General features: G+C 35.4%; 5 protein-coding genes and 2 long non-coding RNA genes across 14 annotated transcripts; 3 read left to right on the top strand and 4 right to left on the bottom strand.

Annotated features, from left to right (window-relative positions):
- Window positions 1-598: 598 nt before the first annotated feature.
- On the top strand, window positions 599-5341 carry LOC142642149 (uncharacterized). Its single transcript, XR_012845598.1, has 2 exons — window positions 599-803; window positions 5034-5341. It is a non-coding gene; the product is annotated as an uncharacterized LOC142642149 (long non-coding RNA).
- A 19797-nt stretch (window positions 5342-25138) lies between these two features.
- On the top strand, window positions 25139-27059 carry LOC142642153 (3-oxo-Delta(4,5)-steroid 5-beta-reductase-like). The gene is made up of 2 exons (XM_075816508.1): window positions 25139-25526; window positions 25646-27059. The coding sequence occupies exons 1-2, from the start codon at window positions 25230-25232 to the stop codon at window positions 26774-26776; spliced, it is 1428 nt and encodes a 475-aa protein (XP_075672623.1). The 5' UTR covers window positions 25139-25229; the 3' UTR covers window positions 26777-27059.
- A 3798-nt stretch (window positions 27060-30857) lies between these two features.
- Window positions 30858-33074, bottom strand: LOC142643713 (uncharacterized). Of its 2 annotated transcripts, none has more exons than XM_075818421.1 (6): window positions 33023-33074; window positions 32419-32495; window positions 32263-32284; window positions 32052-32157; window positions 31495-31602; window positions 30858-31373 (listed from the first exon to the last, which is right to left on the bottom strand). In XM_075818421.1, exons 2-6 carry the CDS (start codon window positions 32477-32479, stop codon window positions 31272-31274), a joined length of 399 nt encoding a protein of 132 aa, XP_075674536.1. In that variant the 5' UTR covers window positions 32480-32495; window positions 33023-33074; the 3' UTR covers window positions 30858-31271. The 2 variants fall into 2 exon arrangements, with proteins under 2 accessions (XP_075674536.1, XP_075674537.1); XM_075818422.1 differs by lacking the exon at window positions 33023-33074 and adding an exon at window positions 32877-33014.
- Window positions 33075-40644: 7570 nt separating this feature from the next.
- LOC142644257 (uncharacterized) lies at window positions 40645-41718 on the bottom strand. Its single transcript, XM_075818906.1, has 3 exons — window positions 41569-41718; window positions 41084-41241; window positions 40645-40987 (listed from the first exon to the last, which is right to left on the bottom strand). The coding sequence occupies exons 1-3, from the start codon at window positions 41716-41718 to the stop codon at window positions 40645-40647; spliced, it is 651 nt and encodes a 216-aa protein (XP_075675021.1).
- A 2065-nt stretch (window positions 41719-43783) lies between these two features.
- Window positions 43784-44360, bottom strand: LOC142644256 (uncharacterized). Its single transcript, XM_075818905.1, has 2 exons — window positions 44271-44360; window positions 43784-44182 (listed from the first exon to the last, which is right to left on the bottom strand). The coding sequence occupies exons 1-2, from the start codon at window positions 44358-44360 to the stop codon at window positions 43784-43786; spliced, it is 489 nt and encodes a 162-aa protein (XP_075675020.1).
- A 59-nt stretch (window positions 44361-44419) lies between these two features.
- LOC142644255 (uncharacterized) lies at window positions 44420-51930 on the top strand. The gene is made up of 8 exons (XM_075818903.1): window positions 44420-44431; window positions 44787-44868; window positions 47545-47637; window positions 49449-49630; window positions 49724-50216; window positions 50554-51092; window positions 51170-51401; window positions 51479-51930. Exons 1-8 carry the CDS (start codon window positions 44420-44422, stop codon window positions 51928-51930), a joined length of 2085 nt encoding a protein of 694 aa, XP_075675018.1.
- A 4610-nt stretch (window positions 51931-56540) lies between these two features.
- Window positions 56541-59762, bottom strand: LOC142642692 (uncharacterized). 7 transcript variants are annotated; one of them, XR_012845714.1, is made up of 4 exons: window positions 59349-59747; window positions 58832-58995; window positions 58427-58517; window positions 56950-57284 (listed from the first exon to the last, which is right to left on the bottom strand). It is a non-coding gene; the product is annotated as an uncharacterized LOC142642692 (long non-coding RNA). The 7 variants fall into 7 exon arrangements; XR_012845715.1 differs by lacking the exons at window positions 56950-57284; window positions 58427-58517 and adding an exon at window positions 56541-56882 and having other exon boundaries at window positions 59349-59740; XR_012845712.1 differs by lacking the exons at window positions 56950-57284; window positions 58427-58517 and adding an exon at window positions 56542-56923 and having other exon boundaries at window positions 59349-59739.
- Between the last annotated feature and the right edge of the window lie 11738 nt (window positions 59763-71500).

The raw sequence follows: 71500 nt of genomic DNA, 5'->3' as shown, positions 1-71500 counted from the left end.
TGAAAAGGTGTACTTGTATTAGTGTTTGCAAGAATTATAAGTGCTTGGTAAAAATTATGGTCTAAACTCACATAATGTACACATCTATTTCAACAAGTTAAACTCACTTAAGGCCACTACATCCCCTGCACCACAGCTAGTGAAAATTATTATTAGATCTAAGACATCAATTGATTTTTTGTATAAATAGATCTCTTATTTAACGACAAGAAACTTAATAAGTTAAGCTCTTCATTAATAATAAAAATAAAAAGTGGTCTTGATGATTGTTATTTATTATTAGGTTTAAGACATCAATTGGTATTTTGTATAAATAAATCTTCTATTTGACGACAAAAAATTTAATAAGTTGGGTTCATTATTAATAATAAAGTTAAAGGTGGTCTCACATATAGTTCTTTTCATTATGTTTAAGGTTGAAACATTCTGTAATTTGCTGTTGAGTTATTGAAACTGGTAGACTCAATTGGTCTCCTTTTTGGAAGATATTGTTAAATTCAACCACTCGATTTTCTTCCAATAGCTCAACTTTGAGCTCAGCAAAATTTTACAAAAATAACCATCATTAGTGAAACAGTAAAGTTAAGAATACAAAATAAGTCAACTGTTGTGTTTGCATAAAAATTGGATGTGACACTTTCCCCCTTCCCTCTCTCCGCCTCCTCTCACATTTCGTCTTCTTCATTTCCAATGGCATCTGAGAATCTGAACCGAAGCACTGAAACCGCCTGAGATGAACACTCATTTTCGTGATCGAAGACAAAATACTGAGGAGAGCCCTTATTTTCGTGATCTTCTCCCAGGTGCAAACCATCTCTCTCTCCCTCTCCATTTCCATTGTCAGATTTGTTCATTTTAATTTCTGTTTTATGAATATTTTTTTAGAATTCTACTTTGGATGTTAAAATGGGTTTTTCCCCGTGTTTACAAAGTTATTATTTGCTCCATGTGAAAATCGAAGGAAAATAAACTCAAGTCTCAAAACTTATATATCTTTCCTTTGTTTGATTCTATAGAAATGAAGAATTAACTCAAAAATTCTGTTTTTCTCTTTTAATTTGACTAAAGTGGACCCTTTTAACTTCTAATGTAAAAAGCTTAATGTCTGTTATCACCACTTTGATCAGTCTGATGATTCTTAATGTGGTTCTTTGGTATCTCTTGGGATATTTGGAATTTAAAAAAAAAAAAAAAAATAGTATCACTTTTAATGGAATTGAATGGCCAACTCAGAGCATCAGACAAACATTGTTACAATCTTTGAGGGATTGGATGTTTGTGTTTTTGATATTATCATATTCAATAAAATTAACTTATTTATCCAAACTTTAATTCTTTAATTGTCTGGCTTCGTGTTGGTACATTTAGATAAGACAATTTACAAGTCAAAGCAATGAAAGCATAGCTAAGCAAAAATTTAGTAGATGTAAAATATGCTTAACCATCTTTATTGGGAGTTCTCCTGTTTTAAGCTTCTCACGAGATGCATTTGCATTTTTCTTTATTTTAAATTTTAATTTAATAAATATTTGAACAAGCTAGAACAGTAACACCAGCAGCCCAAAGGCATAGTGTCACACATTTGGAAACAAAAACAAAAATTAAAAGTTAAGCAAAGTGCTAGCAACATGTGATTCCTACATTATTGTCCACCAAATAATCATGAGCCTGAAAGAAAATCATGAAGGTGGGTTTCGATTAATATGAGTTCATACTGTCAAAAGTAATAAAGATACAAAAAACCCACCTTGCTTTAATTCTATATTAGGTATGCAGAGAAGGACTTTTCAGCGTTTTTACTGAGGAAAACCATTCACCCCACTCCAAGGTTAAAGCAATATTGACCTTGATGTCTAATTTAGCAGGTGTTTTAGAAAAAGGCTTAACGGTTTCCTTGAACTCATGTATTGTCAAAATCTGAGTATTAATATCTTTAAATTTTTGCATTATCACTTTCACTGGTTTAATCATTGCAATTTGAAGAATATAGCACTGGTCATCATTTCTAGATTTCAAGACTGATTGAAATAAATCTTTCTACTGTCATGCAGAAAGACAATTTACCTTTGAGCTGAAGTGTTTGCTGGTTAATACCTACAGAAATCTGTTTTTCTAGACAAATTGCGTGACCATATTGTCTGTCATTATTGATTCCAATTAGACATGCAAGGCAGGTTCTTGATAATTTGAACAAGCTTCACATATAAACAAATGATTTAATGTCAGGTACTCAGGTCACAAGCTAGGCTGATACTAGATTCTGTAGTAATGCGTATTAGATTTCTTAGAAATCTTGTGCAATAGAAAATGGACCTTTTTATCATATTTTTGTTGGTGGCATCCTCAATACCTAATGCATATTTCATGGAGCTTCTTCTCTTGTTAATTGTGGCCTGCCACTTTTTTTTTTGTTTTTTCAATCTAGAGTGTTATCACTTATCAGTTTTAGCCAAGTGTAAATATAGAAAAACTTTATTCTCTGGGTTCTACTTTCAAAATTTTGTATTGTCTCTGTGAGAGTTCAAGTCAAAGGACTGGAAATGGGAGGTGCATTGATGCTTGGACATGATTTCAATATGCTGAAACTTTTGAGTTTTTTCTATCATTTACCTGGCTTAGCAATGGTTTCATGTGTTAGTAATTGAAAATAGTATTAAAGCTTGTGGGACTGGGAAAATAGTGTTAACAATATCTATAAAAGAATTCATGTTCAAAGGTAAGTCCTTTTTCCTTCTTTACTGATTTTCATCCCTTTGTTATTTCAGTGACTCATCAGTGTTTCAATTATTGCAAAATCATGATGTCCCAAATATCATCTTCTTTTTCTGAATCTGTTACCAACTGCTATGGTTTTTTGTTCTTGAAATTTTGATTAAGACACATGTTTGGAAAAGGGCCTAAGAATTGCTGTGGTTTTTTGTGCATGTTGAAAAGGGCCTGATAATTTACTGAGTGTCTTTTGTGCATATCCTGGTGTTTTAGTTTGAGAGTACTTAATTGAACATGCAATTAGTATGTTTTGTGCCTAGTTAATTAATAGTTCTTAGAAACTTCTTTTAATACTTGAACACTTGCTTTTAAAGACAATTTCTCATGGTACATGGATACATGGTACTAATTGAGAGATGCTATTCTTGTAGGTTCCTATTACTTGGTTGATTTGGGGTACCCCATTGTTAGGTGATTGCTCTGCTTTTGGCTTATGGCCAACTCTGCTTTTTTGGGTTGTCTGATGGGAGAATATGAAAGGGGGTAAGACAAAATGGACGCGGGTAGGATCATAAACCCACTGTGTAGTGTCAGTGGGGTGGGCTCCACCATTTTGTCAAAAAGTGGACTTAAAAGTTGAGATATGTGACTGGGTTTTGTAACCAAACAAAAATTTTGGAGTTTTTGAGTGACAATGGTTTGGGTTATGAGTTATGGGGTTTTTATTTTGAGTTATGAGTACTGATTTATGAAAATTGAGTCATGTCCTAACTAAACGAGCCCTTACTCTCTCTCTTTTCTCATTCTCTCTCGCCGGCCTCTCTCTCTCTCTCTCTCTCTCTCACAGTGTGTAAGGCCTCACCACCGCCGCCGTGCAAGGATTCAACCTCTAATCCGCAAGCCACTGACTTCCATCTCATCCTCCACCCACAAACCCACCAACCCACATCCACAATCGTACTGCCATCGGCCTCCACCTCTCCATCTCTCTCTCTTCATCACTCACTCCACCAAAATTTGAAACCCAAAGTCTTATAGGAACAAAGGAGGTCCAAGAAGCCCCAACACACTTCAACACGCTTCAAATGGAGCTCGTCTTTGAAGGTTTTCCACGATTTCTTATCTCTGTTATTATTGGTATTGATATTGAGTCCCATGTTCTAATTTTGTTATTATTGGTTTTCTTGTTCTGATTTTGTGTTATGTTAATTAGATAATGGGGAAGTGAATATATATATATAACTATTAACTTAAATATAATTTCTCTTAGATTAGTTTCTTGATTTCCCTCTTTTTTACTGTTTGTTTTATCCTTTTCTTGTTGTTCATCATCATGAACAACTTGTACTCTTCCTTATTTTTTCATTAATAATAGTTCTCTGATTACCAATAAAATAAAATAAAAAGATAATGGGGAAGTGAAACCTTGTGGGTTTTTGGAGTGTGCTTGATTAGGACATATGTTTTGCAGTTTTTGAATATACATTTATGTATCAGTTTTATTGGTGTCGTTTGGTCATTCTTTTCTTCTTTTGTTTCTTCGCCATTGGGCATTGTTATGTTGGTTAAATATTTACTCCCTGAAAAGGTTACAGTTGAGAGAATTTTATGAGCTGCAAATGATGCAAAATGAGCCTATTAATGATCTGAAACAAAAGCCTGTGTGCACCGGATATTTTAGTTTAGTTTTTGGTAAGTATCTGAAATTTTATTAGAAAAAAGATGCAACCTCATGCTCGTATATTTTCTGGATTTATGATCTTTTAATTTGGTAGTCTAGTTTCTTGCTCTATCTTTTATTTTTTTAAAAGGTTGATAAATAATTTTATACCTCTTTCTTTCCATGTCTATATATATGTAATTTGATTCTCATTCTTGCTGGTGTTGGGTTTATAATCTGTAATCTTGCTTCTGATTTATTCAATGTTATCTTTGCTTCCTGTAGCAAAGAACCTCATTATTGCTGGTGTTAATACTAAATAAAAATAAAATTGGAAGAGACAAACACATGGAAAATGGATCTCAAATTTTTATCAAAGAGAGAGAGAGAGAGAGAGAGCATAACAATAGCAATAGCAATAGCAATATAAATATAGGATACCTTTCCTTATGTTACGTTGTGTGAATGTGATGGATGAATTTTGTTAGGAAAGCAAATTCGGCAGCAAATATCGTTGACATCTTTCGTCAATTTTTGGAGGTAGTTTGTATGCAGCTTTAGTGATAACTTAGTGATATTACTTCTTTGTGGTCTCCTATCTCATGATGCTGCTGGATGTTTTATTATTTTTATTTCTCGGTAAAAGCTGTCCCATCATCTGTAGAGTTCCAGTATGTTGAAGGAAAAAGTGAAGACAGACGAAGAGCCAGGATGGAACGCCACCAGAGGACCCAGGAGCGTGTGGTATATCTTTCACTAGACTACTTTTTCTCTGTTCCCTTGTATACAGGATGGATTTAACGTACATATTCCACTTGGGCTAAATGGTGGCGATGGTTCATTCAATGTGTTTATTATTAGTGCAATTTCATTGAAGTTGTTATTGTTGTCTGCATTTTAGGCTAAAGCACTAAGCTGAGAAGAATGAGAAGTACCTGTTGTTTTCCCATCAAATATTCTAATTTTCTCATTTGTTTTTGTTTTGTGCCTCACTACAGCAACACCCCCCCTCCCCCCACTTCTTTTTCCAAAAAAAGAAAAAAAGAGAAAGAAAAAAGAAAATAATGTTGATGACTACACTTACTCACCATCCCATCATTTAATGAATGGGTAGGCCAGATTTATGTGAAATTTATAGTTAGATTCAAATGATTTTCATTTTATAAATCTAAAATTGAACCTGATAGGCCAAGAATATATTGACCCATTGTGATGAATTAATTGATTAATTAGTCAAGATTATTAAATAATCAAATTAACATGCAATACAAATGGTAGCACAAATAAATCACCAACTAAATAAAATGCAGCGAAAATTAAAGTTGACAAGGTAATTTGTTTACGAATGGGGAAAACTTTCAAGACAAAAGACCCACCGAGTGATTTTTTAAGGTCACAATTCTCGAAAATTTACTATTATCACAACAAGAGGTTACAAGTAAAGAAATCCCAGTACCTTATACCAATCTACAGTTGAACCCTTATTCCAATACCCAATTGGATTTGTTTTATAGTAACAATCTTTCCTTTTAACAAATCACAAACAATTTGTACGTGACTAACCAATAGATGCGCAGATCCTAGTATGCGACTTAATCACCAACTTGAAAAGGATGTTGGCTAGAAAGTTATTTAGTTCATCACACGATAAAGATTGCGGAGTTCCTTGGTTACAAAACTCTACGGTGTACAAACACAGAAGCTTCTTCAAGAGAAAGATGAACTAAGACATATGTCTCCGGTTCACAATATGCTTATGAAGAACTTTTTGCATTGATGTGCATCAACTGTGACGGCCCTTAAAACAATCATTATATATGTTTAGGGTTGTGAGAAAAGAAAGCCCAAACATCTATTCACAAATTGGAATGAAAATCAGAGTTGAAAATCTGTTTTTCATAAATTTCGATAGATACCATATCTATTGAGCAGGTGTCGAGCATCGGGCTTAAATATCTTTTTTAAACCTTGATAGATACTAGTTGTCGAGCTTTAAAAACCAGCACTCCTTCACTTGTTTCTTGGACAAATTTGCATGGTTTTAACTCTTGAACTTGAAACATTGTTCCTTGAAGAATTAAACACATTCTAGATCTACCCAATTACAAGTAAAGTTTATTTTTTCAAAAGATTAGTCAATATATGATGACATATATTTCTAACATGAAACACATATGTCCTAATAGAACCAAATAGGGTTGACTAGGCTGGTTTGTGCCTTTTTTTTAGTAACATTTTTGCACTAATCAATGTTGCATCTTTATACTAGTTCAATGAAAAATGCCTTTGATCAACGCTGCATCTTTATAATTATTAATTAAGAAATTGTCTTTTTGTAATTTTTATTTTTATTTTTGGTGCCTCTCAAGTACACCATATGGTGTATTTGGTGGTGCTTTTAGTTTTTTAATAATTTTTTACTTATTCAAAAAAAAAAAAATAGTTGTATGGATTGCTGTATTTTATTTTCTTCATTCAATGTATTTCCTATTTGGTACACACGTGCTATCGGCTGAATGCTAGATACAGTTGATGCGGTCACCTAAGGCCCCAAGTAAAAAAAGGCCTCCAAATTTTAACCAATATGGTTATTTGTAACCAATAAATAAAATAATATTTTTTATTAAATGAAAACAAACAAAAAAGAGAGAGAAATGCTACGTTCACAACATTTTTCACAATATTTTTACAACAAATTCTAAATAGCAGGTTGTTATAACTTATTATTGATGACAAAAAAAAAAAAAAAAAAATTATAGTGGTGGGTTCAATTAGTAAACAAGAACCAACTTAACACCTACTATTTGTAGTGAAAAATATTGTGAATGTTGCACTTTTCAAAAAAAAAAAAAAAATAGAGAGCAATCTACAAAAAAATTCATAACATTTTTCACAATAGTTGAGTTAGCAAACTTTTACTAGTTCTCGTCTAGGTCTACCATTAACATCATTCTTTTTCTTACTATTATTAATCTGCCACATCAACAAGTATGAAAAGTTTTGCCAAATTTTTTGACTATAAAATTTCTAAAATAAGAAAACAAATTCTACGTAGTTCATGTTAAACCACTCATCCCCGGTAATGCAAGGGAAGCCATCGATAAGATACTGAAAGTCGTGAATATTTTTGGAACCGAGACCGCCATTTCAGTAATTTTGCATCTAAAACAAGATAATCAGTTTTCGCTTTAAGCCCCCTAAATGCATCAAGCTACCCCTACACACACGTTGTTTCGTTGCTTTTGTGTGTCTTAGATGCTAGGCTGTACTGAAACTCATGTGAAGTTACTGTAGTCCTTATCAATTGTGCAGTCATGATATGCATGGTTTCAGTGGATTGTGAAAACACTGGATGCTGAGATCAAGCGTTGGGCTTCAGGGAAAGAGGGGAATTTGCGTGCTTTGCTCTCAACTATGTAATATGTATGTTTTTGTGATCTATATTCCATTTATCTAACATCAATTAATGCCTAGTGGTATCTTGGGTTGCCTTCTCTTTGTACATTATATGCGTGTGTGCACACTTTGTTCTTGGCTTTGCAATATTTACGATTTTTATATCATATTATATACAAACACACACACGTGTATATGTATATATATTTTATTATTTGATAATCTATGTTTTCATTATCTATATTCCTTCATGTTCTTTTATGCCTCTCATATTACATCAATTGATTACCTAGAAGTATTTTGGCCTGCTTCCTCTTAATACAGTAAGTGTTTGTGTAACACATAGGTGCAGCACTGTTTTGTTCCTTCAAAATTCCTTGGCCAAGTTGCCCGCTTGTTCAATTGCAAATTCTATCACCCTCAGCTTGCTGCTATTTGAATTGATTAACAAAGTGCTTACTAGCTACTTGTCATTCACCTTCTTATTGTTTTAGTGTTTGAAGCAAATGAAAATTAGTGATCTATGTATAAAATGAATTCATCATGTTGAATTTAGGGATTTGATTTGTTGAATGTTCTATATCCCTGTAGTTACCAATTTAAAACAATAAAACAATTCTCTTTCAAAGCTTGTATGCCTTACCTATGGTGATCTGCCCAAAATAGTTAGTTGATAGTCATACGATCAGTGAGAATGATATTAAAATCGATATGGAATTTTGTATGTATGCCTGTAGGGAGATTTAGTCCTAGTGAATGTCCATGCTGTTGGTTTCTTTGGAAGTTATAGAGCCTTTTTATAGTGAATTTTCCCCGTTCTCTCTCTCTCTCTCTCTCTCTCTCTCTCATGTGGTGTAGGCCCTGAATATTATGATAGCAAGGATTAGCTGAAGACCTTTGATACACCTGAGATTATTATTTCTAATATTCTATTTGTGGACAATACCATTAATTTAAGTGGGGTCACATCTAGAGAAACTTAGATAACCTGAGTGTTTCCTTCTTTTCTTTGAGGTTCTTTTGGCCTAAACACCTGTTCTGTAAAGGGTTATGGTATTAATTGTGGTGGTTCAAGTTGTTGGAGAGATTGCTGATACATTTTTTGTTATAAATGCCGATACATTATGTTGTAAGGTAAGCTCTCTTCAAATGACTTTTTTGAGCTTACCATTAGGCTCTATTATGAGATTGGTAGGCTAAAAGGAAATCTACTGTCAAAAGTGTATATTACTTTTACTATGTAAACCGGCTTGCTTACTTGTTTGTCTTTTGTTACTATGCCTTAGTTTGTTGCTGGTGGAGTTGATATACCAAAGAGGACTTTCTTTATGCAGGCCTTGGGGCATGATTTCAAATATCACTTGGTTCGAATGTATATGTTACTTTTACTACATAAACCAACTTGCTTACTTGTTTATGCCTTGGATTGTCATTGGTGGAGTTGATATACCAAAGAGGACTTTCTTTGTGGGGGCCTTGCTTGGTCTCTTCTCAAGTTGGAGGTTTAGGAGTTAGGTGTTAGGATGTGTGCCCTTAAATCCTATTGTATGATACTATATATGACATTATGTATGACTTAATGTTATGATTAATAAAGTTGTTTTATTATTATCTAAAATAATGGTAACATGAATATTTGGACATTATCATATAGTCCATGAGATGCATAGTATGTGATTTATGTGAAAAGTCACAGAAGATATAAATTACAAGTTCTTTGTAAACTCATAATTATAGTTCGTAGTCGGTGATGAAATTGGACATTTCATCTGCGAAGACTATAATGTATCAACTAAGATGATTTATCTTGATTATGGAAGTGGAGACTTCTAGTTGGTATGTTGATATTTTTAAGAATTAAGACATATTGAACTGGACCGCTGTGAGATTTATTATTCTCCTAACGACTGTCAAATGAATAATAATTCTCACGACTTCTATTTGCATAAACTCTTAACTGAGAGAATAATGGACATGATTATAAAGTGTATGTTAATTTGATATATCAGGAGTGAGATCTAAAATCACAATCAAAACCTCAATATGTTGGGTAGCCACATATAGTGTTAATGGAACATATATTCTCAAGATGGAATTCATAATCTCTCAATGGAGATATAAAATATCTCATTGAGATAAGTTTTATGAGTTTGGTTATTCAGAGTGTTAGGCCTAACCACTTTAGTAAGGAGTTACTAAAGTATATATTTATGAAATTAGATTTCAAAAATATATGATGAATAACTAAAAGGATTAGACCTAGTATTCAAAGATTAAGATGTAGGAATCTTCAAAGTGGCAGTCTACATTCATGACTTTGTATTACTATGAATATTTTATAAATGGGTTGTATGCATAATAAAGTCTTGGGATATAATTTATTAATAAGGTCTAGAGTGCAATTATATTTATATAGTGATATTAAATATAATTAATGATAATTTTGGATTTGTCAAGAGTTGATAGAAAAACCTCAGGCCCATTGTCAAGATGTGGCTATTGCATTAGCTGAAAACAATGTTATGATTGATATCCGTGTTTGTGATGGGCTAATCTATTTTCTGCTTCTCTTTTATTCTTGATATGATTGAGTAGATGGATAGGCCATAACTTCCTTCATTGGTTGACTTTAGGACTTCTTAGATCCTATTGGTGTAAATCATAATTTTGAAACCCGGACCGGACCGTACGGTATGACCGGGAAAAACCTCGAACCGCTCATTTTTGCGGTTCTTTTAGTCTCAAGAACCGCTCATTAGAAAAAAGCAGGGACCCGTGCGAACTGCGGTTGGACCTCATGGTTCTGAGAATCGTGAACGGTTCTCGCAGTACTCATAGGTCCCTTTAAAAAAAAAATTAAAGCCTTAAACGGCACCATACCGGAGTATTAACTATTTTTGGTTGGAAAAAAAATATCTAAACAGAAAACGTAAAAAGAAATTAGAAAACATCTAATCTGACCCAAAAAACCTCTAATCTCTGTTTCAACCTTTGCTTCACTCTCAAAAAACGTCTCACATTCACATAATCCAAACACAAAACAAAACAAAATCCAATTCTTACAATAAAGTTGAATCAGAACAAGCAAATATGAAAAAAAGAAAAAGAAAGAAGAAGAAGAAGAAGAACAGTTGATCTGACCCAGTCCAGTGGTGGGGAGGAGGATGACGGTGGTGGGGTGGCGACGAGGATGACATGGTGAACACCGATCTCCATCGGCTTGTCCTTTCGGCGATCTCGATCTCCATCGATCGGCCTTCTATCATATAGCATCCTGAGCAATCTCTCTCTCTCTCTCTCTGATGTGAATGTGATAACTATGAAGATTGAAGTAAATGTGAGGCTCTCACTTGAGTCAAATTAGTCAATGAGTAATAAATGCGTCCGTATGAAAATGTGTGGTGGTCTTTAATCTTTATCCCTTGGTTTTTTTTTTATATGTAATTGTGTGGTATTTTTTTTTTTTTTTTGGATTCAAACGTGTGGTATTTTTTTTTTAAATGAGAAAACATGTGGTATTTAATATTAAGAGATGGCAATTAAAAATTGATACCATAAAATTTTCATAATAAATTTTAAGTAATAGATTGTTATTAGCGAATATTGATGAGTAAAAAAATAATTTTAGTGGTGAGTTCAAATTAAAACTAGTAACAACTTTCCACATAAGATTTTGATGTGATTCTTGTGAAAATATTGCAAAAAATGTTGTAGATATAATATAACAATTCTTTCTTTCATCTTCTTTTGTTTGTATTTCTTTTTTATCTCTTCCTTTAATTTCATTCACTTTTGTTTCTAGTGCTTTTTTAGGTTTGTGAATGTGAGCTAGATAGTTGGTCACGTGGGCATTGGAAAGTGGAAATACAATTTGAGACTTTATTTCTTAAAAAGCCTTGAGCCTCACATGATATGATGATACATCATATCATATTCTTTTGTCCACTTGCGGGTACAAATTGATGCTTTTAATATTCTTTTTATAAAAAAAATAGTTATTATTATTATTGGATAGATATTTCATATTTGGGCTTGAGATGGATATATTAGACATAGTTAAAATATGGATTTATAGTTTTAATTGGACTATTTTAGTTAATTTTTTCTATTTTTACTAATTTAATATTTATATATATTTAAAATAATTATTAAATTAATTATGACATCATCACGGTTCGACCCCGGTTCGACCTCAGTTCAACCTCAAAAACCTTGAACCTCTCTCTTTTACGGTTCAATGAACGGTCTGGGTTTCAAAATCATGGTGTAAATATGAGTTTATACTCATTTACATACTAAATCTAAGGCTGTTTAATAATTTATGGGACTTTGTTATGACTGGTATATGCTGTTTATATTCCCTAAGAGTATGTTACAGCAATTGATTAAGAACGTTATGACCATTTTCTGTATGTATGATTTCTAATATACTGCGGTTTGTGAGTTTAGAGGAGTTCCAAGAAGAGTTTAAGGATATCAATCAGGAGGAGCAGATTTCAAAGGGGCATAAAATTTTGGCCCTCCATCTTCTTAGAGGTATAATTCTTAAACCCTTTCAATGTGACAATTAGTTTCACTTGATTTAATTATTTGGATTCCCAACATTGCTTTGCCATGTGTATCAATATTGGTTGTAACTACAGTTATATTTTATGTTATAATTGTCATATGAATCTCTAACTTTAACTCAACTCAATTTATCCAAGTCTTAATCCAAATTGATTGAGGACACTATATGAATCTTTATTCCAATTAGTTCTGGTTGGATTTTTAATGAATACTAAAACTCTGCCTATGTTGGTCTCAATATCGTCCTATGAATAGGTTGTGGTTAGTTTGGCAATTTCTTCCATCATTAATCCGAGTTTATCTTTATTCCATGATGATCTGTTCAATTTCAGAATTTGTATTTCATTTTGAGAGTTTTGAAAAATACAACTTTTAAGAGTTGAAAATTCTATCAATTTATGTGAATCTGAAAACTATCCCACTTCACATATGTGGAACCAACTATATGTTTCATGTGCTATACATAGTGTCAAGTTAATGATTACTCTCCATATTGTAGGAGTATATCTTTAGTGGCAGATAATTATCTGATATGATGAAAGCATGTGCATCCTTAGAAGTAATTGGCAACAATGACGGAATACTAGACCCAAAGGACTCATCAAACTAATGGGAACTTGTGATTGAAGCATCTTCTAATCTCTTGGAATGGCCTTGAGAAATCATTATTTGCCTAACACTCTCAGTATGCCATTAAAGATGGTGTGTATAATAATTTATTAGTTTCAGAATTCTCTAGTTAAAATACTAAGTTCCTTTCGATTAATGTGAAAGTGTCTCCATAAACTTCAAAAATGAAGGATTTAGTGATTTGGAAAGCTAATTGAATTTTGTTTTGATATTTGTGTTTTGGTATAATACAAATTTTGTAATAATTGGTTTTTTAAAGTCTATTATGTGCATGGCTGAGTTTTTTTTTTTTTTTTACTTATTTATTTTTAAAAAACCTATAAAACGCGGCTATAGCCAAATTAAAAAAAAAAAAAAAAAAAAAAAAAAAAAAAAAAAAAACTATAGCCACATTTGTTAAACGCCACTAACGTACACCCTATAGCCGCGATTTTACAAACGCGGCTATAGGTCTACAAACTATAGTCATGTCTCAAAAAACACAGCTATAGATCTATCGGTTTATTGTTATGATGTATAGGTCACGCTTAAAAATGCAGCTATAGACCAAATGGACCTATAACCACGTTTTTAGAAGCTACAACCATGTTTTTAGAACGCGAATGTAGACTAGGTTTTTTGTAGTGAGGATTTCTTTCGAGTAATGCTAGGAACACATAAAATTGTACAACTTTGTGCCACAACTCACCACATGGCGAGTTATGATTGGTAAAAGTGTGTCTTCACATGGTCCACTATTGCATCTTTACCAATCACAACTCGCCACGAACCATTTTATGTGTCCCTAGTATTACTCATTTCTTTGGCATCGTGTCTTGGAGAAGGATGTATTATAGAATCCTCAAACAAAGCTTCATAGCTTTTAAGGTATAGAAAACTTATGAATAGATGCATAATACTTAATTCTAGTGGAAGTAGAACTTCTTGACCTTTAAAAAGATTGGACATACGCTTTTACTTGATAAGCCTAACAAAATAACTACACTCAAATAAAACCAAATTATGACCCATTGGACAATTTTTTGATGATGTGGAATCTCACCATGGTCCTTTTGGATTCATTCTTGATGAGCGAACTATAGATACTCCTCACCCATTAAAGCCATGTATCCAGTAATTTAATGGAACTCTTTAGGGGTGTGCTCGGTTTGGTTCAGTCGGTTTTGTATGTGTATGGACAACCGAAACCGAATATTTTGGTTTGTGAAATTCTTAACCGAAACCGACCGAAATAGTTGGAAATCAATCGGTTTCGGTAGTATTTTGATTTCAGTTGGTTTTTGGTTTTCCAAAGAAAGGGTTATTGAGATTTTCAAGACCCTAACTTTAATCACATTAAAAAAAAAGAAAAAAAAGAAAAAAAGAAAAAAGAAAAAAAGAAAAAGCAATTGAGCAATAGAACAGTTGAACAAATCTGATGAATGAAGTTGATACAAAGTGACAGAGAAAGTCAGAAAGAAAATAGAAGAGAGAGAAAGAAAAAAGAAGAATCATACCATGAGAAAGGAAGGAAGATGATCGTGTTGTGGGGAGGCCGGTGTGTGGAGGCTAGCGACAGAAAGAATATTTAGAGTGACTGTGGAGTCTGGTGTGTAAGAGTGACTGTGGAGGTTGTGTCTGTGTGTGAGAGTGAGAATGAGATGAGAGTGACTAACGTGTGCTAGGGTTTTTATTAAAAACTTTTTAACTTTTTGTTTTAGTTTAATTAGTTTACCCAATTAATTTAAGTTTAATTAGATATTTAATTAGTTTAATGGGTTAATGGGCTTGATTATTTGCAAGGCTGGAGGCCTAATGCATTAATGTATTTGAAAGGCCTATTTTGATTGCAGGTTGCCCAATATATTTGCAAGGACGGCCCAATTTGATCTTATATTTTATATATATTATATATTATTCGGTTCGGTTTTGGCCGGTTCGGTGAATACATACGGAAAACCGAAACTGAAACTTTCGATTTTTGAGAAATAAAAACTGAAATTGAACTGCACCAAAATCGAACCAAAATTTTGGACACAGTTCGGCCAGTTTCATTCGGTTTTTTTGGTTCTTCGATTTTATGCACACCCTTAGAACTCTTAGTAGATTTTGAAGTCGAGGTTTATAACTCATCTCAAGCCTCTCACTACTAGGCTACATCCTCTGATATTAGTACAATCCAACCTAAAAACTCAAAAATTACAAAATTGCCCATAACATTTAAAATTTAATAATAATAATAAAAAAAGATCTTACTAGAACAATCTAACTCACAAGAACATAATAAAATAAAATTTCAAATATACTTCAGTACCCTTAGCATCATTTGACAAGTCCCAAATTAATGCTTGGGGTATTAGAATTAGTTCAGGAACACTTTTTTATGTCTTTAAAAGTTGTTGCCATGGTCCTCCCACTCCTCCCTCATTTTATACCATGAACATAGGGTGCCAAGTCCTAGCCTAAATGATCGTTTTATGTTTTTTCTCTCTCACATCAACTTCTTTTTCTATTGATATTTTTATATTTAATTTAATATGGTATCAACTATCAAGTCACATCTCTACCTCAGCAAAAAAAAAAAAAAAAAAAAAAAAGGAAAAAAAGAAGCATGTCTCTATCACCTAAGCCAGTTTCTTCTAAAATTTTCTATTTATTTTACAAAAAGAGTTTACTTTTCTATTTTACACAATTTTTACAAAACACCCATATTAGTTTATACATTCTAAACATTTATTTCAATAAAATATTCATTCTATTGCATTTTTTTATTATTATTATTTTAGGGCTATTGCAAGAAGAAAAAGAAAAAAGAGAAGAAAAGGAAATTAATAAAATAATTTATAGAAAGCTACATAGAGCAACCACATCAGTGGTTGCAAAAATGTGTAAAATGCAAAAAGTGCTCAATTTTGCACATTTTATCCCAAAAAATCCTCTACACTAGTTTGTGTAAAAATATGCAAATATACACTATGACTATGCAAATGAACAATAACCGTGTATATATACATAATTATTGTTCATGTGTAAAAGATTTTTTTATTCTTTTTGTCTCTCTCCTCTATCAAACTACTTCTCTTCCCAAACCTTTACAACAACCCAGTGCGCTAGGATAAGAAGAAGGAAGAAGAAAATAACCACCCAACCACCAAACCCAACGCCACTACCAAACACCGCATCCTAGCACAAAAAATTAACCAAAAATCAATAGAAAATTAACTCACAATCAACGGAAAAGCAATTAGAAAATCCAACTCAAAATCAAGAAAAACCCAACTCAAAATCAAGAAAAACCCAACTCAAAATCAATCAAAATTCACCAGTAAACCCAACCCATAAACAGTCTAGACCCACTGAAAAACCCAACCCAAACCATACTCAACGGAAAACTCACGTGAAATGCCCAACGAAGATAGATCTGCCGCCCGATCTGCTGCCATTGCTGCTGCCCGATCTGCTGTCGTTGGGTCTTCCATTACTATCGTCAGATGTTAGGGTTGGCTACCACTTTTCACTCACATTGAGTTTTGATGGCATGAGAAATTTCTTTAGCATTTGTAGTGTTTTAGAACTTGAACTAATCCTCTTTGCAAAAGGCAATTGAAAAAAAAAATTGTTTGATTTATTTATTTTTTTCTTAGAATTTTATGGGTATATTCCCTGCAAACCCTCACGAGACTACAACTTGTCCACTAGTGTAAGCTAGGGGTTTAAAGGCTTGTTGCATATGCTAAATGCAACCGAAAATTCCAGCGAAAGTGGATTAGTTAGGATTTTCTTTTTCTTTGTTTTGTTTTACTCTTTATCCGTTTTGCTCGAGGACTAGCAAAATGTAGGTTTGGGGGTATTTGATGTGCATTGATAATAGCTTAATTTTGCATATTTATATCATTGTTATAAAGCATTATCATACTTATTTTAAGGTAATTCATGCATTTTATATTTGGTTTTGGAATAATGGTGAATAATGAATTTTGTGTTTAATTGAATCTTATTGCGTGAATTTGTCTTTTGTAGGAGAATGAAATTAAATAAGTGGGTTTGTGCAAAGAATAATGCTAATGGACTTTAAATTTACAAGGGCCATGATGAAGTTAAAGAAGGCCAACCCAATTAAATTTAAGTCCAATTGGAGCAAGGAATCAAAGGAAATTTGCATCAAATCCAAGTCCAATTCGGATTGGGAATTCAGCCTGCACATCAGTTAGTATTTTTGGCATAACTTTCGGCTCAGATGTCCAATTGAGATGATTCAAGTTGGGCTGGAAAGTTAACTTAAAGGAATAAAACTTTTTAGTTTACCAAAAGTCCGAATTATGACATTAAATGGGCCAAAATCTTTGGTTAAGTGAAGTGTAAAAATCTAGGATTTTCACCAAACAAGAACTCAACTTGTAATAGGATTCCTTGACCTATTTAAAGGCTTTTTAGGGAAAAATTTAGGGGGCTAGTGCTAGGGCTAGGGGCTGAACATAGAGAGTGCGGCTACTTCTTTAGTTTTCTTCCATGACAGTTAGTTTTTATTTTATTTGTCTAGTTTAATGTTTAGTATTTTATTCTTATGTTTTATTTTAATTATTATGAGTAGCTAAATTTATAATTAGGGTTGAGGATGAAACCTTATTAAGGATTATTAGTAATATTTATGTGATTTGATTTTTCCCACAATAGTTGCTCTTTAATGATTTAATTGTTCTTGCTTCATATCAATTGACTGAGATGAGATTCTAGATATGAGTTCAATCATGTTTTTCTCATGATTTAGGATTTGTCTTAATTAATTGAATGCTTGGTTTATTAATTCTTGATTATAAAATTGGATATCGCTTGTGATTTTTTAGTCAATGGATACAATTTATGATTTGATTTTTAGAATTGGATAGATCTTGTGATTTATCTGGTTACAGATACAATTGATTATTTGATACTTAAGAAGCAAAGAAGAACATGTTTTTGATTTTTAAACTAAGGATTTTAATGAGAATATTTTCCATGATAGCAAGATTGATTTCTAGATTATCATGTAGTGAGTTGGGAAAAATTAATGATCGTAAATATATACTGATATGACTTACAAGGTGGATTCCAAAATGTTAATTCTTTTCCCTTGATTGTTTACATCTTTTTATTACTTTATATTTTTTGCTTAGTTTAACTATTTGCTTAATTTGATTATTTGCTTAGTTTATTTAATTTCAAAACAACCAATTTTTATTAAACTAGATTAGGATTAATTTGGTTAAGATTTAATTAATTTTCCTACTTTCATTCAAGTCCCTGTGGGTTTGACTTCGTTCTTGTCAAACTATACTTCGATATGGTTCGTACACTTGCGAGTATTTTAAAATTTCACAACACGCATGGATGCTGACCTTGACACCCTCAGTAATGAGTTGTGTCAGGTGAACACCCGTGTCGGTCGTATTGCACGACGACAAGCTCACCTTGGTGGCTTCGTCGAGCCTCCCTCTTCTTCTCTAGAGGCATTTGAGGACGAGGATGATGATGGTGACTCTAATGGTGATGATGTTGAGGATGAGAATGCTAGCTCTTCCAGTGTTGGTGAGATGTCTACTTGAATTATTTACCCTTTGTCATTCGTGACAAAAATGGGGAGTAGTTTTGAGATGAGAGTAGTCCTGTAGTTAGGGGGAGAGTTAGCATAAGAGATTTTTGTTAGGGGGAGTGTCTATACTTTGAGGGATGTAGTGAGGACTTATGTATCTTTTCTTTTCTTTATCTTTTAGATACTTAGTTCATGTACCTTTGGTCTTGTGACCACTTTATGATAGCAAACCTTGTATTCATTATTGATATATATATATATGATGAGGTTGTTATTACAGTTCTTTCACCTATCTTTACATGTGTTGTTTCTTTTCTCTCTTTATGCACATGCTTCTTATTACTTGTATGCAATCTTTTATTTATGTTTCACACTAAGGTTCCTTGATGAGTTTTGTTTAAAGTATTTCAGAAATACAGGTTGTCAAAGTCTTCCTTACCATGAACTCTCTTCTTGAAAAATTTTTCAAGAGTTTGTATTAGGATAGATTTTATTGTATTCAACAAGTGAGTATGAGTTGAGTGATTTATGACTTCTCTCATATGTTCATTTGTTTGTTGTGGTTTTGTCACAGATTGCGCAAGGGGGAGATTGTTAGGACATATGTGATTTATGTTAGGAATATATGTTATTTAGAATTGGCTAATCCTTTGACAAAACACACTTTACTCGTAATTGGATAGATCTAGGATGTGTTTAATACTTCAAGGAACAATGTTTCAAATTCAAGTGTTAAAACCATGCAAGTCTGTCTAAGAATCAAGTGATGAAGTACTGGATTTTAAAGCTCGACAACTAATATCCATCAAGGTTTAAAAAGTTATTTCAGCCCGAAGCTCACAGCTGCTCGATAGATAGGGTATCTATCGAGATTTAAGAAAGTCAGTTTTTCAGTTTTGATTTCATCCAATCCGTGAATAGATGTTTGTGCTTTTTTTTTTTCATAACCCTAAACATATATAGGGATTGTTTTAAGGGCCGTCACAGCAGATGCACATCAATGAAAAGTTCTTCACAAGCATATTGTGAACCGGAGACATATACCCTAGTTCATCGTTCTCTTGAAGAAGCTGCTGTGTTTGTACACCGTAGAGTTTTGTAACCAAGGAGTTTCGTGATTTTCATCGTGTGATGAACTGAACAACTTTACAGCCAACATCTTTCTCAAGTTGGTGATTAAATCGCATACTAGGATCTGCACATCTATTAGTTAGTCACATATTGGGAGCCGTGCATTAAAAGGAGAGATTGTCACTAAAAAAAAAAATTTAATTGGGTATTAGGGTAAGGGTTCAACTATAGGTTAGTATAAGGTACTGGGATTCCTTTACTTGTAACTGGTTGTTGTGATAATAGTAAATTCTCTGGAGTGGTGACTTTAAAATCACCCGGTGGGGTTTTTGCCTTGGAGGTTTTCCCCATTCGTAAACAAATTATCGTGTCAAATTTATTTTCCGTTGCATTTTATTTTAGTTGGTGATCTGTTTCTGCTGCCACGTATATTATATGTTAATCTGATTAATTAATCAACTTGGCTAATTAATTGGTTAATTCATCACAAGGGGTCAATACATTGTTGGCCTATCAAATTTTTTATTATTTAAGAACTAAAAATGGTGTTGATATGTTTCTTGTGCCATTTTTCTCAATTACATTACCTGAAGTCTTTCTCTCGCTAAGAATAAAAGTTGAAATCATAAGTAGATGAGAGGCAATAAGGTGGTAGCCGAGGCTATGCAGATAATAAGAGCATTTCAAGTGCTTCCTAGATTGGTCGTTTTCTATCTCAATTAAAACTATAAGGCCTTTCAACTGGTACTTCCTTCTTCTTCTTTTTACATTCATATATTCCGAAATCTATTCTTTCCAGTGTATTTATTTGTATTCATTCTCTAACGAAGTCAACTTATTCATTTGATATGCCTTTCTGTTGTTCTTCTTCTACGTGTTAAATTATTACTCCTATAAATATTGCCTATAACACTAAATTAGCTATTCCTATTCTTACCAAAAAAAAAAAAAAATCCAAAACTTATTTCTCTAAATTAATGACTCTTTTTGAGTGTCAATGCTATTTCTGAATGTAATTAATTACTGTTTTTTATATAAAAATTTCTATAGTTCTTATTTTCTTATTTTTGGGTTTTTTTAGTTGCATTTTATATGGCAAGAAAAAATCCAGGATTTTGCAAAAAAATTGAACAATGGAAGGGATTATATTATGTCAAAAAAATGATTGAGACCTTAATTTTCATTAAAGAAAGATGCCATTGATAATAGACATTATTGGTGTTAGTATTTTTATCCCTCTTAAATTGTAACTTATTTTTTTAAGTGATCATAACTTTAGGCAAATTTAAATTTTTAATTTTTTTTTTTGGACTAATCCGTACATTGCATGTGTTAGCGACTAGTTATTATCATGTGTTACTATGGTTTTATGGTTACTTTATTTGTCCAACAACATTTCTTATATGTACACTTTTAGTCAATTAGTGGATACATTATAAGACAAAACCGAATGGAAAACTATAGCTATTTTGTTTGGCTTTTTTTTTTTTTTTTTTTGAGATATTATAGATAGTAGATACGGGGAATGATGAAGTAGAAAGACAAGAATTATAACACTAGTAGTACTTAAAAAAGTTGTTTGTCTTTTCTTTTCTTTTTTTTTTGAGGGGAAAAGTTGTTTATCTATTATCATTATTTTTTTGGAGATAATATAGACAGAAAACATAAGGAATGGGGAAGGAGGGAGTGGGAAGACAAGACTTACAATATTATCACTTACAAAAGGGTCTAACCTTTGTAAGTACTAGCAACGTTTTCTACCAAAAAAGAAAAAGAAAATGTAGCTATTTTGGATATTATACTATAAACATATAAATCATTTATGGTCAAATAAATTTTAATCTTCTATTCCCATTAAAAATATTAATCTTCTATTTTTATTCCTCTCCCTCTTATATCCTCTTTATTTATTGTTAAAATTTTTATATTCTAATCAATTTTTAGCTTTAATGAAAATAAAATGGATTATGTCCACAACATTTTCACAATATGTCATATGTGGTAAGCTATTATAAGTTCTAATTTGAATTTACAATTTAAATTACTTTTTTTGCCCATCTATAATAGCAAATAACAACTTGTTACCCATGATTTGTTATGAAAATATTGTGGATATATAATTTTTATGTCAAATAGAGTTCATTTCGCTTACAACTTGTTTGATGTTTACACAATTGCCGAACAAATTGATAACCCAGTAGATGAGATTATTAGAACTCAGAACCAACTTTGCTTAATCATTTTCTTGTAAATATAAATCAATTAATTAATTATGAGGCTGCTCTGTGGACGTACACGCAAGCATTTTGTGTATTTTATTCAAGCAATGTGGCACACCTATGAAAATGAATGAATGGATAAACTAAAAAGGGCGTAAATATAAAATAAGGATAAGGTTGCTCTGTGGACTCCACGCAAGTGAGAAAGTAATGAATATAAGATAAGGACTTTTTTTTTTTTTTTGGGCTAAATAAGATAAGGACCATTAAGTTGGCATCAGTTGGCAGATCCACCTATGAAAACATAACTTAACACATGAATTTACACAAAATACGTGCCGTATGGATGTGGAAAACACTTATTGGAGTAATGCTACACGTAATACGCACAACATTTTTCATTATCTCTAATACTTTTTACAAAATTGCAAAAAAAATCATGACCTTAATGTTTTATAGTATTATATTATTATTGATGTTTTTCATTCTCTTAGTAGTAGATGTGTGGGATAAATAATGGGTTGTGGTGGTGTGAACCTCGCCACGGTGGTAGACCCGTGATCAACGCATTGGTGCCGATGCATATTGGTTTTGGGGAGATTTAATTAAATAGGTAAACATGTGTTATACTTTTATTAGTGGAACATAGACATAGAGTAAAGGAGAGATAGTGGTACAAAAAGATTTGGATTTTTCATGAGAGTGGATTTATAAGATTGAGAATTTATTTTACTATTTAAAAACCAAAAAATAATTATAAAAAAAAAAATGTACGCTTATGCGTTAGCTCCTTTTTTTTTTAAATATTTATTATTGTAAATTAATGGTTGCAATGAAAGAATCTGAAACCTAAAATGTCTATTGAAAACATCAAAAAATATCAATTGATCTATAAAATTCTTAAGATAAACTAGCAGTATTTGTCTTGCAGGCTTTACATGTCAATCATGCAAACATGTTTATCTCTTTAGTCAATTAAATGACAGAATTTCTAATTAAGAATATATCCGACTGGCACTTCGTTCTGGCGGCCAGGGAAAGAAGAAGATGGGTTCTGGAAATGGTGACAATGTCCCATTGTTTGGCTATGCATTGCCACATATATATTTACATTCCTACAGTTGGATCAGCCACGTATTTAGTTTGGTAATGTGGAGGTGTCAAATTCGATTTGGATGGGAATAAGATCATAAATCGGTAGTCAGTCCAATTTGGTGTCTGACTTAGGATTGATAATACATTGACTACATTTAAAAAAAAAGAAACTTCGATCATGATTAGTACCAAGTTGCCTTGTACTACAATCTACTAATAATCAATTTCCAATTAATACTCTATATACATGTCAAATGTTTAATTTATTAACACCTCTATAAAAATATATATATATATATATATATATATATATATATATATATATATATATATAGATGTTTAATAGATTATTATCTCTATGGTTGCACATTGTCAATAATTAAATAGAGAAGAGTTTTTTTTTACAAAAAAAAAAAATGTAGTTGGAAAAATTCATTTTACCTAGATCACTGATTAGGCATTAAATCTTATTATCTTCCTAAATTTAGTTTCTTCTTGATAAATTATGGTCAAGTTCAAAGTGTAATTTTTTTAAAGGTAAATAGTGGGAGAATGGAAGATGAGGTTTGAAGTTTGAGCCACAAATAGGAGACACTAAAAAAAATATTAATACTATTACATTATCACTTGAATCCATTCAAAGTGATTTTTTTTTTTTTTTATTACAAAAAGTGTAAGGTTAATATATCTATTTCCATAGCAATCATATCATGCACCACCATGAATTAATTAACTGTACACATTCTCTTACTTACACTATCATCATGTATAAACAATGATTGTTAATTGGCACAACGTTTATAATCTTTATTTGAACTGAATTCAGAGTTGTCTAAATTAAGAGAACTTTATAATCAATAATAATAATAATAAATAAATAAATTCTTACTGAAGTTATGAAAGACTTGCATTTATGAAGTCGGAGAAGCAAAAAACGGGTACACTAGTGGCAAACTAGAATGATTTCTCTTTCACGTTTTTGAAGATTCTCGACTGTTTGGTTTTGGCTAGAGATGCAAACTTGAATAACTTCTCTTTCACATTTATGAAGAGAAATGAAACAGCAAAATGCTTAATTCAAAATCTTGTTTTTAATCTATTCAGGAAAAAAAATGGTTTTTTTTATATTAAATTTAGTTATAAGATGTACCTATATAATTTCAGGGAAGTATCGCTTCCTATTGTTACTTTTCATTTTATTATTATTATTATTTTTTTGAAATAGTTATAATATGCTATTAACTAGCCGTTCGAATTGTTTCTCCCTAGACTCTCAAAATTCTGCATTATGTTAATATTAAATTATCATTTGTTAAACTATTAGTTACCTTATTTCCAAAAAAGAATAAAAAAAAAGGATAAATTTTCAATTACGAATAAAAAAGAAAAATAAAATCAAACAAATCTATCCATTATTCTAGAAAAATCTGACTAATCTTAACCTTAACTTTGTACTAGTACTATCAACCTAGTTTTGTATATAAGTTATGCCAATAAATGAAAATGACAGCAAATCTTCACTCTTCAACTACTCAAACCCAACCTAGTTTTTATTAAGAGAACTTTATAATAATAATAATAATAAAATTAATAAATAAATAAATTCTTATTGAAGTTATGAAAGACTTGCATTTATGAAGTCGGAGAAGCAAAAAACGGGTAAACTAGTGGCAAACTAGAATGATTTCTCTTTCATGTTTTTGAAGGATTCTCGACTGTTTGGCTTTGGCTAGAGATGCAAACTTGAATGACTTCTCTTTCACGTTTATGAAGAGAAATGAAGCAGCAAAATGCTTAATTCAAAATCTTGTTTTTAATCTATTCAGGAAAAAAAAAAGGTTTATTTTAATTAAATTTAGTTATAAGATGTACCCATATAATTTCAGGGAAGTATTGCTTCCTATTGTTACTTTTTATTTTTTTTTTTTTTTTTTTGAAATAGTTATAATATGCTGTTAATTAGCCGTTCGAACAGTTTCTCTCTAGACTCTCAAAATTCTGCATTATATTAATATTAAATTATCATTTGTTAAACTATTAGTTACCTTATTTCCAAAAAAGAATAAAAAAAAAAGGATAAATTTTCAATTACGAATAAAAAAGAAAAATAAAATCAAACAAATCTATCCATTATTCTAGAAAAATCTGACTAATCTTAACCTTAACTTTGTACTAGTACTATCAACCTAGTTTTGTATATAAGTTATGCCAATAAATGAAAATGACAGCAAATCTTCACTCTTCAACTACTCAAACCCAAATATTTAGGGATAGACTTTTGCTATGTTGAACTGTATTTGTTGCACTTCCTTAAAATAAAAGAATTTGATATATGTGTGTGTGTGTATATATATATATATATAAAAGAGGATACAAAAGATTACATGCCTATCCATCACAAATACATTGGAAATTTGGAACATCTATCACTGCAAAGAACAGAAGAACAAGCCCACGCTTGGCTGCAGCAACTCTTAACTCTATATATTTCAACAATTCCAACCCCCCCATTCTCTCTTCTTCGTGTGTACAGTGTACCCAAGATAAAACACACAGATATATACATCTTTCTTTATCTGCAGTCACAACAATGAGCTGGTGGTGGGCTGGAGCAATAGGTGCTGCCAAGGCAAGTGATTAATTCCAACCCCATAATTGATAAATCTCTTCAATTTTATTTCAATTACCAGTCTTTCTTCTCTCCAACTCTCTAACATTCTCATTCTCTCATTTGATCAAATCCTACAGAAAAAGACCGACTACAGTGTTGCAACACCGCGGTACCAGAGCGTGGCTCTAATCATTGGTGTGACTGGCATAGTCGGCAATAGCCTTGCCGAGATCCTGCCACTCTCTGATACTCCTGGTGGGCCGTGGAAGGTCTATGGTGTGGCTCGCCGCCCCCGCCCTCCCTGGACTGCCAACTACCCTGTTGAGTACATCCAGTGTGACATATTGGATGCCCAAGAATCCCATTCCAAGCTCTCAAATCTCACGGATGTCACACACGTTTTCTACGTGACATGGGCCAATGTGCATGAGGAAGCTGAAAACTGTAAGGTCAATGCTGACATGTTGCGCAATGTTCTCAATCTTATCATCCCAAATGCACCAAATTTAAAACATATTTGCTTGCAAACTGGTAGAAAACACTATATTGGCCCTTTCGATTTGTTTGGGAAAATTAAGCCCCATGAACCTCCCTTTCATGAAGACCTTCCAAGATTGGAAGTACCCAATTTTTACTATTCGCTGGAAGATGTTTTGTTTGAGGAGGTGAAGAAGAAAGAGGGTTTGAATTGGTCAATTCATAGGCCTGGAACGATATTTGGGTTTTCGCCTTATAGTTTGATGAACATTGTTGGGAGTTTATGCGCTTATGCGGCGATTTGTAAACATGAAGGCACAGTATTGAGGTTTCCGGGGAGTCGTGCAGCGTGGGAAGGGTATTGTGATGCCTCAGATGCAGATTTGGTTGCTGAGCATCAGATATGGGCGGCAGTGGATCCTTACGCGAAGAATGAGGCGTTTAATTGTAGCAATGGGGACGTGTTCAAGTGGAAGCACTTATGGAAGGTTTTGGCAGAACAGTTTGGAGTGCAGTGTGGGGAATTTGATGAGAAGTTTAACTTGAGCTTGCAAGGGATGATGAAGAATAAGGGTCCAGTGTGGGAGGAGATTGTGAGGGAGAAGGGCTTGGTGCCTACAAAATTGGAAGATGTTGGGGCTTGGTGGTTTGTTGATGTGGTTCTTGGGAGTGAGACACTTTTGGATTGCATGAACAAGAGCAAAGAGCATGGATTTGTGGGGTTCAGGAACTCAAAGACATCGTTCCATTATTGGATTTGTAAGATGAGAACTCACGGAATTGTTCCGTAGCGTTACAGTGGGTTAGGATTTTGTTGTTGTTGGTTACAACTTGATTTTTTTTGTTTTTTGTTTTTTGTTTTTTTTTTTCCTTCTAGGGTAAATTAGAGGTTAAAAATACACAAAAGCTTTAGCTTTTTTTGAAACAGATTTTTTTTTTTTTTTTTTTTTACTTTGTTTACTGTTTTACTTCACAAAGTTATTGTAATTGTCAAATCTTGTTGTAAAGATTATTGTTATTATTGCTGATCTAATGGCGCTGTGGTTTAGAGATCATAGTTAAAATCTTATCTGAGATTTGGATTTGGGACTGGTTCATTGGAGGCAACATCTCTGATTACTCAATAATTGGAGTATCTTCCGAAAATGAAACTGTGATAAAGAGGGCATAGCATTTAGAAATTTATCAACAGAGCGTTAGCAGCCCAAAGACAACACGAGGCTTGAAAAAACGGAAGAGGAAAACACAGTTCTAAGCATTCCTGATGACAGAGAAGGTATTAAGGAATGTCATTTTAGCGCTTTTGGAATGTTTTAACATATATAAGTTTTATAGGATGGATAGTAAATAATATCCAATTAACATAAAATTTGGTGTACATTTTAAAAATGAATATCCAATATAATTTATAAAATAATTTGACCCAAATACGACACTATCTATCACAATATAGTTGCTGATAACCATGTTGGTCTAATGGCACCTCGGGTTGTGGCAGTGACGAGACCAAGAATGGGGTATATATTTAGTATTTATTTACATTTCTAAACCAAACTCAAAAAATAAAATCTATTACAAATTTACAATATAGCTGATGGTAAATGATCAGAAAATTATTATTGGATTGAAAATCTTGTGAAAACGATCAGAAAATTAATATTGGAATGAAAATCATGTGAGTTTATTGGTAGCTTGATTTAAGAGGAGAGAATGACATAGACAAGATATAGGGAGGGACCAATCCATTTTGTTGTGCCTTAATGGGGATCTTTTTTTTGGGTGTGTTTTTTAGCCTGGTCTTAGAAAGCTTTTCACATTCATTGGTGCAGTGTCGGCAACAATCAATTATAAGTGAGAAGTGGATTCAAGTTATTGCCAGTTGCCACCAACTGAATGACATGTTCGTGAGCTGGGCAAGAGAAGGGTGCCCTCCATTTTGAGCAACCGCTGAGCATTGTCTGAGTTGGGATCCCTAAATCTCACATGGCAAATTTCACCACCAGATACAGAGGCATAATTGTAATTGAGACTTAAGACCTTTTAGGCTTCAGATAGAAAGGATATGACTATTCATTTAACAATACAGAGGCATCATTATACTGACCTATAGGCTTCAGATACGAGGGATAACTATTCACTCATAAATCAAACCTACCGACCACTCATTATTTATAATGCAACAGAAAAAATAGTGCTTCATGTGCCAATTAACAACCATTAAAGGGGTTGTTTTGAAATAAATCTCACAATTACGCACAGACGACATTGGAATAAAATATAGCAGAAACTGCAATTGTTAAAGGCTTTAATAACAGCCTACCTTATACAAAAGTTGAACCATCATACCAACCAACCAACCTACCTAATACAAAACTTGAACTATCATAAGAACCAATGCAAGTTATCATTAAAACAAATTGGAAATTGATCACATATGATTTTCAAATCCAAGGATCTGTTATTCCAAGTCTACTAAATGATTGACTAAAGATCAATTCAAGAAAAAAAAAAATGCGTGCCCTTAAATGCATACCACACGCATGATAAGGAATTCTTTTTTTTTTTTTTTTTTTGAGAGACATGATAAGGAATTCTTGTTTTCACATATACAAAACATTAATACAATAAGTTTGGCACTTGTGTTAGAAAATGTAAAATGATTAAATAAATGTAAAACATGTCTACAAACTCCATATATTTAAAGATGAATTAAAACAGAAGGGCCAACATCATTAAAACAAGTGTGCTTTAGATAGAAAGGATGACTATTGACTCATAATTCAAACCCGCCGAACGCTCATTATTTATAATTTAACAGACAAAATAGTGCTTCATATGCCTATTAACATCCATTGAAAGGGTTTTTTTGGGAATAAATTTCACAATAATGCACAAACAGCATTGCAATACAATATAGCAGAACTGAAATTGTTAAGACTTACTAACGGCCTACGTAATACAAAAGGTAACCGATCATAGCAACCAACCTACCTAATACAAAAGTTAATCCATGATACGAACCAATACAATAACACCACAGCTCAAATTTATTTGTTTATCATTTAAACAAACAGGAAATTGATCACATGTGATTGTCAAAACTGAAGGATATGTCATTCCAAGTCTACCAAATGATTGACTAAAGATCAATTCATGAATAAAAAAAAAAAAATTGTGCCCTTCAATGCATACCACACACATGATAAGGAATTCTTGTTTTCACATATACAAAACAATAAGTTTGGCACTAATGTTAGAAAACGTAAAATGATTAAATGAATGTAAAACATGTCTACAAACTCCATATATTTACACATGAATCAAACAGAGGGGCCAACATCATTGTGCACTTGTATCTTTTATTGTAAGCTATATCACCTACGTTACTTGCTCCATTACCTGCTTATTTTAAGCCATTTCAGGATGAAGATAAAAGCCTCCTCAAAGTTATGGTTCTGAAAAAGTGCCCCCATAATTATGTCAATGAATTCATTGTGCATTTGTAGCTTTTATTGTATTATAATATCTGAAATTAATTATAAATTAAGGAGAACAAATACAGAATCATGATATGTTACTAAATTTTAGATGGTTAGTAGTGTCGGACTGTGAGCTATGCTATTCCACCTCAAAACCAATTGGTAATGAGGAAGACATACTCAAATATTTTATGGCTTTCGACATCACACCACGTGGGCCAGTTTTTAGAGTGGTTGTAGGGAGTCAAATTGTGGTCCCCCAACAAGTAGACTACTTGAAGTGAACACTACAAGTAGAAGTAAAACCATTTGACCAGATGTGCTCAAACATTATACTGCGCGTGCAAGACAAAAAATATTAAACATGTGGTTCAGTTTATAATGAACCATAATCACGGGTTTTTCTCTCTTCTATACTCTAATGGAGAAATACTATCCGGTGCTATAACACCATTCCACCTAGCACTGGGCAACCCTGGCCACAAGGAACAAGCAATAACACATAAAATTTCAACAATGAGCAACTGAAAATGAAAGAAGTTAATTCCTCTGGATTTTGGTCACATCACACATAATTGTATGGAAATGGAGTCTGAATACACTAATATACAATATGGTCCTTCTTCAAACAACTACCCCCCGATCCTCCAAAAAAAAGGAAAAGAAAAGAAGATTCATCTCAGCCTTTGGTTGTTTAGATTTACACCGACAATGCATTTAGAACAGTAAAATATGGTCATATGTCAGCCTTATATTCCTATAGACACAAATTCTGGAAGATACCTAACAACAATATCTTTAGGAAACTCCCTTCTTTATTCTCCTCAAAATTTTGATGTCCATTTGCCAACACAGATGTCTCCTTCATTTTATGAAACTCTTAGGATGATCTTGCATTGATCTCTTTTTCTTCTTTCATTTTATCCATTCAGTCATACTTTTGTAGAAGTTACAAGCTCATAATCCCCCCCCCCCCCCCTCTGCCCCAAAAGTCACGCTATGAGCTCCTGTTCTCTCTCTCACACACACACGTGCACACACACACACACATGCTTAGGCAAATAAAATTTCAATAGTGCTATCAATTGATGCATTAACTTGAAGTGTGAAAGCAATTGACTTGATAATAACTGGATAATGCACTATCCTCACTCTATGAGCTCCTATTTCCAATGCTCCTAATACATAATTTTTTGCAATCTATATTTCATCTACAATGTGCAAAGTCGTAGACTCATAAGTAAGCATTATAAACCTACCACATGATCAAACCAGTTTGACACAACACTTAAAAATGGTTTATACCTAGAATGAATATTTATCAAGAGAGATTGTGTGAATATAAGCATTAATCCAAAATATGTATAAACAAAAGTAAAATGTTAGGAACACATTTGATCAACAACAGTATCCTCTTTATTTATAGAAGAAACAACAGATTACTCAAATTTCACAATACCACATTCCATCAATGAGCTGTTGCAGTGACAAAATTTCTAAGCAAAAGTAGATGCCAATAACATCTGAACAGTAATCCTAATAGCAAACCTCTATAAATTCAAATATAAGGAAAAATATATTCTAATTTCCAATGCCTATGGATGCTAAGATTCATATTTAAGAAATGTTCCTCACAAAATGAAAATCACGTGGAACAACTTAACGAACACATTCAACTTGACTTCCTCATGGACTACCTTTTTAACTGCACCTGGCTTCTATATTGCAAACACATCAACTTGTTGTTTGCTCTTCTTTACTCATGCAAAACTTCAACACCAAATGCAAAGTATTCAATTGAAAGATTTCAGAGTTTTGATAGCAATAGAGCTAACTTCTCATCAGACACCTTAACTTCAATGCAAGTTCCCAAGGATGCAGCTAGTCTTGCAGCTAATTGATGCTTACACTGTAAGAAACAGGTAAAAAAGAAAATGAATTAAATACGAGAAACTTGTTGCAAAAAGAAAAGGAAATGTTAAAGGATTTGACTTCACAATTTAATGGATAAGCAAGAATGATGATCTTACACATAGTTGTTCCCCTCTATTTACAATGTCATAGAAGAACGAATAACATGCACAATAGCATTCAGCAAAGCAGAAATATTCCTCCTTCCTCTGTGATTCTCCCACAACCTAACCAGACCAAATAAGTGGAGAAACAGTTTTAGATTTCATCTTCCTCGTTACCTGGTCAAAATTAACAGCTTTCTTCAACCCAATCCATCTTGGCCTCAACTACCAAATTGGCAACTTTTGGCTAATCCAGCTTCTTCAAATTTCTCATTACTTAGCTGATGTCATCTAAATTTCTAAATATTTTCTTTATAATTTCACCCAAATTAATAAATGCATGAAAAAAATATTGAAAATTTTCAAACTTTTGGACTTGAAATTCCCAAGTATCAGCTAGAGTTCCAGATTCACAAAATGAACAAAATGTCCAAACAAAATTTAACCTTAAGACAACTTCATGATGCGGATGCTAGTTCTGATCTGGATCGAACCATCTAGTTGTCAATTTCATAAGCATGTCTATCCATAAGGTAACAAAACGTGTATGCAAGTAAAGAAATAATCTTCACCTGAAAGATTAACCGCCCGCTAGGCTCACCAGAAATCCTCTTGACACCTCTTTGATCTACTATCCTTGTGGCTCGCTCAAAGTTCTTACCAAACAAGAAAAGCAAGCTGCACTTATAGCCCAAAAATGAAAACCCCAAAATAATTCAACTACATTACAAAACAGTACTAATATTTGCAACACAGTGATGAAACGGATATAGAAATACTAACATGGAGAGCTGATCATTGGACACTGCCCCATTTCAATTTGTTCCGTGTTATCAAATGTCCACATAAGTAATCAAAACTGAATGAAAATTTGGTAAACTTATTTTAAAAAATTCTTAATATCAGCTTCTAAGTAGAAAAGAAAAAAAGATAAACGACCTGAACGAGTGGACTCAATGTCCTTCCACACTGCCTCAGCTACCAGAATACTTGCACTCATCCTCACTTCATTTTGCCTACAAAAGCATAAATTTCAACACTTAGCACTTCTTATTCTTCTTTTTGAAAGTGCTTTCTTACAATCATTATCTAAAATAAATACAATCTTTTTTGTTTTTTGAAAGTAAGAAATGTTCTACAAGTTCAACATGGTTTTAAACAAATTAAAGAACCCAACAGAACCATGTACTATACTTGCTTTTAAAAGCTATAACCAAAAGAAAGTGCACAACGATAAGTTTGGGAATTGGGTATCTCCACAAGCAGTCATTTAAGGTAACAGCAACGAATTACAGAAAGCATGAAGTAGTGTACTAGGTGTTTGTTTTAATGCCAAAACCAGCATAGTTTTAACGGAACGAAAGGTTAAAAAGAATATAGTAAGAGAGTTATTTCACCGATTTGTTACTATAATCAGCAACTAGATGGAAATCTCGCCAAGCGAAAAAGGAAACAACAACAGCCAAATTGGAAAGAAAATGAATTTAGTTAGAATAATGGGAGAATGAATGAAGAGGTTGGGGTTGGGGTTGGGGTTGCTCACCTTATTTCATTATAAAAAACTTTGGTGTCCAACGAGATTTTTGGTTTCCGTTTAAAATAACGGCAGCGTAGTATTTATGTAATTATGTCGGGCCTAATTGTCTACATATTTGGGCAAATGTTGGACTTGTTTGAAACTGTTAGCGGAATTTTTTTTTATTTTTTTTATATATATTTTTGAAGATTTATATTTTTTTTTTTGAGAAAATGAAGATTTTTTTTTTTTTTGAAGCCAGAAAATGAAGATATATATATATATATATACACACATGAAACTCTTAAAATTTTTAACGTTAGCACAATATTTAAATAAAATTATCATCTTATTTAAATAAAATTATTTTTGGTTAATCCAAACTTAAGGAGTAAAACTCTATCTGTTTAACAAATTCAACTTAAACTCAAACTCATCATTTTTTTTAAAACAAAATTATTTTTGTTTAATCCAAACTTAACAAAGAGTAAAGCTCTATCTTTTTAACTAGTCTAACTTAAACTCAAACTCAAACGTTAATAATTTATCTCTAAATTTGTGAGGTTAATCATAAACACTATAAAAGTAATGCAAACCCCAATATATATATATATATATATATATATATATATATATATATATATATATATATATATATATTTAAAGCCAAGTAGAGGTATGAGCTCTTCTTATGTTATTTTCTTCTCCTCTACTCTGCTAAAAAAAAAAATTTTATTTTATGGTTTTTCATATATTTTTTGAAAAGTAATTTTTGTACATGAACCATCAAACTCTCTTTAGCTATTTTTTACAAGATAAAAAAGCTTGCAATAATTGAAATTATTCTTTTGAATATAACTCATCTTTATTTTATATTCTCTATTGTTTAGTCATATATATTTTGTTTTGTTTCAATAATTTTTAAGCAGTGAATCATCTGATTCTTTAATATTTTTTTGTCTTTCAAAAGTTTTAAAATCTGAATTGTTGAGTTATTTTTTTTGTAGTATTTGAAATTGTCTGACAAATTTTTTGTAAGCCATTGCACATTCAAGCAATAGCTTCTTCATCAAATTGTAACATAAATTGAGATCATAAAAGAGCAAATCATACAATGGTGTAATTTTTTAATCAATTTAAGATTTTATAAAATTATTTTAGTCTACCTTACAAATAAGTAGATTCTCGTTCATAGCACAAGTTAACGACTAGTTTATATAAAAATTAAAGACAAACATGGTCCTAGACTGAAATTATAATTAACCGTATATAATTTTTGGACAAATTACAACTTACCCACCTGTGGTTTAATTGCCTACCTATGATTTAAAGTTGGCACTTTGCCCACCTGAGATTCACTTTGTTAGGCTTTTGTTACCCACTTCTATACTTTCACCATTAAAAACACAACAAAAATATAAAAATTAAGATCTAAAAGTATATTTCTTAAAATGGTGAAACTTTGGCGTAAGAACATTCTTCTTCAAAAGAACATTCTCAAGCCTATCAATCCAAATAAAAATCTCAAGGGAGTTTTTTGATATGAGAATAAATAAAAACTTGACAACACAACAATTGTTAATGCTAAAGTTGTGGTGAAAAATGTTGTGTTTCTCGCATTTCTTGTTTTTCCCTTCATTTTTATTGATAGTCTTGGTTAAGCTAAAGAGCCCAAATCAATGAATTTGTAGAGAGTGAGCTTAAAACCGAACTTTCAATGAGTTGGGTGTCTAATGATCACAGTAGGTTAGTTGCTATTGTAAAGCATGAAACAAACAGTTTAAGCAAGATAAATCCTCCTCAGCAAAGTCCAAGGAAGGTTGTTCTTATATATTTCTCTTAAACTTAACTAGAATTATAGTTCTTGTATGTACAGTGATTTTTCTACAGATTCCCTGATGATCCTTTTGTAATGGGAATTTCCTTTTTTATATTCCCCTTCCTTACTTCATCTCAGCCTTCCACATGTAGATAAGATTTCTGGCTTTAATACTTGTCACATCAGCACCTTCTTGAAGTCTCTGTAGGTAGCTGTAAGGCTGGAGGTTACTGTTCAGGTATCACCTCTATATTAATGCGGCTAGAGGATTAGCTGTAGAGCATTCAATGTGGTGGCAGCAGCTTTCTTCTTAGATATTCCTCAAATCTCTTTTGTCTTATTTCCACCTAATGTTTATCTTTACTAGAATGATCGTCTGTTGCCTTGTTCTTGACGAAAGGTTGGACATACAACCTCTTCCCTGCTCAGCCGATGAGGTACTTCTCCTCGAACAACATTTCTAGTTCCCCATGACTGAACTCTTTCTATGGACCACTATCCTCTATGTCTCCGTCACTATTACCTGCTCTAGGACCAATTGATGTCCTCGAACACGGCCCAATACCCACATTTAGGCCCTTTATCCCTACAATAGCCCCTCGAAATTGCACTCTTTTTCTCGTTGGGAGAAAAAAATGGGATTTCGATTTCCTAGTGAATGCCCTCCCCACACTTATGTCATTTCTTTTTGTGCATATGTCTTTTCAACTGCAAAGAGGCACGCTCCTGACACTTCAGCATCCGGGCTGCTCCAACATTTATTTCATTCGGCACCCTGTTCCCTACGTCCTACGGTGTGATGAGATCCTATGGTGGAGACGTTTTATAGGGACTTGGGCTGGAAATCTCCTTCTCGGGCGGGAAATCTCCTGCTCACCTTTTCCTTCCTTATATATATTGCTCGAAGATTTTTACTGTTCCACTTTTTGCATCTTCAATTCTCCAAAACTAGTCTGAGGAGCCCTTCTTTATTTTTGTAAGTTACCTTTAGTATCTCTTCTCAAATTTAGAACCTTTTCTTCCTCGACCCCTTTGATTTCACCTCATCAACCTAACACACTTAACTATTTTTCAAATGGGTAGATTCGCTCATTTAGTAGACACCCCAGAGGGTATAGAGAGCTTTAAAGCCCAATATCGTATTCCACTTGGTGTTTTCATCAGGTATTGCTGCCAAGGGCAGTGGCATGCCCTGAGGCAAGAGGGGAAGTAGTAATCCCTATGATTGCCTTCATAAAGGGAGGGATGAGAATCCCCATGGGTAGAGTGACTAGGGACTACCATATCGCCCACAAACTTTCACCCACCCAATGCACCCCTAATGTATTTAGGATTTTAGGTAGCGTAGATGCCCTTAATGAAAAGATGGGTGTAAACCTTACCCAACACGACATTAACTGGATATGCAATAGCCAAAACCTTAAAGGCCAGGGATACTATCTAAAAACCAGGGTCCCTACAGTCAGGCTGATATCTTGTCTCCTTGATACTAACAAGGGTATGGACAAGAATTTTCTAATTGCCTCAGGGGAGTGGCATGGTGGACTTCATTGCCCAACACGAGATGGGACACCAGGTGGGGTGTTTAGGTTTAGGTTTAATAATCTAACAATACCCCCTTACTCACCAATACTTTTAGTGCTTACTTCTTTTGTTTTCATGGGTAAACTGGTTTTTGCTTTACCTGCATTATAATCTAACAATGTTTTTTTTATTTTTGGTGAATTTGCAGATAAATACTCTGCAATCCTTAATTTCAGTCTTGCCAACAAGCCCGATCTGACAAGGATATTGAAGGCCAAGATCTTTGTCCACACCGATGGACAATTGAGAGTAGCCCACCTTATCCTCAGCTACGATCCCATCTCCTCCAGCTTTCAAGCCCCCAAGTACGTCATAAAAGCAAAAGACCCTTACTTACATTAGATTAACATCACAATACCGGGCTTCCTCGCTAGTCCTGCTCCAAAAGGTACCCAATTGGTGGAATTGCCCTTTCAGCGCACTAACGAGGAAGAAGCCACCTCTTCCCAACCAATTCTCGAAGAGACGGCACAAGTAGTTGAAGTTTCAGACTCTGAGGAGGATTTCGAAGTCTTCAACCAGTTCAATCTCCAAAACCTTCAAGTGTAGATTTCAGCCACCTTTCCTCCGTGCAAGTGAGCAGTGTCCAAGAAACCCCCAGTATACCCAACGTGATAGTGCTACAACGTAAGGCCAAGATAAGCCTTATTGAGTCTCATGCGGATGGTACAGTGCCTGAGGTGGCCATACAACCTAAACTTCCTACTCTTCTTCCCGCCTAAGCCTTTCAGCCTGATCCTACAGACAAAAAAGGAAGCGGGACTGAAAAGGAAAAGATATAGTTGAGGAGGGAGAAGTTATTCCCTCAAAGGAACCTGAGCCCCAGAAAGGGGTCAAAATAGCAAGATCAACTCAGACGAGGTCCTTAAGTGAAAGGGTCATTGTGGAAAGGGGGTATGATCGTTGTACTAAAGTTCTAGCCTAGAACCCTCCTCTGGTGTTGAATAGGTCTCCCCTTCCCATGGATTCTTCAATTAGGGACTTCCAAAAAGGGAAGGCTAGATACGTGGAAAATGCCCTGGAACAGCCCCTACTACGACCTGATGACATGGCCGATTTAAGGACCATGAAGAAACACAAAATGTTTCTAACTCTAAAGAGGGATCTTGCGTTGGTAAGTGCTTCATATATTTTATGATATATATTTTTTAAATGTTCCAATTATTTCATCTCATCATTTTTTTTTTACTTCTTTTTTTTAAGGCAATTCAAGTTGTGCACTTGGCCGAGGAGTTGGTGAACAACTCCCGCAAGCAAATGAAGGAGGAGGAGGGACAGTGCATAGCTGCCGTGGATTCTTTTAAGCTAGTTGAGAAGAGGATTCAACACCTAAACATCAAGTTGACCGAGGCTGATAGAGAGAAAAAAAGCGTTAAGGCTGCTCTACTGGGGGCTGAGAGGTAGGCGGAAAATCAACTCAAACAACTCTGCTAGACTAAGGACCAACTAGTTATAGCCAAGGAGCAAATAGTAGCTCTCAAGAAGAAGCTGGAAGAGGCTGAGGAAGCTGCTGCCAAGGCCGAGCAAGAGGGGTATGACATTAGGGTAGCAGAAACTGAGGAGACACTTAGGGCCAAGGTTACTGGGATTTGTAAAGGTTACCGCCTCCAAGTATGGAATAAAACACTAAATCAAGCTAGGGTAGATGCTTCTTCCCCACTAAGGAAGGCAGAAAATGCCTACTACCCCCTACACTCGATGTGGCAGGTCCCTCCAGTTCCCCAACTGAAACTACTCCTCAAGCACCTAAACCCGATCAAGTGGAACTTGTTGCTGCCCCTCCTGTCCCTTCCAAGGAGACTAACCAAGCCAAGGCAGTGGAGGAGGGCAAAGAAACAGCCAAAGACACAATTCCTGACAAAGAGCCAGCTAAGGAATCTTCTAAGGGAAAGGAGGGCATCCTAGGGCCAGGTACTGGTACTGGCCACACTTCCTTTTACCCACAAGGAAGACCCTAAGAGTAAGGGTGTGGCCCATGCAACGGTGTCCGAGGTTACTTGTCAGACTTTAGCAAAGGCTAATCTTCCTCCTAAGCCCACCTAGGATTCTACTTAGACCTTGTGATTTTTTTTTTTTTTTTTTGCATGTATTTACCATTTTCTACTTTCGAGCATGTACTCTCCTCGCCATCCTAAGGCTTTATCTAATGAAGAGTTATTGAGTTTTTTTTTATTACTTATTTTTTTAAGTGGAATAAAACTTTATTTTATCCCTAACCACTATTTAACTGACGTAGGCATAACTTGTAACATTCTTTGATTAAAATATAACATGCCCTTGATATCAACAGATGTCCATACAACTTGCAATCTAACCATTATGTTTCATGCAACTAGTAATGTAATGCTAACCATTTAAGCAATTAACACTTTGAATTTTACAATTTAACTTAAAAACACATCTTGTGTACCTGAGATGTATGGCTCAAAGGAGTCTGTGTGATTCAAAGCTCCATCAATAACTTCTAGTAGAGGTGAAGCATTAATTTATCCAAGGCATCTGGTCTGAGGAGCACGACCTCATGAAATCAGGTTTATTATCCAAGAACATATTATGGATGTACTTGCAAATGCTTTAAGTGATGCTCGGGGGCATCCCTTCAGTTAAGTTATTACCATTAGAATCTTGGTTATCCATTATAGATAGATTATTTACTCATTTACCCAAGGTACGCAGTTTGAGGAGTCAGACATGACCGAGATTCGGTTTAGTACTTAGCTTAGCAGGCAAACATTAATTTACCCAAGTCATGTGGTTTGAGGAACCAGACATAACCAAGATTCTGTTTAATGCCCAGATAACCATAGAAGTATTAATTTACCAGAGGTAGGTGATCTGAGGAACCAGCCATAACTAAGGTTCTGTTTAATATATAAAGAAATGAGAAGTATTAATTTACCCAAGGTCTGTGGTTTGAGGAACCAGGCATAACCAAGGTTCTGTTTAACACTTAAAGGAATGAGAAATATTAATTTACCCAAGGTATGTGGTTCGAGGAACAAGACATAACCAAAGTTCTGTTTAACACTTAAAGGAATGAGAAGTATTAATTTACTCAAAGTATGTGGTCTGAGGAACCAAACATAACCAAGGTTCTATTTAACACTTAAAAGAATGAGAAGTATTAATTTACCTAAGGTATATGATCCGAGGAATTAGGCATAAACAAGGTTCTGTTTAACACTTAAAGGAATGAAAAGTATTAATTTACCCAAGGTATGTGGTCCGAGAAACCAGGCATAACCAAAATGAGAAGTATTAATTTACCCAAGGTATGTGGTCCGAGGAACCAGACATAACCAAGGTTCTATTTAACACTTAAAGAAATGAAAAGTATTAATTTACCTAAGGTATGTGATCCGAGGAACCAAGAATAACTAAGGTTTTGTTTAACACTTAAAGGAATGAGAAGTATTAATTTACCCAAGGTATGTGGTCCAAGGAACCAGACATAACCAAGGTTCTACTTAACACTTAAAGAAATGAGAAGTATTAATTTACCCAAGGTATGTGGTCCAAGGAATCAGGAATAACCAAATTTCTGTTTAATACTTAAAAAAATGAGAAATATTAATTTACCCAAGGTATGTACTCCGAGGAACCAGGCATAACCAATGTTCTAACACTTAAAGGAATGAGAAATATTAATTTACCCAAGGTATGTAATCTAAGGAACCAGGTATAACCAAAGTTCTGTTTAAGACTTAAAGAAATGAGAAGTATTAATTTACCCAAGGCATTTGGTCCAAGGAACTAGACATAACCAATGTTCTATTTAACACTCAAAGGAATGAGAAGTATTAATTTACCCAAGGTATGTGATCTGAGGAACTAGACATAACCAATGTTTTGTTTAACACTTAAAGGAATGAGAAGTATTAATTTACCCAAGGTATGTGTTCCGAGGAACTAGGCATAACCAAGGTTCTGTTTAACACTTAGACAAATAAAAACATTGTATATAACAATAGAAACAAAAATATGGCAAGAATGCTTGTCATTAATAATAGTACATTTGTAGGTTATTTACATTCTATGGGCGTGGTACAACATTTTCATCTAGATCTTCTAAAAAATAAGCTCCAATACCTGCCACTGAGGTGATGCAGTATGGTCCTTCCCAGTTGGGTCTTAGCTTTCTCCAAGAAAGATTCTTCGCAGTGCCCACAACCTTTCTTAATACCCAGTCTCCTGGGGTTAAAGGCCTTTCCTCCACCTTCGTGTCATATCATTGCTTAAGTTTCTGCTAGTAATATGCCAACTGAACCATGGCTGCTTCCCTTCGCTCATCAACCAAATCTAGGCTTCTCTTCAATAACCTATCATTGTTGTCAGGGGTGAACATGCTTGTTCTTAGTGTTGGGAACCCAGTTTCTAAAGGGGTCACTACCTCGGTCCCATAGGTCATTGAGAAGAGTATTTCTCCTATTGATCGACAAGAAGTAGTTCGATATGTCCATAGAACATGTGGCAGCTCTTCCACCCATCTACCCTCTGTCTTATCCAACCTCTTCTTAAGTCCATTCACTATGACTTTGTTAACTGCCTTAGTCTGCCCATTTCCTTGCAGATAGGCTGGAGTTGAATATCTATTCCTAATGCCTAATTCACAGTATTACCACATGAAGGCTTTGCTGTCAAATTGGAGTTCATTATCGAAAATGAGGGTGTGAGAAATCCCAAACCGAGTGACAATGTTCTTCCACACAAACTTCTTTGTATCCAGATCTCTAATATTAGACAGTGGTTCAGCTTCCACCCACTTAGTGAAATAGTCAGTTCCGACCAGAAGCCATTTTCGGTTTCCTACAACTTTAGGAAATGGTCCTACAATGTCCAAGCCCTATTGAGCAAATGGCCATGGACTAGACAGAGGATTGAGGCCTCCCTTTGGCTGATGAATGTTCGGAGCAAATCTTTGGCACTAATTACACTTCCTCACAAACTCTAGTGCTTCTTTTTGCATACTTGGCCACCAATAGTCTTGGGTTAAGGCCCTATGAGATAGTGACCTTCCCCCTGTATGACTTCCACAGATCCTCTCATGCAATTCCCCCAAAAGTGGCTCTACGACTTCAAGATGGACACAAAGCAAGTATGGTCCAGAAAAGAAACGCTTGTACAACTTTTGCTCCTCGGACAACTAGAAACGAGGAGCGTTCCTCTGTACCTTATTTGCTTCCCCCTTCTTGTTAGGTAGAATACCTTCCTTGAGAAACAGGACCAAAGGATCCATCCAGCTAGGATCAACCATGACCTGGTGAACTTGGACCCTCTCCTTCTTCTCCTTGGTAGGCTTATGCAAATCTTCAACGAGCATAACTCGAGGTAAGCCTTGTCTAGAAAAGGTTGCCAAAGTAGCCAAGGAGTTAACATGTGTATTCCTACTTCTTGAGATTTGTTGCAAAGTGAAAAACTCAAAACTTTACTGTAGGCACCTAACTTGGCCCAAATATTCTTGCATTCTCAAATTTCTAACCTCCAACTCTCCCTTTACTTGGCCTACCACCAACCTTGAGTCCGAGAACACTTCCACTGCTTTTCCCCCCAATTTTTGAACCATGGCCATCCCTACCAATAAAGCTTCGTATTCGGCTTCATTGTTTGTGGCTGAAAAGCCCAACCTTAAAGATTTCTTAATAGTGATCTTGTCGGGGGACACCACAACTAGCCCCACTCTAGATCCTCTCTGGTTAGCTGCACCATCAACATACAATCTCCAAGATGACGATCCTAGTATAGAAATTGCGTCAATTGGTTTTCCTTCCCAGCTCTGCTCCTCGTTGGCTACTTCTACTGGAGATTCAGTAAATTCTGCCACCAAATCTGCAAGATCTTAGCCCTTAATAGAGATCCGAGGCATATACTTAATCTTAAAGGCCCCTAAAATTGTTCCCCACTTGGCAATCCTTCCAGTATAATCAGCCTTTCGGAGTAATGATTGAAGAGGAAGTTGGGTTAAAACCACAACTGTGTGAGCTTGGAGATAATAAGGGAGCTTTTGCATGGCATGTACCACTACCAAGATAGTCTTCTCCAATGGAAAGTAACAAACCCCTGCTTCATGTAGTGACTTGCTCACATAATAGACTGGTCGTTATACTTCGTTGTCCACCCTTACAGCACTAAGCTAATTGTATGAGAGGCCACAACAATATAGACAAAAAGAACTTCCACCTCGGGTCTGGACATAATGGGTGGTCAAGAAAAATAATCTTTCAGCTGCATAAAGGTCAAGGCATATTCTTTAGTCCACTCAAATCCCTTCCACTTATGCAATAATTGGAAGAAAGGCCTGCATCTATCAACAGACCGAGAGATGAACCGGTTTAGGGTAGCATTCATTCCTGTCAACTTCTAGACCTCAAGATTCTAAGGAGGTTTTAGATTGTTAATTGCCTTAATTTGATTAGTGTTAACCTCAATTCCACGATGTGTGACCATATAACCTAGAAATTTGCTTGAACTGACACCAAATGAACACTTAGATGCATTGAGACGCAACCTATGTTTTCTCAGCACTTTAAAGATACTTTCGAGGTCACTCACATGCTCGGAATGTACCTTACTCTTCACCACCATATCATCTATGTAAACTTCAATATTTTTTTGCCAAATTAAGGTTTAAACATCTGAGTCATCATCCTCTAATAAGTGGACCCTACATTCTTCAACCCGAAGGGCATCACTTTGTAGTGGTAAAACCCCATGGGCGTAACAAAAGCAGTCTTCTCCTAATCGTCCAAAGCCAATGGTATCTAATGGTACTCCTGAAAGGCATTTAAAAAGTTCATTCGAGAATGACCAACTGTTGCATCCACCAATTGGTCTATCTGAGGTATCGGGAAGCGGTCCTTTGGGCGAACTTTGTTTAGATCTGTGAAGTCCACACATACTCTCCATTTCTCATTCTTCTTCTTTACCACCATGGTATTGGCCAACCATTCAGGATAAAACAACTTTTTTATTGCTTCGGCTCGCTTAAGTTTGATCACCTCCTCCTTAACAACATCTGAATGTTCTTTGGAAGAGAACCGAGGTGGTTGCTTCTTAGGGGTAATAGATGGATTAACGTTTAGGTGATGACAGATAAAATTTGGATCCACCTTAGGAGCTTCATAAGCACTCCATGTGAATACGTTAACATTCCTCATGAGGAAAGCAACCAACTATTCCTTCTCCTAAGGAGGTAACTAAACTTCCACTTAGAAAAACTTCTCATCATCATCATCATCAATGACAACTTTTTCCAACTCTTCACACTTTTCCCTTTCTACTACCACATCTAGAGACAGGATATTGTCCTCCTTGATTGCTATAATCCCTTTCCGCAGAGACCGAGGATTCACCTCCAAAATGATATCTAATTCAACCACCAAACATTGTCAGGCCATAGATTGACTCCAGATTAGCTCCTCAACTTGATCTCCTGATGGATACTTCACATTCAAGTGCAAGGTGAAAGAAACAGCTCCCATGGCATGAAGCCAAGGTCTTGCCATAATAGCAGTATAGGGGGAATATGCATCTACTATAATGAAGTCCACTTTCTCGACTTCTGACCCTGCCTGAACAGGTAATCTGATTTGGCCCTTTAGGATGACTGTTTTCCCATCAAACCCCACTAGAGGAGGATCATAGCAGGCCAGGTCTTCAGGCTTCAGCTTGAGCCCCCTATATAGATCATGGTACATGATCTCTGCACCACCGCCTTGATCTACCAAGACCTTCTTCACATCATACCCTCCAATCCTGAGGGTAACCACCAGGGCATCATCATATGACTGTAGGGTTCCCACCTTATCCTCATTAGAAAAACTTAAAGCTAGGATCCCACAGATTCATCATGTGGCTATAGGGTTCCCACCTTACTTGTATAAATGTGTATGCTGACTTCGTGATCTCTCCTTCACTCAAGATTAAGGAATTGATCTTGACACTGGGATCCCACAAATTCTTCATGGTTTGGCCCTGAACCTACCATCGTTGGATGAACTCAAGAATGTCCAAGTTCCCCACAGATGGCGCCAATTGTAAGGACACGTTTGACTCCCAAAGCCCAAAAGAAAGTTCAATGGCCCAAAGTGCTCAAATCAATGAATTTGTAGAGAGTGAGCTTAAAACTGAACTTTCAATGAGTTAGGTGTCCAATGATCACAGTAGGTTAGTTGCTATTGTAAAGCATGAAACAAACAGTTTGAGCAAGGAAAATCCTCCTTGGCAAAGTCCGAGGAAGGTTGTTCTTATATATTTCTCTTAAACTTAACCACAATTACAGTTCTTGTATGTACAATGATTTTTCCACAAATTCACTGATGACCCTCTTGTAATGGGAATTTCCTTCTTTATATTCCCCTTCCTTACTTTATCTCAGCCTTCTACATGTAGATCAGATTGTTGGCTTTGATACTTGTCACATCAGCACCACCTGATGTCTCTTTGGGTAGCTGTAAAGCTGGAGGTAGTTCAGGTATCACCTCTACATTAATGTGGCCAGGGAGTTAGCTACAGAGCATTCAATGTGGTGACAGTAGCTTTCTTCTCAGATATTCCCCAAATCTCTTTTTTCTTATCCCCACCTAATGTTTATCTTTGCCAGAATGATCGTCTATTGCCTTGTTCTTGACAAAAGATAGGACATAGGTCCTCTACCCTGCTCAGCCAAGGAGGTACTTCACCTCGGACGACATTTCCAGTTCCCCATGACCGAACTCTTTCTACAAACCACTATCTTGTATGTCTCCGTCACTATTACCTGTCCTCGGACCAATTAATGTCTTCGGACATGGCCCACGTCCCAATACCCACATTTGGGCCCTTTATTCCTACAGTGTAATTAGGAGTGTTTGTAGTGTGGTGTGGTACGGTTTTGAGTCATTTTTAGCACCACACTTTGCGGTGCAGTTTAGCTAAAACTATATCCACAACGCACTTTTTTTACGGTCACATGTGCGGTGCAGTATGGTGTGGTGCAGTTTAGAGTTTAGCTATAACCATAACCACATTGCACCTCATTTTTTAGGTCAAATGTACAGTGCAGTGTATAAGATGTAGTTTGAACGGCTTGAAATTAGTATATTTTCTAAATTTTGGGTTTTTCCTACCTAGCCTAAAACTAATTTTTCCCTTTATTATGGGTCAAGATTTAAACTATTGAGCTAATTTTTCTTTATTTTGGGCTGACTTTCCTAGTCAACACTTGTTGGGGTTCTCAAATTTTTTTTTTTTTTAACTTGGGTTATTAAACTATTAATAATATATATAATATTTAAAATATATATATATATATATATATATAGAGAGAGAGAGAGAGAGAGAGAGAGAGAGAGAGAGAGAGAGGGTGCAGTGTGGCGCATTGCGGTTTGTGCGGTTTTGTTATTATAAAACTACAAACCGCATTGCACCATGCAGTGCGGTGTGGTGTGGTACGGTACACTGTTACTTATGATGTGGTTATATCATTTTGCGGGTGGTTTTGGTGCAGTTTTTACGGTTTGTATGGTTTGTGCGGTTTGGTGAACACACGTAGCTATAATAGATTGTTTAGTGAGGCTAAGATTTAACTTCCTCCCAGCTGTTGAACACTTATTCGTAATTCACAACAAGATAAACATAGAAATCCTCTTGAAAGTATGGAAAATGCTAAAGGAGTACAATATACAAAGTGGCGTCCTACATGGAGTACATCACACCAACAACTTATTAAAAAATGAGTACATTTTTGAATTCTACATCCAAAATTTAAAAATTCATTATTTCATAAAAATTCGAAGTGAAACTAAAATTATGATGAAATTAAAAATCGTTACATCTCCCCCTTCTATCTCATCTTCATCAACTCTTGGTAATACCCAAAATGAACTCCATTCAAGCACAACCGTGGAGTTGGAGATAAACAAGTTGGATTAGATGGCCCAAAAGCCTTAATCTCCCATGGCCTCTCTCCCAGAATAGAATAATTTGATTTTGTGTAGTCCAAAGTAAGTATATCATATCAAAAAATGCCTAAAAATTAGTTTGTAAGAGGCTAACATCTGTGATTTGCACAACATCCATAAGTCAAGACATGCAAAATTCAAACATTCATTGATTAAATGGAGGAAGAATATCCCCTTGAGAGTTTTGTTTGGATTTATAGGCTTAAGAATATTCTTATGAGGATGAAGAATGTTCTTAAACCAAAGCTTCATTATTTTAAAACATATACTTTTAGATCTTGATTTTTATGTTTTTGTTATTTATTTATTTATTTGTGTTTTTAATGGTGAAAGCACAGAGGCGGGTAACAGAAGCTTAACGGAGTGAACCTCAAGTAGGCAAAATGCCAACTTTTAAACCATAAGTAAGCAATTTAAATTTCGGTCAAACCATAGGTGGGTAAGTTGTAATTTTCCTTTATTTGTTTTTTGGTAATTAAGAATAATATATTAAGAAGAAAGGGGGAAAACTCATAGTTTTAAAAATCGGACTAGACCGGCTGATTCAACTGGGAATTGATTATCAATCTGGTCTGGGCAAAAGCACTAAATCCAATTAAAAACCAGCCAAAATCAATAATAATAATTAAAAAAAGGTAAAACCGAAAACTGGGTCCAAAATCAGTTCTTTGACTTTTAAAACCATGGGAAAACAAGCCAGACCCATCTCTATCTTTTGCCTTTTTGGGAAAATTTTCCAACCAAGTTTATTAGAGATGGTTATGAATTCATCCCAATTGTGAAATGTTGTCCAAAAAGCAATGTTTTGGGCCAAAAAGTTTAAGTTCCTAGGAATATAACTAAATTTCTAACAAGAGAGTTATCTTAGAGCCCGTTTGGATAGGCTGTTCACAAAGCCTTAACGCGCGTTTTAGACAAAACGTGATTTTATAAACCGTTTGGCTCCACAAAAATCAGCACCTTTGCATTTTCAAAATTCAGATTTTTCACGTTTACAAAACATTGCAAAGATCTGTTTTTTCAGAAACGCAAGATGGATTACCGCTATTTTTTTCTCCAGGAAATCAAAATAGCGCCAAAACGATAATCGGTTTTACCGAAATACCAACGTTATCCCTTCCCCATGTATATCTCTTCCTCTATTTTCTCAGTTAGTCTCCATGGGCTCTCCATGTATATCTACTGCCGTGTTCTCTCAATCTCCACAGGCTCTTCATGTATATCTGCTACCCTGTTCTCTCAATCTCCACGGGCTCTCTTTTGCTTTGTTTCTGGTCTTCGTTCTTCATCTTGCTTGCCAGGTAACAATTCTCCATTCCTCTTTTGCTGAATTTATGTTATAGATTTGGGATTTTTGCATGGTGGGTTACACATTGTTGGAATCCTAAATGTTAGAACTTATTTTGACTGATATAATTATTGCTACGATTGTTTCTGTTTCTGTGTTGTGGATTTATTTGGGTTTTTGGCTGCTTTTGAGACCTGCCCATTTTGGGTTTTCATTATAATTGTTGCTTTATTATGTTTCTCATTCAAGAATCATGTTTGTGTTTATGGGCTTTTGATAAAAATTTAATTTTTAACATTCTTTAGTGATAAAAGGCTTAATGGGTATTGTAAATGCACTTCTAGTATAGTGTTTGTATATCCTCTCTATGTGAGGTGCCCCTGAGTTTGACAGATTTTGGTATCTATTTATGTGTGCTGCTGGAGAGTTGAGGCTTAGGTATGTCTTTCTCTGTGTAGTGGGCATAGTTCTAATAACAAAGTGGAAAAGAGCAAAAATACTACTTATTGAAACAAACAATCTGCTGTTATGGAGAAAATTTGGAATGATAAAGAATTTTACTTGTGGTCTTTATCAAGAAGTTTGCTATTGTGTCTGACAGCTTTTATATGACAAGATATTGGATACATCTTTTACATGAACCATATATTTCAATACACGTATATGCACCATATATTTTAGCTGAGTTTGTAGAGTAGCACTTGCCCTTGGAACCATACATCTTTTCCAATATTCAAGTTTCATGGCTTTTAGGCAGAGGGATTATATTTGTTATATAGTGGTAGTATAATTATAGTTCTTGAAGCAAACAAACAGCTTTTTAAGCTACGCTACAGCTGCTGAATAACCAGAAAAGCATGCAACTGACTTGTAAAATTGGTCTCTAATAAACACTTACTAAAGTCACATCTACAATTCAAATGAACCATACCATTCACATTTTAGATCAATGTACTGAATGATTTCCATACCTAGTTTGGCAACCTCAAAAAAATAGCACACCAATTTCTTTGCCACTGCTATTACTTTATGTTTATACAAATGTCATGTCTTGTGTCTTTAAACAAATACATGTATGTCTACTGATACACACTCAAAAAAATAGCATACCAATTTCTTTGCCACTGCTATTACTTTATGTTTATACAAATGTCATGTCTTGTGTCTTTAAAAAAATACATGTATAACTACTGATACACACTAGTTAATGCATTAACAGTAGCAAAAGGCCAAGTTTAGGTGGGTTTTGTTCATTTTTAGCTTATTTTTCTTTTGATTCCTGGACAGCTATATTTTGCTTATTTGTAGATGATCATATGAGCTGAATAAGTTTGTTTGTTTCACATTATTCCATAATGTAACCAATGCAGTTTCTCTCTCAAAGCATTGCATGGATACTATCAAGATTTTTTTTTTTTTTTTTGGGGTCTTGATGAAGAACTGTAGCTTTTGATTCTTTGGAGGTGGTGATTCACTAAATAATTAAGTAGACTTGACACAAACTTTTTATTTTTTTTTTTAGTAGCTTTATTAGTAGAAAGGCAACAAGTTTAGTACATACACAAGTTTTTTATCCTAGATTTTTTTCCTAATTGTTCAAGGATCATCATGTTACATTATTAACAAACCTATGTTCTTTTTAGATGGTTAAGATAAAGGAGACTTCAAATCCCAACCCTAAACCATCCAAAAATAGCTCAAGTGTTAGAGCTATTTGGACATCAAGACAAACAACAATCTTTTGTGAAGCTTGTGTGGATGAGGTATTTAAGGGTAATTAGCCTAGTACTTGCTTTAATAAAAAGGGTTGGAATAACATTATAGAAGCTTTTGAGAAGAATACTGGAAAGAAATATTCTAGGGATAAGTTTAAGCATAAGTGGGATGGATTGAAGAAAGAATGGATACTTTGGAACAAGTTAATAGGAAGTGAATCTGGATTGGGATGGGATGCAGCCAAAGGAACAATATCTGTAACTGATGAGTGGTGGGAGAGGAAGCTAACGGTATGTTTGACATGACCCACTGTATTACTATTGTATTAGTATATAAAAAAAAATGCTAATTTGAGTTATTAACGAAAATAGTTGAACTTGTAGGAGGTACCTGATGCTGCAAAATTTCGAGAGAAGGGTTTGGAGAATGTAGAGTTATTAGACATCATGTTTAAGGACACTGCAGCCACTGGAGAATTAGCATGGGCCCCCACTTCAGGTGTGCTACCTGATGATATTGAGACACGTAAGGAGGGGTTAGGTGAAATGTCTACTGACACATCTTCTCCAGATAATAATGATGATGATGATCCTAACGAAGTTGAGACTCCTAACCCTACACAGCCACTTAACCCTATACAACCAACACAAGACAAAGGAAAGAAGCTAGCTTTGCCATCATCCACACAGGGCAAAGGGAAGAAAGGAGGAGCAGCATTGAAGATGACTCAACAACTTAGTCGTATGTGTGATATTGTGGAGTCAAGGAACTTAGTTATTTCAGTTGAGCCGGGTAGTACTATTCGTAATGTCATGGAACGTGTATGCACTTTGGATGGCATTGAGAAGGGATCTGAACTCTACTTCATGGTAGCACGTATTTTTCAAAAACGAGAGAAAAGATAGATGTTTGTCGTGATGGGAGAACCGCATTTGCAGCTTCAGTTTCTACAAGATGAAGCAAGATTGTTAGGGGGGCACTACTTTAGCAATTAACTAGAATTTGGAAAAGTTTATAATAAGATAATTGCTTGAAATTGTGTTCTTTGTTAGGTTTTTCGTAGTTTATTGTTTTTTCCTTTGAATAATGTGTTTGTTAGGGTGGTTTGAACTTGTTTAGATGTTTTAACAATGTTTTTAATAATTATATGAATTTATTCATTTGAGCAATTTCTTTTTAGTAATTTTTCTAAGTGTTTGTTATCATTTTTTAGGTGTCATTCATATGGATTACAATGATTATATTGATAATAGTGATGATCATTCTTATGATGTGGAAGATGATGATGAATTATATGATCTTGTTGTTGCTGGATGTCATGTAGCAGTGACATATTATATAAAATACATTGATAAACAACCTTGTAGAGATTCTGATCAAACTGGTTATAAGTGGTTGATGGATTGTTTGATTGGTAATGAAGCAAAATGTCATGAGATGTTTAGAATGAAGCCTCATGTTTTCCTTCAATTGTGCAATGATTTGCAACATAGATATGGACTTCGGCACATAAGGCACATTAGGCTTGAAGAGTTAGTAGGTATATGTTTGATGATACTTGGACAAGGAACATGTAACAGATTGGTTCAAGAAAGATTCCAACATTCTGGTGAGACTATTCATAGACATTTTCATAGGGTTCTTAAACGCCTTATCATAATGTCAATGGATATCATTAAACCTTCTGATCGTACATTTAGTGAAGTTCCAACATATATACAACAAAATCCATTATACATGCCACATTTTCAGGTATTATTTCATTCATTCTAATTTGCTTCTAATTTTTGTTATGATTATTTCTTTAATAACTTTGTATTGTATTTTAGGACTGTATTGGTGCCATTGATGGTACACATATCCAAGTTGTTATTGGAGGGGACAAGAAAACTCCATATTATAATAGAAAAGGTGTGACAAGTTTTAATGTGATGGCGGCATGTGACTTTGATTTACTCTTCACATATGTTATGGCTGGATGGGAAGGTGCTGCACATGATACACGCATTTTCTTAGATTCTTTCCATCGACAATCTGTCAATTTTCCAAAACCACCACCAGGTATATACTATATTTATATATTAAATATGTATAAAGGATGTTATTTATGCACATCTCATATGTTTTAATTTTGTTAGGAAAATATTATTTAGTTGATGCTGGATACCCCTTGAGGAATGGATATTTGCCACCTTATAAGGGACAAAGATACCATGTTGCAGATTTTCGACGAGCTGGTAGAGGAAATCACCTAGAAGAGAGGTTTAACTATGTTCACTCATCACTTAGAAGTGTGATTGAGCGAACTTTTGGAGTGTGGAAGAATAGATGGAAAATTTTGAAGCAAATGCCATCCTACGACATTAAGGACCAAAGAAACATTATAGTTGCTACTTGTGTCTTGCATAATTATATTAGAAAACATGATAGGGAGGATAAGGGATTTAAATGGGATAAGCATAACTTGGACAAACCAGAGAGCAATAGTAGTGAAGAAGGTAGTAGCAGTCAGGCAAACATTGAGAATATACATGATAAGGAGATGAAGGTTATTCGTGATAGGATTGCTCGATCCATTTGTGGGTTGTAGCCAATGTATTTTCATTATTTCTATTTTGGAAAAATTTTTATGTTTCTATGGTGCAACACCTTATTCATCTGGATAAGACTTAATGCTTTATTGTATCAGCTTTGTAGCTATTCTATGTTTCAGCTCTGTTCTAGCTTTGTATTTGGACTTTGTTGTCTTCCATTTTCAATTGAATGAATGCAGACTGTTTCAATCAAAAAAAAAAAAAATCATTAAGTTTTGTTATCTCATTTGATGCATCATGATTAACTTGAGGTAGCTGATGGTACTAGAATAAAATTTTGGTTGGATGTTTGGTGTGGCTGCAGTTTTCGATTATGCCTTCTTCTTCTTTTTATTTTATTTTATTTTTTATATTTCCTGCTAGAAGAGTTCTAATTATACAGAGTGTTTGAATGTCTAGTCCATTTCTCTCTTAATTGAATGAACCCATGTATCTTTGGGATTCTAGCTGTTCTGTTTACTTTGGCTGCATTTGTATATCACGTGTTTCCAGTTTGGTGTTGACAATCTATATCAGGCTATAGGATGCAGAAATTGGAGAATGCAATCAATAATGATTACAATGGTATCTAAAAAGTGGGCAGTGGTATCATGGGGGATTTGGAATGCACGAAATAGAGTATACTCTGAGAGAGTTCAAGCCCACCCCAAATCCATTTTGGAGGGGGTAATTGGATTCTTGCAGGAATACTACAATCTCACCAATGCACAAAGAAGCAATGGATAAGCTTCTTAGCTTTGCAGATGAAAGTAATAGAGGACCCACACGACAACACTCTTTCAGCTTTGGAATTGTCTAGATATTTTTTTTAGGCATGTATTTGGAAGTTGTTTAGAAGTCTTCTTTTTCCCCTGTTTCGGTGTGTTTGAACAAGGTTTATACACTCTCTTGTACGTGGTTTTTCTCTATTCAATAAATATTTCTATCTTTTATCTCAAAAAAAAAAAAAAAAAAAAAAAAAAAAAAAAAAAAAATCTTTTAACTCTTAGGCTTTTCTACTAGGGGATCTTTTACTAAACTTCCAATTGAGTCTTTGTAATTAGTATAGTTTACAGAGTCTTGGTAGTTTGCTGGATTTTTCATTTTTATGATATGCTCCCATTAACTCAGCTGCACAACTTATTAATATTTTACCAAGCAGCTGAGTTATTTGGTATTGTTTTAATATAATTTTTTGGCGTGGAAGTAGCTATTAAAGTCCTCAAGCCTGAGCGTGTAAATTCAGATATGTAGAGAGAGTTTAGGAAGGAGGTCTTTATAATGACAAAATAACCTTAACAAAATAATTAAGTCCTTTTTTGGAATTTACACTTAAAATAGCCATTTTTAAAACAGCATATCCAAACGTTTAATGTAACTTTAAAAATAAAAAACGCATATTTTCACATTTTTACCAAACACTTATCTATGGTTTTTAAAATGATGTTTTCAAAACGCACGTTTTAAAAACGCTCATTTTTAAAACGCACCTTTGTGAACAGCCTATCCAAACGGACCCTTAAAGAGACATTTACATTTGACATAATAGGAACTAGGAAAACAAATGGAGGGGAAGCTAAAGTCTATAGAGCCTTATTAACTATGCTTGAATCACCTTCAAATTGAAAAAAACCGTAGGAAAATGATGTGTCCCTATTATATTTTAACCAAGGAAGACAATACCGTACCGGAGGCTGTACCGGTTTAGCCAACAGTACAATATATTTCGGGTACCAGTCAATACCGATATACCGTTTCGGGTTTACCGCTATACATATAAAATCCTATATATATATATATATATATATATATATTGTGAATTTAAATCCTATTTCTTTATATATATTTAGGCCCAATTCATCATTATCTTTATCATTCTACAATAGCCCAATTCATTACAAATAAATCTAAATTATCTAATCATTATATTAAAAATTTAAAACAAAAACAAAAAAACAAAAAACTTCAAACAAGTGTAAAAAGTCAACTATCCCACCTAACCATCACATGATTCAATGTCTTGAGAAGCCAAATGCTCAGAACCACACATTACTTCTTTTTTTTTGGTGCTAAATAAGGCTAACCACACATTACTTTCAAAAAGAATAAACACATCCAGCCAGTTTACCTAGCACTCTCTGTTTAGGCTCTCTTTATTTTGTACCTGGCACTCTTCCAGCCAGTTTGGCTACTGTTTGTGAGGAAGATGCCTTAGTTTGTTTGTCTTTTTGAGTTTAATACATTGAAGTTTACCCCAAAAAAAAACACATCCCACATGTTTTGAAACTGCACTGAGAAGTCAAATGCTCAGAACTGAGAGGTCTAGTCTCTGGTGTTCATGAGCAGAGAAGAGGAGAAGACTAAAAAAACGTCTGGTCTAAGAGATGCAAATTAACAAAACAAGGCCATGATGTAGAGGAAGGCTTCGCCGGAACTTCGTCGTTGTCTCAGTGTCAAAGACGTAAGACCCGTTCTTAAATGATTTCGGTTGGAATGACCGAAACGCCCCGAAATGGCCGAAATCACCCGAAACAGTCCGACATAAAAACTGGTACGAAATGGGTCACTGTACCGATTTGGTCGCCGGAACAAGATATTTCGGCCGTACCAGCCGGTATGGTATGAAATCGTCTCCCTTGATTTTAACTCACACTTAAATAATTGTATACAATCATTTGAAATGAGTTATGTACATTACACATGACAAAGACATGTGATTTTATTATTTTAACCAAATTTTGTCAAATTGTTTTTTGTTAAAAACATAAAAATTTCTATTTTGATTCGATAGGTTTTTCTCTGATGTTTGGCCTTTTTGAATTCTAAAAATGCCTAAGTTTCTTGGAATTGCTTAGAAAAAAAAAAAACTCAAAATCCCTAGGTGTGTTTGTGCTTGAGGTTTTGTGACATTGTCATTATATTCATTGCACAGTTGTGTAAGGCTTATGCCTTGGAGTTTGAGCATAACACGAAACATTTGTGTTATTATCTATATATGTTATAAAATTGAAGCCTTGAACTTTTTGTTAACCTCATGAGAGCTTGCCACATAAACTTTGGAGGTCTCACAATTTTTCATGTCATCTTTTTAGTTTAACTTATTATTATATGTAAACTCAAAACATAAAATTGCGCAATCCCTACATTAGCAATATTAAAAAAAAAAAAAAAGAAACCTGTCTTTCACCACAAAACACAAAACCCTTTTAAAAACCCTATAACCATATTACAAATGTGAAAAAACTCAAAAACTAAACCTACACAAACCCTACATTAGAAATATTTCAAAAAAAAAAAAAACCTTTTTTTCATCCCAAAAACAAAACCCTTTTAAAAACCCTACAACCATTATAATAAACATGAAACTCTAAAACCCTAAGCAAATCAAATTTTTTTGAATTAATGTGAAACTCAACAACTAACGTGAAACCCAAAAATCCAAACTCAAAAACCCTAAGCAAACCAAAATTCTCATAACTAACCTAAAACTTAACAACATACATGAAACCCAAAAATTAAAAAACCTACATGAATATCTAAACAACCCAAAAAAGTAGCAATTCTTCTCTATTGCTATTACCACACTAAAAGCAACTCCACTATTGCTATAGTTATGGATTATTCTTTTAAGGGTATATTTCTCTTATATTTCTTTGTTGTGTGGTCACATTTTGTTTTTCTTTTAATAATTTGTAGACTTTGAATCTTCTAATTCTTTGATTTTTGGGTTTTTTTTTTTTTTTTTGGGTAATATTTGGAACTCTCTTGCAAATTTCAACAACTATAGTTATGAATTATTCTTTTGAAGGTAACTCATTTTTTATTATTATATATGTTTCTCTATTGTGTGTGGCTATATATATATATTGGGTATTGTTTCAATAATGTATATGCTTTGAATTTATTGTAATATCTAAACATGTTTAGCAGATTTCAACGGTTATATCATGAATTTATATTCTTCTGAAGGTAACCTATTTCTCTATTGTATAGTCATATATATATATATATATATATATATTGTTTTGTTTCAATAATTTCTAGGTGGTGAATCTTCTAATTCTTTTATATTTTTTTTGGCATTTTCAAAAATTTAACATTTGAGTTTTTGAGTTATTGTTTTTTGCAATATCTGAAACCAATTGGCAGGTTTTTTGCAAGCTATTGCACATTCAAGCAATGACTTTTTTATCAAATTGTAACAAAATTTGAAGTCAAGCAAACAAAATTCATGCAATGGTATAATTTTGTAATCAATTTAAGATTTTATAGAATTATCTTAATCTACCACACAAACAAATACGTTATGTGTGTAGCACGAGTTTGCAACTAGTTTTATATAAAAAAAAAAGGTAGCTCTAAAAATACATGTGTTATTATATAAACAACTTATCATTTATTTTAAAGGATGTTCAATTGTTTTTTGTTTCAACATTCAAAAAGAATTACCAAAAAGGGATTTAATGTTACATTCAAAACTTTAAAAAGTTTTGTGATTTATTGAGAAGCCATCTAGGGCTTTGTATATTCTGAAAACCAGTCGCTAACCCGTGCGATGCACGAGAAAGCTACTGAAAATGAGATCAACTCGAAAATTATAATCATTTTGCAAGTTAGACTACAAAATTAGGTAAAAGAATTAATTTCATGTTACGGTCTAGTTTTTTATTGGTAGCAGAATCACTTGCATGATCGAATTTGGTCTCAATGGATTAAGTGCAAATCCTTCATCTAGACATTCAAGTATTAGGATAAATTATGTGTTTTTGATAGGTAAAAATTAAGATAAAAAACAATTATACATATACACAGAACCAAAAAAAAAATTGTTTACCAAAGAACCTCAAATATGTAAAATTTGCCAAAAAGATACATCACATATTAAAACACGTCTACATAACTTTTGAATAATCCAAGTGCAGCAACATTAGAAGCAATCTTTAGGCTTCTTCACTATTTCAAGTGGCTCCTAAACAATGTCATATTTACTTCTCAGTTCTATCCATCATTCTACAATATAAAAGTCACAATCAACACATATGCATCTCATAAAATCCATAAGCAAGTTTTTGGTTTTTTTTTTTGTTTTTGTTTTTTTTTTCCTTCTCCCTTCTCAGTTTGACTAAAGAGAAACCAAAGTGAATAAAAAAAAAAAATTTATAATTTAAAGCTGAAAAGTTAAAGTTTACTTCTTTATGGTGTTTCACACAAAGTAGATACAAAACCATGTCTTTTTTATAAGAGTTCAAGTTAGTTTCAAAACACAAACAGATCTGGTTCAATAGGATGTAGCAAGAACCTTTGAGAATGAAACTACAACATACTTCAAATAATGATGAAATTCCCCATTTCCGTAATCTGACTCTCTTCCCTACAAATAAGAGGACTCTTAATGTTGAAAGAATTTCCTCTTCTTTTAGTGGGTAAAACAGTAAGATCAAAAGTATTATGTGTAACAAATATTATCATATTAAAGTGAAAATAAATTGGTTAAGCAGAGATATTTAGCTGAACACAGATGTACCTACATCATCTGCATCATCAAGAATCAACACAGCCTTTTCTTGGCCAAGCAAGATACCAAGACCCTTTTGATGTTATTGGGTGCCATGCTTACATGAAATCACTTTAGCACTTAAGTACTCTTGACGTAGGACAACCACAATAGTATAATAGAGCAGAAAAATGATAGGATAAACCCTAGGAGTCAGTACCTAAGGGCTGCTTGGAGTCAGCACCAAGCAAACTGGAATCGGCACCAGTGTAAGAGAGAACAAACGTTTTTTTATAATTGTCAAAAGCCGTCTTACAATAATCAGAAAAAGTGTTTAAATAGCTAACAACACAAAACCCTAATTATTAAATAGCTAACAACACAAAACCCTAATTATTAAATGTTCGGGCTTGCAGAATCTCAAGCCCAATAACTAATAGGCTCCATCCATAAGGCCACAGGTTGGGCCGTCTTCTTTTTGCTCTTCCTCCCATACGTGTGTATAATTGGGGGCCTATATCTTGTGTCCGCACCAACTCTCCTAGAGTATCAACTAGCTTAGCCATTTACAATGCATAGTGCCAATAGGCGATCACTCATTGTATAAATGTACATCTCAAACATTTCACTTTCTTCTTTTAAAAATGTGTGAATAAAGGGCCTTAGCTTCATTAAAAGAAGAGGAAGTTCATTAAATTTTTTTGTGCTCATTAATTCTAGACTCTTTCCATGTCTTTGAAAGTTTTACCTACCTTTGGTTAGAAATTTGAACATTCTATTGACAAATTGAAAGCACTCAAATAAAACTCTCATCAAAAAATTCAGGACGTAATGGTAATCATTCATGTTGACCTCTAAAAGTTCTACAACATGACAAGTTACAATGGTATATAGCAAAGCTTAGTAGAGATGATCATACAAACAAAGATGGAATGTCACCATGATACCTGAAAACAAAGATATACAAAATGCTAAGCACACTGCCAAAGTACAATAAAATATAAAGGTAACAGAAATACCTTGCAAATCTTTTTTTATTTTAAATATTATTCTTCTGTAGCATATGATCTACATCAAGAACCAAGTATAGCTTCTTATGGTGTAATAAATCTGCTTATTTCAAATTGACAATTTCAGCATTGTGAAGCCGTAGTCCCAGCAAATAATGTTTAAGCTTAAATGAATTACTATTTAAAAAAGGAAAAAAAAGATCATCACTATACTTTATGATTCTATTATTCTTGAATAGGAATAGATTTATAAGTTCAAAATTGGTTTACATCTCTCCAGTTGTAATTTAAAAATAGTTTCATATTAGGGGAATATTACTTAGTGAATGAGCAGTGACACTGTCTTCCATTATGCAAAGAAGGATAACCAAAATTCATAACTCCACCAAATAGTCTTATCTCAAAGAAGGTTACCTCATGAAAGTAACCCAATGCCACACCAGATTTGGCCAGCAACCTTTGCCCACAAAATGTACATGTTGTCATCTTGCAATTCTTGAAATCTTCAAACTTCAAACTGGTCATCCAAATATCTCTTTTTATTACCAATGAAACCCATCATCAGAATTTATCTTTACCTACCAAAATAAATAAATAAATAAAAATAAATTGGTTAAACTCCATTTGTTCCAACAAATATACCTTCATTCAGTTCCATTAATGTAACAGTTCCTCATGGGAAGAGCCATCCCAAATCCGTAACCGTAAGGCATAAACTACATCTTCTTATAAGAATTAATAAGTAGCAGCAAGTAACATAAAGAGGAAATTCAAAGTCCATAGTTCATCCGGATTAATCCAACATCATTCAAAGCAAAAACAGCCTCAACTTAAAACACGAAATTCCTATATCAAAACCAATACACCCACAATACCCAAACCTAAATCACATTTAACGTTCAATAAAGGGACAAGAAAAAAAAAACTTTACCTGCAGCGGTTCCAGCCATCTAATGGTGGCGGTAGACCGGTGGTGACAGTGTGAACATCAATGGGAAGGAAAAAAAATTGAGCCACCCAAATTACACAAACAAACTCTCACTTAGAAGGAGAAGAAGATTAAGAAAGAAAATCCCAAGTATTACAACTGAAAGGGGAAAACGCAAGAAATTAGTTTTACCAGTAGTGGTTTTGCCGGCTAACCGGTGGTGGCAGGCTAGTGAAGGCAGGACTCTGTTCTTTATCTTTGCCGGCTGGAGAAGGTGGAGTCATTGAGTTGTGGAAGAGGAGGACCGACGGTGGTCTGGGTTTTGGTTTCAGAATTATATCGGGAAAGGGTAATTGGTTTGAGAAAGGGGAGTATATATATTTAATAAAAAGAAATAAATCAGATTAAAAAAAAAAAAAATGTGATGTGGAGAGCGCATAGCTTCGGTTATATATTTAATAATAATAATATATAGATATAGATGAAATCAAATTGGCAATAATCCTAGGCGTGGCCTCCATCTATTGCATTAGAGATTTGATGGGACAAAATTAACACGTGGCTATTTTGGAATATATATGAGTTTAAATCTTCTGTCTTATTTTTTCTGTTACACTCTATATTCTATCAATACAAACTTGTCGCGTATTTACTTAATTAATTAAATATTATCATTATTGACTTATTAATGTTACCGTTATTAATTAATAGTAGTATTTAATTAATTAGATGGACACGTAACAAGTTTTTATTGGTAAAATATAGAGTGAAGCGAGAAAAGTAGAACAGAAGATTTGGACTCGAAATATATCATTTTTGTGTCTCATCGTCGAGTGCTTTGAATTTTGAAGTACAATAGATAAGCCAAATTCATATTTCTAAACCGATTCTAAAACAATTGAATTTATAACAACTAATTATTGTAAAAGTGAGCATAATAAAGAGCTGGAAAAAGGGGATTCAGATCCTCTAGAGTTCCTAGGGTACTCTACCAAGTAGAGTTCATTAAATCCTAACCACTCTTTAATGATTTAATGGTCTAGATTTTGCCATGTCAGCATTTCATTAACAATCATCTTAATTGTTTTGTTTACAACATTATTTTATTATTTCAAGAATATTATTAATGAAATGCTGACATGGCAGAATATAAACCATTAAATCATTAAAGAGTGGTTAGGATTTAATGAACTCTACTGGTAGAGTACCCTAAGAACTCTAGAGGATCTGAATCCGGAAAAAGGATGCTTTCCAAAGTTTGACTGATTGTCAAATCAAGATATAAATAATCAATATTTTTAATTATATAAATGTTGTTCAATTTATTAGTTTATTAGCTTAGGGTGGGATCCAACTAGCTTTTATCAAAACTCAACTAGCTTTTATCATTATAAAACAGATGTTAAATTATATCGGTTTTAAATTTTTAAAAAAAAAAAAAAAACTTTTTAGTTTACGAGGCAATATATTTTTCGTGACATTTCTTTATTTTTAATATAAGAGAGAAATTTATAAATACTTATTATTTAGAAATCTTTAGATTCTTAAGATCACGATAACCCCATTACTTGATATTATTATACTGGTAAAAATGCTAGCTGCCCTACTACTAGTATATAATCAATTAATATATAAAATTTTATTTGAGACACTGCAACTTAAAATTAAAAAATATAGAGGAAGAAAGGCTTAAATTATAAGTGAATGGAAAATTATATCGAGCTTGTTTGAGATACTAAGAAAACGAAAATAATTCCAAAGTTTTGCAAAAATGACCATCCTAGAGTTTCGTAAGATTCAAAAATTGGTTAAACATACATTATAAAATTCCTACTAACCTTTTAATTACAATTTTTTAAATTTTTTTTTTAATTAACGTGTCCTGGCTAAGTACTAAACCTTTTTATTTTATTCTTCAAAAAATTAGATACTCTTAAGTTTTATGAATTAATTAATGTGGCTACATAAATTTCTGTCACGTTTACGCTTAAAAAACCTAAAAAGAGATTACTTTTGGTTTGGTGGTTTATGTGAAAAAATTTTCTGATTCATTAGATACAACGTTTTCATCTTAAAAGTTTCTAAAAAAAAATAAAGTTCTTCTCAAAGAAAAAAAAATACAACGTTTTGAACTGTTGGGTAGCAGTTACAAACCCGTTTCATATTCCTACCCATAAAAGACTATATATATAAAAAAAAAAATCAAACGACCACCGCGCACCCTTGGTGTGCTGGTCACTCTACAAGTATAAATGCTTGTGGGGTGTGAGGAAGCAAGGGACGGGGTTCAAGTCTCCAGGAGGAAGTTTTACACATATATACACTTAGATTAGACTAGAGTAGAAATTCTATCTTGTATAAAAAAAAAAAAATCAAACGCTTTACTTTCTCAACAAAAAAAAAAAAGATCTCTCTCCCTATACGCTCCCCTCTCCCTTTCTCTCTCTCACTCTGTTCTAAAATGTATTTCCTATCCACAATTTTGAAACTATTTGGTTGAAAAACTCAAAAAAAAAAAAAATTTCTGATTTTATATACAAAAATTTTGATTTTCTATTTCTAAAACGCGATATTAAATAATAAAAAAAAACCCCATAAAATCTAACCATCTCCTTCATCATGCCTCCCCAAATTTGGTCATCTCCTTCAAAATCTTTCCTCATTGCCCCATCATATTTATGATTCCAATTACCATTAGATTGAATGAAAGGGATGACCAGAAGATGATGGTAAGGCTAAACAGATTCAAGATTCTCGATCAAATGGGCAGATAGGCACACCCAACCCAGCCCACGGGTAGATTTGCTTGAAGTCAAGCTTAACCCAGATTTTTTTGAAGTTTCTGAGGTGAATAGTTTAATTGTCTATACCCATGTAGGAATATCTCTGTCTAATTGTTTATCCCCATGTCTATGCATCTCTTGGATATGAGTTTTAGATCAGTTATTGTTTTAGTATGTGTAAGTAATGTAATTTTCAAAACGTATCCTTATGGTTGCATATACAAACATAGATGATTTTGAAAGAATTGGAACGGCTTTTTTTTTTTTAATTTTATTTTTATGTTGGGCTTTGGAAGTATAACTATTGTGTTGTCTGTTTCAACTATACTCATTATTAGAGTCTGTTATTGTTGAAAATGTTATTTGACTATGTTTTGGAGGTATTATGGTATTCTATTATTGTTGAAATTCTAGGTAGTTCTTTTGACAGCAATGTAGTTCTTCGATCACATTATATGCAGGGAATGGTTGCAACAAAATGCATGATGTGTGTTTGATAAAATGTCTACACACTATTTTGAATATCTTTCTGCATTGTTTTTAAATAACTTTTTGTAAACCAATTTTCTGTTTCATATGTCAAGCTCTATAAAAGGAGCAATGTGGGTTTGTTTGTGTTAGATGAAAAATTCTAATTTTTTAGAGATAGTGAGTGATTTTGTTTTGTTCATCAATTGATTAGTACCAAACTATTTCTCAGAAACTTTGCCACAACAATATTGTAAAGTTGTGATTTACATCTATGTTTTATGTTGGCTTTATTCCATGACAAAAAGTGTTGTATTTGCTTTAATTTGTTCCTTGTATTTTGTGGGATTTTATTGTATTGGGTTTAGTATTAAGTTGGTGAAGAATCGAGCATAAAATGAAGAATTAATGGATTTCGCGAGTGTCTCGCTAGAAGCTTACTCGCGAAATAGTCATGTGAGAAGCACATGCTGGAAGCTGAAGAGTTGTACTAAGTTGTCAATTTTGTGAGTGTCTCACGGGTAAGGCCTTCCCGCAAAATACTCACGAAACATTCTACCTTGAGGATTTTTAAGTGTGACTTTCTTACCCTTCACCCATACCATATATACCCTCATTAATCACAAAAGTATGAGAGGCAATTCAAAGAGAAAAACCCTAGATAGGTTTTCTACAACACACACACCCATCTTTTAGAGAAAAAGCTATTCATCCTTAATGAGAAATCATTCTAGTCTCTTCTCCTTCCCTCTCCCATTGTCATACCTTGAGAGGAGATTTTTACCCAAACACAACCCAAACTTTTTCAGAGTGTAGAGAGTGTTTTGGAACTTGGGAAGCTTTAGAAATTTGCCAAAAGAAGCCAGTGAGGCTTGGCGGATGCAATCAGGCATATTGCGAGATCCGGAAAGTTAGAGAAGACATGACTCTGAGAAGTCTGTTGGTAGCAAGAGCCTAGAGGGCTCAAGTACATTGGGTAGACTAGGCTTGGAGGGTCTTTTATTATTCATGTACTCCAACTTTATTCTCTAATGGATCAATTTCAGCTTGGAGGGTGGCGGAGAGGTCTTTCATCGAGTTCTTTGGCTTCCTCTTCGATAACACGTCTTGGTGTTGTCTTGTGTTCGTATCTTTCTTCCTTTATTCTTGTATTTTACTTTTATTATTTGTTGTTCATGTTTATGCACAAGAGTAGTTATCAGTTCATTGCGCTCATTTACTCTTATTCCGCACTTTGATTAGGTAAGAGTAAAAGCAATCTAGCCGTAATTTTTAATTGGGGGTTTAAACAAGCTCTTATGTATTCACACATATTCGAGCTTTCAATTGGTATCAGAGCGGGTACACTTGTTTTAGTTTCATTACCTAAGTGTAATCCTTGACCCCTTGTGTGTATTGCCATGGATAGTGTTTTGTATGCTTCTATGGATGTTGTTGATTGTAACATGTCATGTATTTGTGAAAATACCTCTATGAGTGTTATGCCTCTAATTATGAGTTATCAGCTTCAAAAAAATGCCAGCAAAATGTGAAGTATGTCTGCCCTATTTTTGTGTGTGTGTGTCTGTGCAATTCTTTTCCCTCCAGTTGATTTTTGGGGCAATTGTATATTTGACTTTATAGACTAAGTGGTTTATCATAAGGTTTTAAGCCTAATTTTGTGACAATTTTTGAAGCAGGTTGATGAGGTTGAGAATGTCACCAGTAAGTTGCAAGCACTCTCCAACTCGAATCAATCCTGCAAAAAGAAAACAAAGAGACTTAAAAGAGAGCACCGGTGTGGTGCCGGCCAAAAACTCTCCGAAGGTCAAGTTAGAATTTCTTCTCAACCCTAAAGTGTCAGAGTTGAGTCAAATGTGCGTACCTTTAGCCATGGGGATTTTGGATGTATTTATAGAGGCGTAGAGTCGGCCCTTTCTTCCTTGATTACCAAGCTCTTTCCTTTTGTGACCAAAACTCTTTCCATTCTCGTACCTTTAAGAATTCCTTTCCTTATAAAATTCCTTTGATTAAGGCTAATGTGTAGCGCAAGAATTCTTCGTATTCACGTTTGCGTGAATCACACTCAAGGCCATGTCAGCCCTAATCTCATAGCGTGGTTTGAGGGCGCATGGAGAGCGATGTATAACTTCTTTCCGTCCGTCTACCACCGATCCGTCCTCTCTTAAACCATATTACTCGTCACCTTAATTTAATCATACCAGTCAGACCGTCATGATAGTTTTACCCACATCAGATGCCCCCTCATTCCGTGATACCGTCATCTTTACGAAGCGGTATCTCGGAATGACAGTTATAGTTTCTGACGGACAGGCTGGAAGCTGTCATAAATGCTCAGGGACACGTGGGGAGATTTCACTGGTCGTTCGCTGGAATCGAGGCGTCGCTTTGTTTATCGCGTCGTTCCCCCTATATATATATCACCCACCGTATTCATTTTTACACTTTTTAGAGAACTTTCTGATCAGAGCGCAACCGTCACCTCTTCTCAGAGAGCAACCGTCTTCTTTGGAGGCCGAAAAACAACGTGGTGATACCTTTCTCCGTCGTGCGCGTCTCGCCGTCTACTTGTAAGTTTTTCTCACCGTCTGCTTGTAAGCTATTTATACGGCGTTCCATTCCTTATTTTTCTTGTTAGTCCCGTCGTCGGTATAAATCTAGAGCCTTAGGTTTCCTTTACCCGTCGTATGTAGGTGTCAGATGCCTAGTGAGGCGTCGAGTAGTCAGTCTTGTGCCCGCAAGGGAGCGGGTTACAAAGAGGTGTTTCCGTCAGGTCAAGCAGACCAGGACACCTCCAGCGAGGGGAGGGAACCGTCATCAAGCTCTCCTTCCCATGAGGAAGACGAAGGGCAGGATGGAAATGGGTCAGAGTATGATTCGTCCGATAACCTAGACGGTGTCGACCCTCCTGTTCAATCCGTCATTGGACCTGACGGTTTCAGGGAGTTCGTCCTGCTGCCTTTGTGGACGGTGAATGACTTCGTGTCAACTATTAAGCCAGCGCACTTCAATACGCTGAGGAAAAAGTATCAAATACCCGACACCATATCCATCCGTCTACCATTCAAATCAGAAAAGTGTTATTACCGCGGCCTCGAAGACGTCGGTGTCTACGAGCAAATGCTAAAAGCGGGGCTCCGATTCCCCTTAAGTGCATTGCACCGTCGTCTCCTCCAGTACCTAGGTCTAGCCGTCACCTAGATATCTCCGAACGCATGGAGGGTTTTCCTGAGCGTTGAGGTACTGTATGGCGTCATGTCTGACGGAGCCAGACGGTTAACAGTGGAAGAATTTTTTCATTGTTACCGTCCATCCGAAATCACAAAGTCCAAAGGGATGTACAGCTTTGTACCGAGGAGTCCGGTACTCAGGCTAGTATCCGAGACCCCAGATTCCAACCGTAATTGGAAGGGTCGTTACTTCTTTCTTCGAGGGGATAACTGGATGTGTCGTCCAGGCGACGACGACTACATGCCGGTTGATAGAACCTGGGGTATAATGCCCCCGTCCGGTACGAGCCCGTCTATTCATTAACCGTCATTATTTCATGAATTTTCTCTGACTTTTTTTTTTTTTTTTTTTTTAGCAAGGGACCGTCCACCTATCTCGACCGAACAGTTTGGTTTCTTGGAGAAAATTTTCCAAAAGACGAAGTTGTCTGAACGGACCTGGTCGAAGCTCGTCACCTTGGACACGTTGCATTGGTACTGTGAAGGTCCTGAACCCACACCCGTCGCCAGAAGATACGATACAGGTGTACGCAAACGTAAGTGCTGGAATCCTTCCGTCGATAATCTGTCCTTATGTTGCTTTTTATTGACCGTCTTCCTTTGCAGAAATGGACGATGCTAGGAGACGGGCGCTCATCAAACAAGCAGCCAAGAAGAATAAGGTGATCGATGCTCCAAAGGCAGATCCGTCACAGCCGGCACTTAAAAGGCCATCCGTCGAGAGGTTGGATCGTCATTCGAAGAAGCAAAAGCTTGTGACGGGTCTTCTTGCCGATCTGGGGTCCGAAATGGCGAAACCGGCCACTAAGCTTGGAATCGGCAAGGGGAAGGGTTTGATGACCAACCCGGACTCCGCGAAGGAGAAACCCCCCGTCCTGCTTCGTGAAGACCCCCAATACGCTCTCCGTCGTATAGGTTCCATTATCAGCGACGACGATTATAAGGACTTGGGGAACCATGCCACCGAGACCATGGGGGACTCTTGTCTGTATAGCTTAGCCCAGGTTAGCTTCCGTCATAAACCCTTAACTTTGTTTAGTTCTTTGCCATCATGAGCTGATTTCTGGTCGAACCGTCACAGGGTGTGTTAATGGCCAAGGGCTTGTCAGACCGTTGCCTTGCTCAGGAAAGAGCCCTCGAGCGAGTTCGTGCAAAGGCAAAGGCGACGGCGGAAGAGCTGGACGAGTTGAAGTTGTGGAGGGCCCGTCATGAGAACAAGCTGACGCTCTCCGAGCAGGCTCGCGAAAATTTAGAGAAGGAGGTGGAGCTGCTAAGGAAGAAAGTGAAATCTCATGATGAAGACATTCAGCAGGCGAAGATTGATGCCGTCCATGAATATCGAGACTCCGACGCAATTCTGACGGAGCTGGGTTCCTCCTTCAACGACGGGTTCGATGATTGCCTCCGTCAGGTTAAGGCATCGTTCCCTGATTTGGACCTAGCTCATATAACCATAGACGCCGAGGCCCGAACCCCTGCCCACACCGTCGACTCTGAAGGGACCGAGGAACTCTTCGGCGAGGTTCCGGATGACGACGGGCTTGTTAAAGCAACAGAAGAAAAGACCGTCACGGAGTCTGTACAACCGTCGCCTGAAGTTCCTGAGGAACCCGTCATTGTTAAAGATTAATTTGATTTGTAGCTATAAGGAACAAGTTCATTTTCTGTATTCTGTTAAACTTTTTGGACTCTTTTTTGTCGAACTGTACGGTATCATTTGTAACTCTTTGATAATCCGTTAATATTTTGATCCGTCATTTTATGCTTTGCCTGATATCTTCAGTATGTCTTGGACTATCCGTCCATTTTGCCCTTCTGAAAAACCCGTCCTCTTTGTGGATTTGTATATTCTTATATTTCGTTATCCGTCCACTTTGTGGACTTGTAGGTTGTTCATTCTTTGGATGATCCGTCCGCTTTGTGGACACGTAGGGTGTTCATCCCTTGGATGATCCGTCCACTTTGTGGACTTGTAGTGTGGTCATCCTTTGGATGATCCGTCCACTTTGTGGACTCGTAGGGTGTTCATCCCTTGGATGATCCGTCCACTTTGTGGACTCGTAGTTCTTTCATCCTTTGGATGATCCGTCCACTTTGTGGACTCGTAGGGTGTTCATCCTTTGGATGATCCATCCACTTTGTGGACTTGTAGTGTGGTCATCCTTTGGATGATCCGTCCACTTTGTGGACTCGTAAGGTGTTCATCCCTTGGATGATCCGTCCACTTTGTGGACTCGTAGTTCTTTCATCCTTTGGATGATCCGTCCACTTTGTGGACTCGTAGGGTGTTCATCCTTTGGATGATCCGTCTACTTTGTGGACTTGTAGTGTGGTCATCCTTTGGATGATCCGTCCACTTTGTGGACTCGTAGGTTCTTTCATCTTTGGATGATCCGTCCACTTTGTGGACTCGTACGTTTTTCAACAGCATGCATTCCGTATTTTCTAAATAAAAATTCTTCTCATAAGTTTAACAAACCAGATTGTCAATGGAAAAGAAAACATGAGTAGAAAAGTAAAAGCGATGACTGTTTAAAAATTAAACAAAAAATTAGGCAGTAGATATCGTCTTCTGATTGCTGCGCTATTGGTAGTACTTCTTCAGGTGCTCCGTGTTCCAGGGATGGCCCAACTTCCTTCCGTCTAACGTCTCTAGGTAGTACGTTCCTTTCTAGTGCCATGAGATGATTCTGTACGGGCCTTCCCAGTTAGGACCCAGCTTTCCTAGGGATGCATCCTTCGTAGCGCCAAGCACTCTTCGTAATACCAGATCTCCAACCTTGAAGTCTCGGTGCCGGACCTTGGAGTTGTAGTGTTTCGCCATCATGTCTTGGTACCGTGCCAGTCTCTGGGCTGCTGCTGCCCTAACCTCATCGACAAGATCAAGCTCTAGACGTAATGCTTCTACGTTCTTGTTCTCGTCATAGCTTTCCACGCGGTAGCTCGCCAACCCCACTTCTGCCGGTATGAGGGCCTCAGCACCAAACGCCAATCGAAACGGTGTCTCTCCTGTTGGCGTCCTCGCCGTTGTTCTGTATGTCCACAGCACACTCGGAAGTTCATCTGGCCATATGCCTTTTGCCCCCTCGAGTCGGGTCTTGATAATTCTTAGCAAGGACCGGTTCGTGACTTCGACTTGTCCGTTGGCCTGTGGGTGCGCGGGCGACGAGTAGTGGTTCTTGATACCCAGCTGAGAGCAGAAGTCTCGGAATGCATCGTTGTCGAATTGCTTCCCATTGTCGGAAACGAGCACTCTCGGGATCCCATATCGGCAAATAATGCTTCTCCATACAAATCCGCGAATGTTTTTCTCCGTGATAGTTGCAAGGGCTTCGGCTTCCACCCACTTGGTGAAGTAGTCGATGCCAACCACCAAGAACTTCAGTTGTCTTGCTGCTATTGGAAATGGGCCCATGATATCTAATCCCCATTGTGCAAACGGCCATGGGGCCGTCATGGGTGTGAGTTCCTCCGTCGGCTGTCTAATGAGGTTGCCAAACCGTTGACACTTGTCGCAGGCTCTGACGTACGTATGGGCATCCTTTTGCATTGTCGGCCAGTAGTATCCCGCTCGGAGTAGCTTGTGCACCAGAGACCTTGATCCCGAGTGGTTTCCACAAATCCCCTCGTGAACTTCCCTCATCACGTAGTCGGCTTCGTCGTGGCCGAGGCACCTTAGATACGGTCGGGAGAATCCTCTTTTGTAGAGGATGCCTTTAATCAGTACGAATCGAGCAGCCTTAACCTTCAAATTTCTTGCGTCTTGCCTGCTGTCTGGCAGCTTCCCGTCCTTGAGGTAAGCCACGATCGGAGCCGTCCAATCGTCCTGAGTGCTTAATTCCTGTATCCGAACGTTATCTAGTAGCGATGAATATTGGACAAAGGATAATACCTGTTCTGGAGCGGTCATGGGTTCGGCCGAAGCAGCCTTGGCGAGTCGGTCCGCCTCTTGATTCTCTTCTTTTGGGACCTGAGCTATCGTGAATTGGAGGTTACTCTAGTTCCTTCACTTCTTCGAGGTACCTTCTCATTCGTTCATTCCTGCAATCATAGTTCCCATTGACCTGGCTGGCTACGATTTGAGAGTCGGAGTAGACTGCTGCCTTCCTCGCCCCAGCTGCTATTGCAAGTTCCAATCCTGCCACCAGGGCCTCATACTCTGCTTCGTTGTTCGTAGTGGGGAACTCTAGACGGATCATGCATTCAATCTTATCTCCTTCCGGTGTGTGGAGTACAACTCCGACTCCTCCCGCATGCTTATTGGAGGACCCATCTATTTGAATTCTCCATGTGGGCATCTCTTCTGCCCCCTGCTCCTGAGTCGTAGTGAATTCTGCGATGAAGTCTGCCAATATTTGCCCTTTCATTGCTGTTCGTGGCCGGTATCGGATATCATACTCACTCAACTCAATCGCCCATAAAGCCATCCGTCCGGAAGTTTCAGGATTATTCATTGCTCTTCGCAGGGGCTGGTCCGTTAGGACTATTATGGGATGTGCTTGAAAATAAGGCTTCAGCTTTCGTGCCGCGGTTATAAGAGCGAAGGCAATTTTCTCCATCCGTGGATATCTCTCCTCTGCACCCCTTAGCGCTCGGCTTACAAAGTACACGGGCTTCTACATCTTTCCTTCCTCCCTAATGAGAGCCGCACTTACGGCTGCTGACGAGACGACAAGGTACAGGAACAATTCCTCCCCTGGCGTGGACGGACTAAGCAGTGGCGGGGCGGAGAGATATGTTTTTAACTCCTCAAATGCCTTTTGGCATTCGTCCGTCCATTCGAAAGATATTCTTAGTGTTTTGAAGAAAGGCAGACATTTGTCCGTTGCCCTTGATACAAACCTGTTCAGAGCTGCTATCTTCCCTGTCAAACTTTGCACTTCCTTCATCGTTCTTGGGGGAGAGAGCCCCATAATTGCTTTCACTTTCTCGGGGTTGACTTCTATGCCCCACTGGGACACCATGAAGCCCAGGAACTTTCCAGCGGTCACTCCGAATGCGCACTTGCTTGGGTTCAGTTTCATTTTGTACGTTCGAAGAGTGTTGAAAGTCTCCTGTAGATCCCTCAGATGATCTGAAACCTTTACGCTCTTCACCAGCATGTCATCTACATAGACCTGGACGTTTCGGCCAATCTGGTGCGCGAACATTTTGTTCATCAATCGCTAGTACGTGGCTCCTGCATTCTTCAGTCCGAACGGCATCACTTTGTAGCAGAAAAGCCCTTGGCTTGTCACAAACGATGTTTTCTCTTGATCTGTTTCCTCCAACTTGATCTGATTGTACCCTGAGAAGGCGTCCATGAAGCTCAACAACTCATGTCTAGCGGTGGAGTCCACTAAGGCGTCAATGCGTGGGAGCGGGTAATTGTCTTTAGGGCACGCTCTATTCAGGTCCGTGAAGTCGACGCACATTCTCCACTTCCCATTTGACTTTTTAACCATCACCACGTTTGCCAGCCAGTCAGGGTAGTATACCTCCCGTATGAAGTTTGCTTACCGTAGCTTCTGCACTTCCTCTGCTGCTGCACGATCCCGTTCGGGGGCAAATACGCGCTTCTTTTGTCGAACTGGAGAGAACGAAGGCGACACGTTCAATTTATGGACAATGACTGCCGGATCTATTCCTGGCATGTCATCATGGCTCCATGCGAATACGTCTTGATTCTCTCTGA

This window comes from Castanea sativa, chromosome 7, assembly GCF_040712315.1.
Source record: "Castanea sativa cultivar Marrone di Chiusa Pesio chromosome 7, ASM4071231v1".
Taxonomy (NCBI): Eukaryota; Viridiplantae; Streptophyta; class Magnoliopsida; order Fagales; family Fagaceae; genus Castanea; species Castanea sativa.
Note: the sequence above shows the minus strand (reverse complement) of the source record. Positions and strands in the feature narration are given on the sequence as shown.

What these genes read in the sequence shown, in the direction of transcription:
- LOC142643713 (XM_075818421.1), bottom strand. Translation starts at nt 32,479, where the DNA reads ATGAGTGCAAGTATTCTGGTAGCTGAGGCAGTGTGGAAGGACATTGAG. An exon ending in TCCAATGATCAGCTCTCCAT is followed by an intron (nt 32,158 to 32,262) that starts GTTAGTATTTCT and finishes CTATAAGTGCAG; the next exon opens with CTTGCTTTTCTTGTTTGGTA. An exon ending in GCGGGCGGTTAATCTTTCAG is followed by an intron (nt 31,603 to 32,051) that starts GTGAAGATTATT and finishes TGGTCTGGTTAG; the next exon opens with GTTGTGGGAGAATCACAGAG.
- LOC142642153 (XM_075816508.1), top strand. Translation starts at nt 25,230, where the DNA reads ATGTGTGTGTGTGTATATATATATATATATAAAAGAGGATACAAAAGA. An exon ending in GAGCAATAGGTGCTGCCAAG is followed by an intron (nt 25,527 to 25,645) that starts GCAAGTGATTAA and finishes CAAATCCTACAG; the next exon opens with AAAAAGACCGACTACAGTGT.
- LOC142644257 (XM_075818906.1), bottom strand. Translation starts at nt 41,718, where the DNA reads ATGCTCGTTGAAGATTTGCATAAGCCTACCAAGGAGAAGAAGGAGAGG. An exon ending in AGAAGGGGGAAGCAAATAAG is followed by an intron (nt 41,242 to 41,568) that starts GTACAGAGGAAC and finishes TTTGCTCAATAG; the next exon opens with GGCTTGGACATTGTAGGACC. An exon ending in TGGAAGAACATTGTCACTCG is followed by an intron (nt 40,988 to 41,083) that starts GTTTGGGATTTC and finishes CATTAGGAATAG; the next exon opens with ATATTCAACTCCAGCCTATC.
- LOC142644255 (XM_075818903.1), top strand. An exon ending in GGTGGGAGAGGAAGCTAACG is followed by an intron (nt 49,631 to 49,723) that starts GTATGTTTGACA and finishes TTGAACTTGTAG; the next exon opens with GAGGTACCTGATGCTGCAAA. An exon ending in ACTCTACTTCATGGTAGCAC is followed by an intron (nt 50,217 to 50,553) that starts GTATTTTTCAAA and finishes ATCATTTTTTAG; the next exon opens with GTGTCATTCATATGGATTAC.
- LOC142644256 (XM_075818905.1), bottom strand. Translation starts at nt 44,360, where the DNA reads ATGAAGAATTTGTGGGATCCCAGTGTCAAGATCAATTCCTTAATCTTG. An exon ending in CAGCATACACATTTATACAA is followed by an intron (nt 44,183 to 44,270) that starts GTAAGGTGGGAA and finishes GGAACCCTACAG; the next exon opens with TCATATGATGATGCCCTGGT.